The 60948-nt window shown below is 42.9% G+C and overlaps 2 protein-coding genes across 8 annotated transcripts in view; one reads left to right on the top strand and one right to left on the bottom strand.

Moving 5' to 3' along the window:
- Window positions 1-619: 619 nt before the first annotated feature.
- Window positions 620-40652, bottom strand: LOC137352096 (dnaJ homolog subfamily C member 11). Of its 2 annotated transcripts, none has more exons than XM_068017188.1 (16): window positions 40526-40652; window positions 31074-31203; window positions 30445-30518; window positions 28890-28991; window positions 27636-27761; window positions 26455-26577; window positions 22797-22870; window positions 20284-20473; window positions 18513-18598; window positions 17822-17938; window positions 15442-15597; window positions 14264-14333; window positions 8994-9051; window positions 8017-8159; window positions 4882-5011; window positions 620-1016 (listed from the first exon to the last, which is right to left on the bottom strand). In XM_068017188.1, the coding sequence occupies exons 1-16, from the start codon at window positions 40595-40597 to the stop codon at window positions 991-993; spliced, it is 1677 nt and encodes a 558-aa protein (XP_067873289.1). In that variant the 5' UTR covers window positions 40598-40652; the 3' UTR covers window positions 620-990. The 2 variants fall into 2 exon arrangements, with proteins under 2 accessions (XP_067873289.1, XP_067873290.1); XM_068017189.1 differs by lacking the exon at window positions 40526-40652 and adding an exon at window positions 40309-40480.
- A 17230-nt stretch (window positions 40653-57882) lies between these two features.
- Window positions 57883-60948, top strand: part of LOC137352094 (calmodulin-binding transcription activator 1-like) — a 1221793-nt gene continuing 1218727 nt past the window's right edge. For all 6 annotated transcript variants that reach the window (XM_068017185.1, XM_068017183.1, XM_068017181.1 and 3 more), the window contains exon 1: window positions 57883-57966. In XM_068017185.1, coding sequence (XP_067873286.1) covers window positions 57942-57966 — 25 coding nt within the window. In that variant the 5' untranslated portion in view covers window positions 57883-57941. The remainder of the gene's footprint in view (window positions 57967-60948) is intronic.

The following is a 60948-nucleotide window of genomic DNA, read 5'->3' as shown; positions in this document are numbered from 1 at the left end:
CTGGATGATGTCCCCTTACTCATTCTTCATTTCTCCAGTGAAAACAAGTTCAGCACAGAATCGCTATCGTGTAGATTCAATGCAGGGTATTTGTAAGAATTGCATTAAAACAACTTGGGGTAGATCTTGATCTGGTGCAATGGTGTAAATGGGTGATAGAGAGTCAGCAACGTTTCAAATCTCTCTCGATTTTGGAATTAAAAATGGGGAGAGATGTAAATGAGCTCTCAACTCACCATCACTTGTTTTAGACTATCGCACGATATCAAGATCTACCCCCTTGTGTTCATACCAGCCCTTTAACAAAACATTTTCCATGACATGTCACATAAATGGAGAAAGAACACCGAGCAGTAACAGAGGAGTTGGGAGAGATGCTTGGACAGCACATTTCTGAGGAGGGAGGTAGCGAGGCAAAAAGCTTTGGAGAAGGAATTAGAGAGTTTAGGGCACAGGCGGGTGAAGGTACAACATGTGGGGGAGTCCGGGGATGGTACATGAGGCTTGAACTGGAGCACCATAGGGTACAGGCAGGGCACAGGGCTCGAGGAGTTTGCAGAAGTAGTGGTTGGTGGGTGCATGGATTGGGACAATTAGGGATTTCTATACAAGAGCAAGGTTTATTATGGCAATAGTGTCTGGTTTTATTTTTAATTTTTTTTTTACATCAAATAGACTTAATAAAACGGAATCTTCTTCCAGGGAACAGGAATCACTGACAAAGGTCTGAATTCCATACTTCAGACTGATACAGCATCCTGTGACAAATATGACATGAAGAAAACCACAACCTAATATTGCTACCTAGTGATCTGTAAAAGCAGTTTTTAAATCTTTTATACATTGAAAAGAACCAAAAAAACTCTACATACATAAAAATAATCATATATGTGCACTTTCTCTTTAATTTATGGGACATGGAGATGATGTTTAGCAGCTGGTCTCTGTTCGGGTCCAACCTCTCATCATTGTCTGTATATCACTTTCTCCTCAACCATCTGTGTCAAACCTGTGTGCTGTGGAAGGAATGAGAGGGAGCAGTTATTCCACAGTAACAGACCACACATCAACACACAGAAATAGCAGAAGCATCAAGAAAAGCTGATGAGGCAAAACTTGTCGATTAGACAAGATGTTAGACTGAAAGCACAATGGGATACATGTGCAGATTAACTCAAGTTGCAGATATATCCAATATTTCCATCACTTTTATAATGGGAAAAATAACCAAAGTGAACAAAACCCAGTTTAGGGCAGTGAACTTAAAAAAACCAGTGAATGGGACATGAGTGTTGATCACAGTGGATTGATTCTCATTGTGGAGATGGAGACATGGGCGGTGTTGAAAACTGCTTGCTCAATGATAAGGCTAAGTTCTGTTGCTTGTTTTAAGCCACTTTTCTTATCCGGCAGATGATGTTATTTTCATACATTTATCTCCCATTCTGTGATTCCATATCTTAGTCATTAATGTACAAAGAACAATACAGCACAGGAACAGGCCATTCGGCCCTCCAAGCCTGCGCCGATCTTGATGCCTGCCTAAACTAACACCTTCTGCACTTCCGGGGCCCATATCCCTCTATCCCCTTCCTATTCATGTATTTGTCAAGATGTCTCTTAAACGTCGCTATCGTATCTGCTTCCACCACCTCCCCTGGCAGCAAGTTCCAGGCACTCACCACCCTCTGTGTAAAAATACTTGCCTCGCACATCCCCTCTAAACTTTGCCCCTCGCACCTTAAACCTATGTTCCCTAGTAACTGACTCTTCCACCCTGGGAAAAAGCTTCTGACTATCCACTCAGTCCATGCCACTCATAACTTTGTAAACCTCTATCATGTCGCCCCTCCACCTCCGTCGTTCCAGTGAAAACAATCCGAGTTTTTCCAACCTCTCCTCATAGCTAATGCCCTCCAGGCCAGGCAACATCCTGGTAAACCTCCTCTGTACCCTCTCCAAAGCCTCCACGTCCTTCTGGTAGTGTGGCGACCAGAATTGCACGCAATATTCTAAGTGTGGCCTAACTAAGGTTCTGTACAGCTGCAACATGACTTGCCAATTTTTATACTCTATGCCCCGACCGATGAAGGCAAGCATGCCATATGCCTTCTTGACTACCTTATCCACCTGCGTTGCCACTTTCAGTGACCTGTGGACCTGTACGCCCAGATCTCTCTGCCTGTCAATACTCCTAAGGGTTCTGCCATTTACTGTATACCTCCCACCTGCATTAGACCTTCCAAAATGTATTACCTCACATTTGTCCGGATTAAACTCCATCTGCCATTTCTCCGCCCAAGTCTCCAACCAATCTATATCCTGCTGTATCCTCTGACAATCCTCATCATTATCCGCAACTCCACCGACCTTTGTGTCGTCCGCAAACTTACTAATCAGACCAGCTACATTTTCCTCCAAATCATTTATATATACTACAAACAGCAAAGGTCCCAGCACTGATCACTGCGGAACACCACTAGTCACATCCCTCCATTCAGAAAAACACCCATCCACTGATACCCTCTGTCTTCTATGACCGAGCCAGTTCTGTATCCATCTTGCCAGCTCACCTCTGATCCCGTGTGACTTCACCTTTTGTACCAGTCTGCCATGAGGGACCTTGTCAAAGGCTTTATTAAAGTCCATATAGATAACATCCACTGTCCTTCCTTCATCAATCATCTTCGTCACTTCCACAAAAAACTCAAATTACTAAGACACGACCTCCCCTTCACAAAACCATGCTGTCTCTCGCTAATAAGTTTGTTTGTTTCCAAATGGGAGTAAATCCTGTCCCGAATAATCCTCTCTAATAGTTTCCCTACCACTAACGTAAGGCTCACCGGCCTATAATTTCTTGGATTATCCTTGCCACCCTTCAAAAACAAAGTAACAACATTGGCTATTCTCCAGTCCTCTGGGACCTCACCTGTAGCCAATGAGGATGCAAAGATTTCTATCAAGGCCCCAGCAATTTCTTCCCTTGCCTCCCTCCCTCAATGTAGAACCTTTCCAAGAGCTTTCTGAATGCTCCTGTCCATTAGGTCAGTAATTCCTGGTGGGGGGTGGGGGGGTGGAAGCGAAAACAAGTCCAGCAAGTCAGTTAATCCCTATCCTGAATTCTTACTAACTGCCCCTCATACCTGTTCAGTGCTCACATACCAGATCTCGCAAAATCATTTCAAATTCTTTCCCTATGACTCATTTTAAACTAACTGATCTGTAGCGGTCAGTTCAATTTGCAATTCCTCGGATAATGAAGCAGTCCATGCCTGTATGTAACACAACCTGGACAACACTCAGGCTTGGGTTATAAGTAGGAAGCAACATTAGTGTCACGCACCTGGAAGGACAAGGGCACCACCTGCAAGTTCCCCTCCAAGCACCACACCATCTAGAGTTGGAACTATATCGCTGTTCCTTCACTATCGTTGGGTCAAAATCCTGGAACTCCCCTCCTAACAGCACTGTTGGTGTACTTACATCCCAAGGACTGCAGCAGTTCAAGGCGGCAGCTCATCACCACCTTCTCGAGGGCAATTAGGGATGCCAATAAATGCTGGCCTAGCCAGCAACGTCCACATCTCCACGAACAAATAAAAAAAAAGTAATTTGGTAGTACAAAACTTCAGTATTGCTGAAAACAGAGACATGTTGTTGTAGCTTTTCATCATGCACTCATCAGGACAATCTGCAAGAATACCAATGCAAGGGAAAACGACAACTTTATATTGTATGAGAAGACAGTTGGCAAGTGAACTCTGATTGGTAGAGGCGTTGCCATGGAGAATGCATCAGTTTATGGTGACTGACAGTTAACTGCCAAGCTTTGTTTGAAATTTAAACCAGAAGGCTTGACTCTGATTGGTCAAGGCATCGCCCTGAGGAATGAACAATTGAACGGCTGTCACTTATTGTGTTCAGCGGAAACAGGCTCAATGTTTGTACGTGTTCTTTCTGTCTGAAAAAAACAAAGCCTGTGTATTAATATATGTAACTTCGAGTACGCGCAAATGCACCACACTGCGAGCCCTACTGACAATCTTAAATCGGTCGTTAGCGTAATTCTTAGCACACCGAGGATTGTTTAGCAAATGTTGCCCAATCGCGGAATCACATCTAATGTTGGACACAGTGTTTTGAGTTTTCCAATCACGGGCTGGTTGGGTACAACCTATACCTTGCCAATTGCAAACAGCGGAAGGGACATGTTGTTTGATACGATGGGCCAGTCTATGGGACGTATGGCCTATATACCTAGAATCACACTGGCACTGAAATGCCAGTATCATATTACTCATGTGTGTGATAGGCAGGACTTCTGTTTGGCTTGACGGCAGCATCCTATTAGTGGCGAACACAAGTGATGCTACTGCATAGTAGCAGCGTGAAACAACTAGCTTCACCTGTTGCTCAAAACTCTGGGATACATTACCCCTCCAGGGTAATTTGAGGTAGACTGGGCACTTTTCAGGGCCGAAAATGATGTGCCATTCAATCACACTCTCTTCTCATACAGTATAAAGTTGTCGTTTTCCCTTACATTGGTATTCTTTCAGATTGCCCTGATGAGTGCAAGATGAAAAGCCTTGACAACATGTCTCTATTATCAGCAATACTCAAATAAAATATAAAAAAATGCCAGGCATTGACCATCTCCAACAATTTTCCCTTGATATTCAATATGGCCGTAATTCGACCAGCAAGTTCTGGAGATTCATAACTCACAGCCTATCTCTTAATCCTCTGCACTTGCTGGCCAATTTGTGCATTAATAACAACACAGTTATTTTTCTAGCAAGACCTGGCTTGTGATCTCCTTTACTAATGAATTGATGCTCAATGGGAGTGCATGAGGTTGACTTCGAACATACTCACATTGCTTTGGTATCCTAAGGGACTCGTTGTCTGCTGTCATGACCTGGTGTAGAACCCCTCGGAATAGGTAAATCACTTTCAGACTCTTTTCCTCCCCGACACATGGGTCATAGAATCCTGGTACGCCAGTCTGTGATACACACAGTGAGCAAGGAATTATATAAACTGAAAGCATACGACTGAATTCAGCAGCAAGAACCTGGGAATGTATATTATGTCACGCTCTCCAAGGAACTTAAAATCCATGCCCCCTCCCACTCTGTGCTGTAACTGGGAGGATGTTGGGGAGGCAGAGAGTCATTCGACCAGAATGGCCCAGGATTCATCCCAGTTTGTGCTGAATCATACAGGGCAGTGGTTGGGGAGCAGCAATAGGAACTTGCTAGGGAGATAAAGGGAATGAATATAAATCATTCAAAGGTTCCACTCCTGATCACTCTGGAGGGTGCCCTGTTGGGGAGGGCACAATTGCGAATGTTGGTCAAGGAAAAGAATCATGCTCAGCTGTGATGCCACCCATGGTCAAATATTCTGATAATCCTGTTTCAGTTCACAAATGCAGAATGGCGACTTGTGTTTGGCATGGTATCTGTGGAATCGTAGCTCAGCGAGTGTCATTCCCTTGGGGGGAGATCAATTACAGCAGAACAATCCTTTCATTTGGGACATTTAGCGAGAACATTTTTTTGGAACTTAAAGCTTGTATCAGGTGGTAGCACACTAATCTCAGACAGGTGGTCATGGGCTCAAACCCCACTGCAGGACTTAAGTACACAACTTGAGCACAAATTTTCAGCTAATAGTCCAGTGCAGTACTGAGGACTGCAGCACCGCTGGAAGTGCCATCTTTTCGATGAGATGTTAAACCAAGGCCCCGTTTGCGCTCTCAGGTGGATGTAGAAGATTCCATGGTACTACTTCAAAGAGGAGCAGGGGAGTTCTCTCCGGTGTGCAAATTTAAACCCGCTGTTCAAGAAAGGAGGGAGAGAAAACAAGGAACTATAGGCCAGTTTGTCTGACAACAGTAAGAGGAAAAAATGAGAGAATCTATTCTTAAGGATATGACAACCAGGGCACTTGGAAAATCACAATCTGCTCAGGCAGAGTTAACACAGTTTGATGAAAGGGAAATCTTGTTTGACAAGTTTTCTTTTGAGGGTGTAATTCGGAGGTAAGGGAAAACCAGTGGGATCTAGTATATTTAGAGTTTCAGATGGCATTCAATAAGATGCGGTAATAAGATGAGGGCGGCACAGTGGCGCAGTGGTTAGCACCGCAACCTCACAGCTCCAGTGACCTGGGTTCAGTTCTGGGTACTGCCTGTGCGGAGTTTGCAAGTTCTCCCTGTGACTGCGTGGGTTTCTGCCGGGTGCTCCAGTTTCCTCCCACAGCCAAAGACTTGCAGGTTGATAGGTAAATTGCCCATTATAAATTGCCCCTAGTGTAGGTAGGTGGTAGGAGAATTGAGGGAAGGTGGGGATGTGGTAGGGAATACGGGATTAATGTAGGATTAGTATAAATGGGTGGTTGATGGTCGGCACAAACTTGGTGGGCCGAAGGGCCTGTTTCAGTGCCGTATCTCTCTATGACTCTATGTCACAAGAGATTGTTACACAAGATTAGGGATCATGGGATTGAGGATAATATATCAGCTTGAATTGAGGTTGGTTTATGGACACAAAACAGAAAGTAGAAATAAACAGGTAGTTTTGAGATGGCAGGGTGTAACTAGTGGGGTGTGTCAGGATCAGTGCTTGGGCTTCAGCTATTTACAATCTATATCAATGACTTAGATGAGGGGATCGAGTGGAACATGCCCACATTCGCTGATGATACAAAGTTAGGTGGAAAAGTAACCTGTGAGGAGGACGCAAGGAGCCTACAAAGGGATAGACCAGTTAAGGCGAGTGGAAAACAAGGTGGCAGATGGAGTATAATGTGGGGGAAGTCTGAAATTAGCCACTTTAGTAAGAAGGATGGAAAAGGATATTTTTAAAAGATGAGAGACTAGCAAATGTTGGTAATTAGAGGAATTTGATGTCCCTGTACACGAATCACACAGAAGGTACAAAAAGCAATTTAGACGGCAAATTGTAAGTTAGCTTTTATTGCAAAGACGCTGGCGTATAAGAGTAAGGACGTCTTGATGCAAGTAAATAGGGCTTAGGTAAGACCACACTTGGAGTAGTGTGTGCAATTGTTATCTCTTCACCCAAGGAAGGATATAGTTGCTTTAGAGGTGTTGCAACAAAGGTTCGTTAGATTGATTCCTGGGATGATGTTGCTGTCTGAAAAGAACAGATGAGTAGAATGGGCCCATATTCTATTGAGTTTAGAAGAATGAGAGGTGATCTCATTGAAACATTTAAGATTCTTAGAGGAATTGACAGGGTAGATGGTGAGAAAATGTTTCCCCTGGCTCCTGCACTAGGGGGTTACAGTCTCAGGATAAGCGGTTGGTCATTAAGGACTGCGATGAGGAGAAATTTCTTCACTCAGATGGTTGTGAACCTTTGGAATTCTCTGCCCCAGAGGGCTGTGGATGCTCAGCCGATGAGCATATCCAAGACTGAGATTGATAGATTTTTGAGCACCAAGGAAACAAGGGATAGGGCGGGAATGTGATGTTCAAATGCAGCTATGATTTCATTAAATGGTGGAGGAAGACTGAAGGGCCGAATGGCTTACTCCTGCTCCTATTTCTTATGTCCTGGCCAATATTTATCTCTCATCAACATCATTAAACAGATTATCTCATTATCACATTGCTATTTGTGGGAGCTTGCTGTGCACAAATTGGCTGCTGCGTTTCCTACAGTACAACAGGGACTACACTTCAAAAGTACTTCACTGGATGTAAAGAGCTTCGGGTTGCTGAGGTCATGAAAGGTGCTATATAAATGCAAGTCTGTCTTTCTTTTCTTTCCTGATCACTGCTGGGATACTTGTGGGGAGCCAGCCAAAGCAGGCCAGGGAAACCTCAGGGAAGGCGGGATGAATAGAGAGAAGGCGGTGCAGGCAGGAAGAGAAAAAGATTGGATAGTCGCTCCCGGGTCAGTCTGAGAGCACTGTGGGCAAAACAGACGGAGACCAAAGGGAAAGGCAGATCCTTAGCAAAAAAACCTTCAGCCTCACCTTACAAGCTTCAGTAAGAATGAGTTTCGACTCTTTCACCAGACACTGAAGAGGAACAGTCACATCAATCACCTTTGCCCTCTCATTCCTCCCACTGCTGTCAGTCACAAATTTCCCATACCAGGCGTTGGTGATAATTAATCCTGGAGACGACAAGTGGATACTTAAACATGTTTCATCAATACTGTGTTCACACCAGACATGCCCAGCACTACTACACAAGCCAGTGAGATTCTAGAACAGAGATTCTCAAAATGGGGTCCATGGAGGGGCTTTTAATGGACGCAAGGAGGGCATGAGGTGGGTGGATTCCTGTCTATGTAGGGTCGGACAGAAAGCACATCTAGAGCAGTGAGTTTATATATCTGTTGATTTACTTGGGTCTTACCTCTATTGTAAAACATCAATAATAAAACAGCTGTTGCAACTATGGCATTGCTTTCATTAGGTTCCTGAACCACTCTTTTGCCAGTTAGCAATGGGGGAGGGGATCCCAGGAGTACATGGATCATGGATATGGGTTGCAGGGTCCCCTGCGAGCATGTTGATGTGGGTTGCGGAGTCCTATATCATTATCTCTAGATACTATATATGGAGTCCTGAGATGGTAGGATGTAGACTTTGGGAGGTGTGATTTCTCCATGTCAAGCCACTGAATTCACCTCCCTCCCCTTCCATAAACAGTCGGGTTTAAATCTTTCATAAATTACTTTCTGCTGTGGCGTACACTATTTTACTCAGTTGAGTTTGTTTTTAAATTATGAATTCATCTCATTATTGTATTCACTGTGGGCAAGACTTGCACCTTTTTCAAAATCTTTCCAACTCCAGTTACCGTGTTTTTACAGCTCAGCTCACTTCACAGCGATTCACAATGTATGTGGCTGAGCCAATGCAGCATTAATGGGTGAAAAAGAAAATGCAAATAAAAATCTTACAAATTTAAAAACAAATGCAGAGCAGAAACAAATTCTCACCTAGTTTAGACTCCTCTATTTCTATAATCCTCTTCACAGATTCCTGCATCAACCGAACCTAAAACATCAAAAACTGTTAAAGGGCCTCAGCACACGGATTACGCACCCTAAACAGCAGACAGCGTACGTGCATTAGATTAACTTCCTTACTCAATACAGTAATAGGAACATTTGTGAATAACTTCAACTGAATTTATTTCGACAGTCTGTGTTTTTCTATAATAAAGGTGATAAATAAATGCAAATCGTTAATAATGAAAGATAGGAATTGTAGGACAAGAACAGACCACCAATAATAAAACCTAGTTCTTCTACCTTCTTGATAGGTGAATACAAAAACAACAAACTGATCGAATAACTATCTAATGGGAAATTCAGGAAAACGTCTTTGCAAAGAGTGTGGTTAGAATGTGGAACATGTGGTTACTCTGGCGAAAAATAAACTGGTACAAATAAAAATATTTTGCTCACATCATTCCTTCCACAGAAAGATGGTTGTCACCCATCCCAAGTCCAAACTCAGTTCGGAAGTAAGCTAAGGACAACATGCCAATTCTGAAGAAGGGTCACCGACCTGAAACGTTAACTCTGCTTCTCTCTCCACAGATGCTGCCAGACCTGCTGAGTATTTCCAGCATTTCTTGTTTCTATGCCTTTGTTATCTCTAGAGTTGGCTATTCCAGTGTTCTTCTGGCCACCCTCCAATCCTACACCCCTGTAAATTAGAGCTCATCCAAACTCTGCTGCTCATATCCTAACTCACATCAAGTCCTGTTCATCCATCATTCTTGCTGTCGCTGTCCTACACTGGCTCCCGGTCCGGCAAAACCTCCATTTTAAAATTTTCAACCTTATTTTCAAATCCCACCATGGTCTCGCCCCTCCCTATAATCGGAGCCTCCTCCAGCCCCCCATTCCTCCGAGATCTCCGCGCTCTTACAATTCTGGTCTCTTACGCATCCCCAATTTTAATTGCTCCACCTTTGGCAGCTGTGCCTTCAGCTGCCTAGGCCCTGAGCTCTGGAATTCCCTCCCTGAACCCCTCCACCTCTCTTTCCTCCTTTAAGACGCTCCTTAAATCCCATCTCTTTGACCAAACGTTTGCTCACATGTCCTAGTATTTCCTTAATGTTGCTTGGTGTTACATTTTGCTTGATAACACTCCTGTGAAGTGTCTTAAGGCAGTTTACTATGTTAAAGTCACTATATATATGCAAGTTGTTGTTATTTGCTGCTAAAGAAAATTCAAACCGAAACCTTAATGACAGGTCTCCTTGCCTCAAGGGACGCAACAGCAAAAATTGACTATATTTTCTAAAAGGAACAGGCTCAAGATTGGGTTGCACTAGAAATCTACAGAAAAACAATTCAAAAACCAGAGAAGCCTCAGACAGCATGTTAGCGTTCTGAAACGCTGCACTACAGACACAGGCTGTTACCCAGTATTTCCCACGTTGGCGAGTCCCAATAACTTGCATTTATGCTTTTAATACAAGGAAAGTCCCAAGGTGTTTCAGAGGTCAGCACAGAGAAAAGTAATGTCAAGACAGCCATTAGGCGGGGTGGCCAAAAGCATGGTAAAATAAGAGTATGAGAGAAAGCTAGCTAAAAATAAAAAGATAGATAGTAAGAGTTTCTATAGATATTTAAAAAAGAAAAGAATTAACAAAATGAGCATTGGCCCTATAGAAAGTGAGTCTGGGGAATTAATAATGGATAATAAGGAGATGGCAGATGAATCGAACAGATATTTTGCATCGGTCTTAACTATTGAGGATACAAGTAACATCTCAGTATTAGCTGCAAGTGAGGAAATGGAAGGGAGGGAGGAACTCAAGAAAATTACAATCATCAGAAGTAGTATGATCAAATTGTTGGAGTTGCGGGCTGGCAAGTTCCCAGGTCCTGATGGCCTTCATCCTAGGGTGTTAAAAGAAGTGGCTGGTGAGATAGTTGATGCGTTAGTTTTAATTTTCCAAAATTCCCTAGATTCGGGGAAAGTTCCATGAGATTGGAAAATAGCAAATGTAACTCCTTTATTCAAAAAGGGAGACAGAAAGCAGGAAACTACAGGCCAGTTAGCTTAATAGCTGTCTTAGGGAAAATGTTAGAAGCTATATTGAGTGGCGCAATGGTTAGCACTGCAGCCTCACAGCTCCAGCGACCCGGGTTCAATTCTGGGTACTGCCTGTGCGGAGTTTGCAAGTTCTCCCTGTGACCGCGTGGGTTTGCCCCGGGTGCTCCAGGTTCCTCCCACAGCCAAAGAATTGCAGGTTGATAGGTAAATTGGCCATTATAAATTGCCCCTAGTATAGGTAGGTGGTAGGGGAATATAGGGAAGGTGGGGATGTGGTAGGAATATGGGATTAGTGTAGGATTAGTATAAATGGGTGGTTGATGGTCGGCACAGACTCGGTGGGCCGAAGGGCCTGTTTCAGTGCTGTATCTCTAAATAAATAAATAAATATTAAAGACGTTATAGCAGGGCATTTAGAAAGATTTAAGATAATCAGGCAGAGTCAACATGGTTTTGTGAAAGGGAAATCATGTTTAACCAATTTATTGGAGTTCTTTGAGGGAGTTACATGTGCTATGGATAAAGGGGAACTGGTGTATGTATTGTACTTAGATTTCCAGAAGGCATTTAATACGGTGCCACATCAAAGGTTACTGCAGAAAATAAAAGCTCATGGTGTAGGGCATGGATAGAAGATTGGCTAGCTAACAGGAAACAGAGTAGGCATAAATGGGTCATTTTCTGGTTGGCAAGATGTGGTGTGCCACAGGGATCTGTGCTGAGGCCTCAATGTTTTACAATTTATATAAACGACTTAGATGAAGGGAGCAAAGGTATAGTTGCTAAATTTGCCAACGACACAAAGATAGGTAGGAAAGTAACTAGTGAAGAGGACATAAGGGGGCTACAAAGGAATATAGATAGGTTAAGTGAGTGGGCAAAGATCTGGCAAATGGAGTATAATGTGGGAAAGTGTGAAACTGTCCACTTTGGCAGGAAGAATAAAAAAGCAACATATTATCTAAATGGTGAGAGATTGCAGAGCTCGGAGATGCAGAGGGATCTGGGTGCCCTAGCGCATGAATCGCAAAAGGTCAGTATGCAGGTACAGCACGTAATTAGGAAAGCTAATAGAATGTTATCATTTATCGTGAGAGGAATTGAATACAAAAGTAGAGAGGTTATGCTTCAGCTAAAAAGGGCATTGGTGAGACCACATCTGGAGTGCTGCGTACAGTACTGGTATCCTTATTTAAGGAAGGATGTAAATGCATTGGAGACAGTACAGAGAAGGTTTACTAGACTAATACCTGTAATGAGCAGGCTGTCTTATGAGGAAAGATTGGACAGGATAGGCTTGCATCCGCTGGAATTTAGAAGCATAACAGGCAACTTGATTGAAACATATAAGATCCTGAGGGGTCTTGACAGGGTGGATGTGGAAAGGATGTTTCCCCTTGAGGGAGAATCTAGAACTAGGGGTTACTGTTTAAAATAAGGGGTTGCCCATTTAAGACAGAGATGAGGAGAAATTTTTTCTGAGGGTCGTGAGTCTTTGGAATTCTCTTCCTCAAAAGGCGGTGGAAGCAGAGTCTTTGAATATTTTTAAGGCAATTGTAGATGGATTCTTGATAAGCAAGGGGGTGGAAGGTTATCAGAGGTAGGTGAAAATGTGGAGTAATCAGTTCAGCCCTGAACTTATTGAATGGCAGAGCAGGCTCGAGGGGCCGAGTGGCCTACTCTTGCTCCTAATTCGCATGTTTGCTCGCATGGCTGAACATGAGGTTTTGGGGAGGTTTTTGTTAAAAGGGTGAAAGAGTGATTAAAAAAGTGAATTTCATAGGGTAGGATTTTGGTGACTGATGGTGCTGCCAGGGGGAGTGTGTGGCTGGAGTAAAAGGTGAAAGTCAGAGGAAATTGCAGTCAGATCAAGGCAAGAGCAAGAGAAGGACTGGAAATCAGATTTTAAAAATTCACAATGGAAATGTGCCCACCAGCATCTGAAGAAAAAAAGCACTTTTGTGTTAAGAGCTCTTGCCAGTGGTCGGATGAAGTGTCTTGACCCAAATCGTTAACCTTCCTTTCCAGATTCAGAGGCTGCCAGACCTGAGTTTCTGTGCTGGCGCAAAGCTCTATGGTGCCACATGGTGGTGAAAATCTGGTACTACACTTTGCCTTGCAAAGTGTTTAAAATATGAATTAATTTCTAAGAACACTCTACCATTTCTGTCATCACCTGGTTGATCCTCCAAGGCACTTCGCAATTCCCAACTGCAGAATTTGGGTCTACACAGTAGAAGGAAGCTGCGGTCAATTTCACTCTACCCTTATACAAATTTGTGTCAATGCTAAGCTTGGAACTTATCTGCACTCTACTCTTCCGCAAAAGAACTATTTTATTCCAGCAACATAACAAGGAAATGACCTTTTTCCATGGCCATAAATTAATTTCTCTTTCTTCTCAAAGGTACCAACTCCTTGCATTAGGTGTAGCACCCCCTTGCTAAAACGGCCATTCTTACTGTGAGAGTCAGGACAGTGAGCGTGGGCTAGATACATGACCACATCAAGCATCACAGCCACCCCACTCAGATCAGATCAATTAACACAGCCAACAACAAACCTGGACCAGCCTGGTCTGTACAGCTCACTACTTAGAAAGGACCTTGGAAGGAGTGCACCAGATTCACCAGAACGTTACCAAGATTCAGACGAGCAGAGATTACATAAACTATTCCCTGGAGTATAGATGGTTAAAGGGTCATTAAATAGATTTTTTTAGGGTTTTGAAAGGCATTGATAGGGTCGAGTAAAACTTTTAATGCTGATGAGAGTCTGTGACAAAGGGACACAACCCAAAAATCAGAGCCAGACCACTCAGGATAGAAGGTAGGAAACACTTTTTCATGCAAAGAGTGGCAGAAGTGTGGAACTCTCTCTCACACAAAGAGTAGTAGACGCTAGCTCAATTAATAATTTTAAATTTGAGATCGATAGATTTTGCTAGCCGAGGGTATTTAGCGATATAGAGCCAAGACAGGTGGACAGAGTTACAATACAGATTAGCCATGATCTTTCTGAATGGTGGAACAGATTTGAGGTGTTGAATGGCCTCTGGTTTCTATATTCCTACTGCAGAGTGCTGCATATCCCTCACAGGTCGTGGGGAGATTCATACCATTTCACTCCTAGTTTTAACTGTAGCATGCAGACTCTGTGACTAACTAGAAAATGATTAAGTCACATCACTTACTGCTGCCTCAGCCTCCTGCTTCTTCACAGCTATCGTACTCGATGAACTCTCTCTCTGTTTCTCCAATTCCCTGTCATGTACACACACACAAAACAAAATGGCAATTTATCTCACTGACCACCCAAAGCCTCAAATTTTTTCCTCTTAAAAAAAGCGGAACATGTTATTATAGGGATTGGTAACATGGTAGGAATTACATAGAGAATAACAGATCGTTATGAGTGAATTATATGGTGGAATCTAACAGTCCGTGTGATTTGTAGAAATTGAATTAATACATTGCCAGCAGTGATGCTGACAGTCAATTGATGAATAAAGGTTTCTGTTTATGTAGATGGTGGTGAAGTTTGGAGAGACACATCAGAAACTTACTCCACAGAGCCTGCGACTATACGAGACCTGCCTTAGCAATACTGAATGGGAAACGTTGCATAGCAATTTACAATGGTCAAGCTTTTGCATCAACCTTTGTCAATAATTTAAAAAAAAAATATGAATCAGGCTAATAAGAAGTAAGGTTTGTGAGCAAGAATTCTTTGTCCTTTCAATATAAGTAATGGATAGTTGATGGAGTTACAGGCTAGAATTTAACAAAAATCTGGATTGTTTGTATTAGTAGAGTGATAGATATCCAGGAGTATGGTACAAACTAGAATCTGATAGAGGGGTTTGGAAAGTTTAGAAATTGAATAACGGATACTTTGGAGTCAGTTGCAGGTTAGCGTCAAACCAAGGGGATCAGATGGTTTATAAATAAAATAAGGCCACTGTGGCTGAGAATAGTGCCTGACTGTCCCAAGTGTCGAATGGACAGTTTGCAAAAGTTGATGTAGCACTGATGCTCTCTTACCAGATTATACCTAAGCAATTTACTGTTATTACTAAATGCAAAGTTTACAAAGGATTTCAGAATCAAATAGCATGAGTTTGCTTTTCCCTTTGTCTATTTTCTCTCCTGAAGGCAGTGACTTTTTGGGACACTCATTAGCCCCTCAACCAAATAGACATTCTTTGCATGTGCCTGGGCTTTCTGCTCTGAATGGTTCAGTAGCACACTAGGCAGTACATTTTCCCTAATGAACAACTGGATCAGCTACAGCTGGAAGAATGAAAAACATGGGAGACTTAAAGAAGAAAACAAAAGAGACAGTCTGACACCCAGACAAAGGAACACTCACTTTTCTTTCTGCATTTGGAGGTAGGGTTTGATGATGAGCCGGTGCATGGCAAAATAGATGACCAGGGGCCCAACAGTAGCGTAGAAGATGGCACTGGGCAAAAGTTGGTCTGTCAGATGAATAGGGAAGAAGTAAGTCTGGCTGGCTCGATTTAACCTGGAGTGAAAGGAAGTTTAAAAACAGAATTCAGAAGGGAAAAGTAAAATTCGTGAATTCAGGTTTATCCCACAGCATAAGGGACTACAACCTGCGACACAACCTACAGACATTATCAGACACTGCAGTTTAATTTCCCCATAAAATACTGATTCAACAGCTGAACACCCCCTTTAAATTGCTGGGGTATGGTTTGTACAGGCCCATTCTGCACGCACAAGCCTAAGCAAAGTGTTTCAGCAGGCTTTGCTATTGCTCATGTCCCAGCTGGGATGCAGCTAACTCAGCTCAGGCCAGGGATTGAACTTGGGATTTTCTGATCTGTACTACCCTGGGTGATGCATCTAACCACTAAGCTAAGGAGGGACGGGGAAAGAAGCTCTTGTTGAGAACTCAGTGCCGTGCACCAACATGGTGCAGTGGGTAACATACTAGCATGGATAGAAGATTGGCTGGCTGGCAGAAAACAGAGTATGCATAAATGGCAGGATGTAACGAGTGGAGTCCCGCAGGGGTCTGTGCTGGGCCCTCAATTTTTAACAATTTATATCAATTACTTAGATGAGGGGAACGATGGCATGGTAACCAAATTTGCAGATGACACAAAGATAGGTAGGAAAGTATGTTGTGCAGAGGACATAAGGAGCTTGCAGACCGATAGAGATAGGTTGAGTGAGTGGGCAAAAATTTGGCAGATGGACTATAATGTGGGAAAATGTGAAGTTGTTCACTTTGGCAGGAAGAATAAAAAAGCAGAATAATACTTCAATGGAGAATGAATGCAGAACTCCAAGGTGCAGAGGGATCTGGGTGTTCCACAACAAGTTAGTATACAGATACAGCGAGTAATAAAGAAGGCTAATGGAATGCTACCCTTTATTAAGAGAAAAATTGAAAATACAAGTAAGGATGTTATGCTTCAGTTATACAGGGCATTGGTGAGACCACATCTTGAATAGTGTGTGCAGTTTTGGTCTCCTTATTTAAGGAAGGATGTGAATGCATTGGAGGCGGTTCAGAGGAGGTTTACTAGATTGATAAACGTATTGAGCGGGTTGTCTTATGAGGAAAGGTTGGACAGACCAGACTTGTTTTCACTGGAGTTTAGAAGCGTGAGGGGAGACTTGATTGAAGTATACAAGATCCTGAACGGTCTTAACAAGGTGGATGTGGAAAGGATGTTTCCTCTTGTGGGGGAGTCCAGAGCTAGGGGGCACTGCTTTAAAATTAGGGGTCGCCATTTTAGGACACAGATGAGGAGAAATTTTTTCTCTGAGGGTTGTGCAACTTTGGAACTCTGCCTCAGAAGGTGGTGGAGGCGGAGTCATTGAATAAGTTTAAGGTGGGAATAGATAGATTCTTGTTTGGCAAGGGAATCAAAGGTTATCAGGGTAGATGGGAGTGTGGAATTCGAGACACAAACAGATCAGCCATGATCGTATTGAATGGTGGAACAGGCTAGAGGGGCCGAATGGCCTACTTCTGCTCCTAATTCGTATGTTCATATGTAATACTTGTTGCCACACCAGTCACAGCTTCAATTCACCAAGTGCCATTGAACTCAAGGCTTTGGCCATGGCATTTTGGGAGGCATTCAGGAGAGGCTGAGGGGGAACAATCTCTCAAGATTAAATACTGAACACTTCTGCAAAGTAGGATGCGCTGTGGGATGATTACAATAATTCATAGGAACAGGATAAGCCCATTCACCTCCTCGAGCCTGAACCAACATTCGAATAGATCATGGCTGATCTGTACCTCTGTCAGGTGTCATGTCTGGAATCGGACTATACATGTTTTTCCTAACATTTATTCTTTAGTTATTTCTTTTTCTGCCCTCTCACTATGATCAGACAGAGACAGGCAGAGAATCCACTCTCAACCTCTGCAAGAGGTGTAATCAATGAGTTCCTGAAAGCAGAATGAGAAGGAAGAAGCAGAACCAACTCATCTGATTTTCTTATTTGGCTGTCCTCTGGAAAAGCCATCACAACTTTTGAGAGTTTCCCCATGGGTACCCCGTCTATTGGTGAGTTGCAGGGTGAAATAGTGGGCTGAGGCCACTCTGTCACTCAGTGGCTCAGCAATTGTCCACATCCAGGGCACAGGTCACCTGAAATGGAAAAACTGCAACAAATCCCTCAAGTCAACAAACCCCTCCCTAATTGGACAAAAGAATGTTCTCAAAGAATTTTATACATGCAACACATTCTTCAGTACATACTTAATTTTGAGAGAGACTCCCTGAGGCACCCCGATACTGACAGTTGCTCCTAAGATGCTGTGTCTGGAGATCTTTCTCTCAGCGCCGTATTCAATCAGAGTGCCGAAGAATCCTGTCCTGTAGGCAGAACCACACCAGGCTCCGTGAAACACTGGCACTTCGCTGCAGTTTCATTCCTGGCTATCCATTATTAGATTCCAGCCTGTAACTCATTCCAGAGTATCTGTTACTCTATACCTGAGCCCGCACCCCTCACCCCACAAACCCTCGATGAGATTCCAACCTGTAACTTACTGCCAGTTATGTGCTATTCTATATATAAACGACCTGAACCTTCAGATTAGTTTCCAGCCTCGAATTCATTCCTGGGTGTACTTTATTCTATATAGGAACCCCCTGTATACCTCTATTAGATTTCAGCCAGTAACCCACTCCCAGATATCTGTTATTTTATATGTAAACCACCAGAACCCTTTGATTAGATTGCAAACCTGTAACTCACTCCCAAATATCTGTTCCCAGAAGTATTTGAACTGTCTAAGCCTTTATCTTATATTTCACTCCCATTACAGTTACTTTGCTTTAATAAACAGCATTTAATATTATATATGGTTGTGTTCAAGAATGCTCTGGTCCTTATACATCTAAGTTACTAACTTATGTTTAAAATTACACCAAAAAAAATTCTTACTTGATTGTCCCCTTTACTCTAGTTTGGTCGTCATCCTGGAACTTGTACTGGTAGCTCATTAGCACAAATGAATGAGGAATTCCTAACTGTAAACAAACCAGCACACGTTATTTGAAAACTTTTTTTACTCAAAAGACGTTAATAACAGGATAGGGACTGTAGTGCAGTGGATTTACCTCCTGGAATATGGATTCAAACCCTTGAGAGGCTGATGGGATAATATTTTCCTCTTTCTGCAGGCCATAAGCGATCAATGTAAAATGGGTTTGGACACTTTCGACCCAATCCTCGGAGTATCAAGCCACAGTACAAAACTACCACTAATTGGACACAAGTTGCCAATCTCAAGTTATTCAAAGCTGGGTGGCAGTGGGCACTGCTGAAGTCGGGACAGTGTACAGCAGGGTTGTTCAAACTTTTTGGCGTGTGGGGGGTGGGGCCACATTACAATTTTTGTTTCACATAGGGAGCCAGTGAGACAATTTCGGAAAGATAAAGGCATTAAAAATTTATTTTACTATTAATCAAAACAACAAATGTACATTTTTGTGAAGAGGTTTTAAATGAGAAGGCTAGTTTAATGACTTACTTTCTCTTCACTATGTTGGACACTGATTTAGTGAGATACTTGGCATTTTTTTGCTTGCACAAGTAGTCAATGTTTGCCCGCACACTTGCTGTAGCAATGCAGAGCATCGCAGATAGACGTCCAACTGTCAGGAGTGATCTTGATCATTCGATCTTCCTCCCTCTCCCCCCCGTGTCCCCCCTCTCTATACCCCATCACCCGTCACTCTGTCTGCTCACCAACCCCCTCATGTCCACTCCCCACGTTCTCTGTGTCCACCTCCCCTGCTCTCTCTATCCACTCCGTCCACCCACCCCCGCTCCCCTCTCTTCCTCGTTCCCCACCCCTTCTCCCCCTCTGCCAGTCTCTCTCCCCTCCCCCCCCCCGTCAGTCTCTCTTCTCTCTTCCCCCCCCCCCCCCCGTCAGTCTCTCTCCCTCCCCCCCCCACGTCAGTCTCTCTCCCTCCACCTGCTCCCCCCCCGCCAGTCTGTCTCTTGCTGTCACCCCACCCCGATCTCTCTCTCTGACAGTGGCAGAGAGCGGAAACACTCAGCAGATGGTTGTTCAGTTTTTTTTTATTCGCGCTGTCAGTTTCACAGCTGTCAGCTGCTGATATCGGCTACAACAGTTTCCCAACTTCAGACTGATACGGGTTTTTTTTTAAAAAAAGAAACTGACAACACAAAGCTTTTAAAAAGCTGGTCTGAAAGATGACAAAGGGAAGTTTCTCATCTCTAGTCGGACCCTTGGTGAGGGCGAAGAACGGACGGTATAGTTTACATCCGCAGGCCGATTGGAAACATTTGGCGGGCCGGATCCTGGCCCACGGGCCGTATGTTGGACAACAGTGATGTAGAGGGAGCTTTACTCTGTGTCTAACCCATTCTGAACCTGCCTTGAGAGTGTTTGATGGGACAGTGTAAAGGAAGCTCTACTCTGTCTAATCTATACTGAATCTGCCCTGGCAGTATTCGATGCGACATGTAAAGAGAATTTACTCTGTATCTAACTCATGCTGTACTTGACCTTGGGGTGCTGATACTCGGTGACTAAGATGGGAAGAATTCCAAACCTCAGCACCATTCATAATGATCACAAAAAAATCACTAATTACTGGGAAAGATTAAATGTTATGAATTGAAGAATGTTTGAGATGTGATGAGGCAATTGTATTTGCTTTAAAAAGGTTTAAATCTCCCTTACCTGCAATGCTATTGTAAAGTGGCTGGTTTTGGTGTCTCTTACTATACTGGTATTCATGGCAGACTGGCTGCCCCAGCGCCACTGCAGGTAACCCATCGTGTTCTTGTCCAGGTTTCGTGCTAGAACTGTAGTCAGCCCAGGACGGATTCCACGAGATGAAAACTGTAGCCCACAATGCGTGGTGATAAAACTGTATGGGATCAGGGAGAATGAAGAGAACATTTGCAAGAAAAGGCCAGTGTTTTGTTTCAATAAAAAGCTTAGCTTTCCTGATTTTCCTCCATCCTAGGTTACCCAAGCAGCCATTCATCAGGTCCGAGCCTAGGCAATGAGCGTTGATCAGCCAACTCAGACCCTCACCAATTTTCACACATATGTACCTACAAATTATGGGCAGGGGATAAGGGCAGTCAATGGTAGTGGTTGGATATGGGAACATTGTCTGATTTTCCCTTTCCTAACCCACGGATCAATTGAAGCCCCTACTAACACACCAGGCGAGATCAGCTAACTCAGCAACTGGCCAGAGATTGAACCTAGTCCTTCTGGACTGTATGACTCCATATTCTGTTGGCTGTGTATTTACTCAATGACCAACTTAGAAAGATAATTAGAACTCTTAGATGAGGTCTGTTCAATATTCTCAACTAACAAGGTCATTTTCTCTGTAGCAAAAGTTCTGTCACAGCATTTTGAGTCTGCCACTTGATCTTGATTGCTGTGCATGAACCAGCTCTGGATCTTATAGGCCACTTGCTCAGCTGTCTGCCAGGAAATGTTGTTGACTGTGGAGGGAGGAGTATAGTCATCGTGAACTCGGTTTCTATTGAATCTGAACCTAAAGGTTTGGGGCGTCTCATTCCAATAACAATGACACACGTTCACCTATCCCCTCTTAGAAATATAGGAATTGTTGGGCTAAAAAAAGGACCAAGATCCCTCTAATTTGTCTTCTGCCATCCCAGTAATGACATGATACAATTATAATGAATTTGTTAACTAATCAGGGTAAGCAATCTCAGTCTACAACAGACCCAGATGAGGCAACGAAAACCTCTCATAGTGGACAGCTTTGGGAACCACAAGGTCCAAAATCATCTGCTTCTCCAGAGCATGCTACACTCACCATGTCATGGCTTAAATTAGTCACACTGTATCCTAAAATATTATTTTCTGAAAGAAATCTATAATTTGCATTTGAATGAATCAACATCATCTGCTCGGTCATCTCCTTATGGATTCTGTTCCATAGATCAACCACTCATTCACTGAAATAATGTTCCCTTACATTAGTTTTGAATATACTGAACTTTGAGTGCAGGCTGTGTCCCCTGGTTCCACCGTTCTGGTCATCGTCTACATTATCTAGCCCCTTTAAAAGCCTAAAGACACCAATCAGATCATCTTTCAACCTTCTCCAATCTGGTGAGAACATGCCCAATTAACATAATTGCTCCACATAACGCAACCCCTCCATCATTCTGGTTACTCTCTTCTGTATCATTCTAATAGTTGAAATATTCTTTTTGTATTGTGGTGACCAGAACTGTACACAATATTCCAAGTGTGGTCACAGCAACAATTTATAAAGTTGCAGGATTACCTCACTATTTCTGCTCAATGGTGACCTTTTAAAACGTCTCAACATCTGATTTGCTTACTTACTGCCAGAACATTGTTGTTCAATTTGTCAACCATGATCCCCTCTCTCTTATTTTCCACACAATTTTTCAAATTTTCCATACTGAACATCATTTCCTGATAGAGAGCAGGTTGGTGTGTGACTCATTTCAAGACTTGACTTCTGTTGATTTCTGCCCATCTGCCAGAACTGGCAAGAGCCCAGCCAGAAGCCCAAGAATTTCCCAACTAACTATTGCGTTGGAGTAACTATCATAAACAGGAGGCAGTTGAAATCATGCTGTACCATCACCAGTGTATTTCCCACATGGGTAGCCATTTAATTTTGTGAAGTGCATTGCCTGAAGCTCAGCAAAGATATACTGGCCTTGGAGGAGGTGCAGTGCAGGTTCACCAGAATTAGACTGGGGCTTAAAGAGATAAATTATGAGAGCATGTTGCATAAACCTGGCTTCTATTGCCCTTGACTCAAGATGATTGAGGGGTGATTGAGATATTAAAAATGATTAAGGGATTTCATAGGGTAGATAAACTTTCTACGATTCTATTTAGACTGGTTGGCTTGTTTTTCGGACGGCGCAGACACAATGGGCCAAGTGGCTTCTTTCTGTTCTGTAAACCTTCTATGATTCTATATCGAGAAACTTTCCTCTGGTGGGGGGAACCTAAACAAGAAGGGATAAATTTATAATTACAAGTAGGCTGTTCAGGAGTGAAAAGGGTCATGGAAATCTGGATCGCACTAATATCAGAAGGACAGAGCTATAAATACACTGCTGGCCATTTTAATTTCTACTAAACACAAGACACAAACCAGTGACAACGCAGTCATGACTATTTGGAATTTAATACTGGAAGCTCATGTCACTTACCTTTGCGACGTGAGGTTTCGAAATATTTTCATCCCAAATAAAGGCCCTTGTATGTCTCCTGCTCCAAATTCCAACTATTAAATACAAAATTAGCGTGAGTATTTGAGACTTAATGGCCCTGTGCTAATTTATATGACTGCTTTAATATCGGAGTTCTATCACGTTCATTTTGAGCATTCATCGTGTCAGATAGTGGCATTTTCGCCTCCGGGTAAGCGGTTGTGCGTTCAAACTCCACTTCAGGACTTGAATACACAAGCTCAGCTGATGGACGAGATAGTAAATGAGTATCTGTCTGCCTGTTATGTAGATGCAAGTGAACACTAAAAATCCCAGGACACTATGCAAAGAGCAAGGATTTCTCCGTGTCCTGAACAATATTTCTCCTTTAAAACCGATTAACTGCTCATTCACCTCATTTGCTATTTGTACATTCCGGCTGTTGCACAAATGGCGGTGATGTTCAGTTTCATTTCAAAGAAACTCATTGCTTTAAAAAGTTCTTGCGAAATGTAATGAGGAACTATAAAAATGCAAAAATTTCACCTGCAGAGCTATCAGCTGGGTGTGGGACAGCTCAAATCTCCACCCACAAATGTTTGTCTAAAATCCTTTCCCAGTGATTAAACACTAGCGCCATTTTCAGTGTGTTAATGGGCATGATTGCATGCGACTTTAAAACACAACCCATTGCTGCATGACCCTGCACTGCAACTGCCAGCAACAATGTGGCCTCACCACTTGAAGGTCTATGCCAAGACGTTAATGACGACTAGCAGTCGTGCAGAATAGTTAGTCAGCCAGTACTTTTGGACAACTACGACACAGCGCTCATACAAAAGCAAAATACTGTGGATGCTGGAAATCTGAAACAAAAACAGAAAATTCTGGAAAAACTCAGCAGGTCAGGCAGCATCTGTGAAGAGAAAAAGATAGTTAATGTTTCAGAATTGGCAAAAGTTAGAAATGGTTAGAAAAGGTTTTGAGCAAGTGAAGTGGGAGCGGTGGTGGGGGGGTGTTGGAGGTTATAACAAAAGTGAAGGTCTGTGATAGGTGGAGGGCAGGAGACATTAAATGACAAAAAGTTTCATGGTACGAAGCCATAGGGAGTGATAATGGGATAAGTAAAGAAACAAAGGATGTGCTTTTAAAGAAGGGGTGTGTCTGGATGGGTTATGAATGGCAGGATAGCAGCTGTCCGAACACAAAGTAAAGGGATTAACAAAGAAACAAGTGGGGAGAAAAAAAAGCAAGAAAAGAGAATGGGGGCAGGAGGTTATGATCTAAAGTTATTGAACTCAGTGTTGAGTCCTGTAGGCTGTAAAGTGTCCAGCCAAAAGCTGAAGTGTTGTTCCTCGAGCTTGCATTGAGCTTCATTGGAACACTGTAGCAGACCAAGGACAGAAAGGTCAGAGGAGCAAGGTGGAGAATTAAAATGACAAGCGACAGGAAGCTCGGGGTTATGCTTGCGAACTGAATGGAGGTTTTCCGCAAAAGCGGTCACCCAGTCTGCATTTAGTCTCCCTAATATAGAGCCAACCACATTGTGAGCAATGACTACAGTATAATAAATTAAAAGAAGTACAAGTAAATAGCTGTTTCGCTTGGAAGGTATGTTTTGGGCCTTGGATGGTGTGAAGGGAGGAGGTAAAAGGGCAGGTTCTTGCATGTAAAGGTGTTGCAGGAAAAAGGAGAGGTGTTGGGGGTGACTGAGGAGTGGACCAGGATGTTGCGAAGGGATTGGTCCCTTCGAAATGCTGAAAGTGGAGGGGAGGGGGAAGATGTGTTTGGTGATGGCATCATGCTGGAGGTGGCAGAAATGGCGAAGGATTATGATCTGTTGAATACAGAGGCTGGTGGGATGGAAGGTGAGCTGTTTTGTTGATCAACCAATATTCACTTCAAACCCACTGACTCCCACAGCTACCTGTACTACACTTCCTCACACCCCACTTCCTGCAAGGACTTGATTCCATTCTCCCGGTTTCTCCGTCGCACCTGTTTGGATGACGCAACCTTCCATATTAGTGCTTCCAATATACCTTCCGTTCTCCTCAACCGTGGATTCTCCCCCCGTGGCTGACAGGGCCCTCAATCATGTCCGATCTATTTCGCACACTTCTGCTCTCACCCCTTCTCCTCCCTCACAGAATCATGTTCGGATTCTCTTTGCCCTTGCCTTCCAGCCCACCAGCATCTGTATTCAACGGAGCAGGCTCGAGTTGCTGAATAGCCTATTCCTGCTCCTAGTTCGTATGTGTTTTCCATAGATCATAACCTCTGCCCCCATTTTCTTTTCCGTAGTTTTTTTTTGCTGGTTCATTTTTTTCCTCTCTCGTTTCTTTCTTAATCCCTTGACTTTGTGTTCAGACTGCTGCTATCCTGCCATTCACACCTCATCCAGACATAGCTTTTGTTTCTTTACTTATCCCATTACCACTCCCCTTGGCTTTGTACCATGAAACCTTTTATCATTTAATCTCGCCTACCCTCTACCCTATCACAGGCCTTCCCTTCTGTTTCTCTCCCCCACCACCACCCCTCTTTCACTTGCTCAAAAGCATTACATATCGAACTTTTGCCAGTTCTGATGAAAGGTCACAGACCTGAAACATTAACTCTGTTTATCTTTCCACAGATGCTGCCTGATCTGCTGAGTTTTTCCAGCATTTTCTATTTCTGTTACTACATAGCACGCCATCTTAATCAATTGGGCGGCGCAGTGGTTAGCACCGCAGCCTCACAGCTCCAGCGACCCGGGTTCAATTCTGGGTACTGCCTGTGTGGAGTTTGCAAGTTCTCCCTGTGTCTGCGTGGGTTTCTTCCGGGTGCTCCGGTTTCCTCCCACATGCCAAAGACTTGCAAGTTGATAGCTAAATTGGCCATTAGCAATTGCCCCTAGTATAGGTAAGTGGTAGGGAAATATAGGGACAGGTGGGTATGTGGTAGGAATATGGAATTAGTGTAGGATTAGTATAAATGGGTGGTTGATGGTCGGCACAGACTCGGTGGGCCGAAGGGCCTGTTTCAGTGCTGTATCTCTAAACTAAAATACAAAGAGGCACATGGGAATCAGTTAAAAGGAGCAGTACGTTCTAACGGACTTTACTGGGGGCAGAATCACAACTCTGAAATTGGCACAACCAATCTGTCGATTAAGGGTCAAAAAAAAATTGGGAACAGGCTAAAGATTTTAACTCGTGAAATTAGTTCGGTAGCATGAGTTAAGTTCCCTCTGTATCATGCAAGCAACCTATTTTGCATTTTTCCATGAACACAGCTTCTCAGTACTTCAAGCATTCCAACAAAAAACATTTAAAAATTTTTTACAGATGATGCCAAATAAATTTACATGCATTCCAAACAATCCTCATACAAGTGTAAAATTCCAATGGATCAAACCCTTTCCAAGTCATTACGACTATAAAATTTTGTTTGGAGGAATTGAATGGTCTGTGGTGTAACCATTTACAAACTGCCAATTTTATACACCTTTTCTACATTCAAGCACAATCCAAGTTCAAGATCAACACTTCTTAGCAAATGCATCCTAAATTGAGGGGGGTGGTGGGGGAAAAGAGAGATTCTAAACAATAATTGCAAAGGAATTTCAAGAAACATACTGTGTTACTGCGTGGAGTAAAGATTTAGCCCTTACCTCACCCCATCCTTTTGCAGAGGTTACCCGCCTCACTGCAATGTTGATCGAACCACCGCCATTGCCATTCTGTGTTGAAAGGCTCCCTGCCAGAACAGCTGTATCTGTCGTGGTTAACGGAGCCTGGGTGAAAACAATTAAATTATCTTTAACTTCACCTTTCTACCCTACTGTCCTGAGATGTCAACCCACAGAGGGGTGCAGTCCCTCAGTTAATTCAGTCCTCCTGTACCTCATGCAAGCCAGGATTCATTTTGTGTGTCAGCCTGGACAGTGGGACTGAGCAAGATATTTGACTGTGGACGGCATTACTAGCCCAAAACTACCCTCAACAAAACTTCCACACACATACTCCTTCCATTATTGGGTAGTGATCAGTAGCAGGAATGTCAGCTGATTTTTCCCCTCCTTACTAGCCCATCAGGACGGAATGTACATCTCTTCAAACTCCACTGTAGGGTCTTATCTGTACATATATTGGACAGTTCAATTACACCTTCAAATTACTTTACATAAGGACATAAGAAATAGGATGAATATAGCATTCGGCCCCTCAAGCCTGCTCCGCTATTCAATATGATCATGGCTGATCATCTACTTCAACTCCACTTGCTAGCTCACTCCCCATATTCCGTGATTCCCTGAGAAACAGTCTCAAAATGCTGAGAAAAAAATCTGGTTTGCCCAAAGTAGAAAGCACCTGGATTGTCCTATGCAGGACATCTTAAGAACTCAACAGATACCACTGATACAATGTTCAGTGGCTGCAATCCTCTGGGCAACTGTAGCACCTTACCGTTGCCCCAACTAAGATTGCTTTTTTGGTATAGATCAGAATTGGAACCTTGAATCTTCCTTGGCTGTAAGGCTCGGTACCATACCGGCAGCAATTTTTTTTTTTTGATCAACATCATGGCTACTCCAAAACCACAGCCAGGATCTGGTGGTGTCACTTATCTCGAATAGTCCCTCAGGAGTACAGATGGTTGGCAGAAGTGCAACAGCAGGCAGTGTTCAGTGTTTGCCTTGGCCCTCTACATTAACATCTGGTGTGGTTTATTCAATGAACCATCTCAAGAACGTTACAGTAGAGTTTCAAAACAATTTTTCCTTCCACAAACTTTTGTTAGAAGTTCTGAAACAATGCTCCCACAACAAGAGGGACTTTAGTTGCCACCTACTTCAATAGACTGCGATATGTGCATTTTATTAATTTCGATCTGAGGAAACCGACTGCCTGGTTCTTCAAACTCCTCATCATAGCGGTCAAACAGATCAGTGGCATCCACGCCGACACTTATCGTACCCTGCAAGAAGATTAAACAAGTTATTACTGTTTTATTAAGATTTGAAATTCAAATTAGTTGAAGGGTGCAATTTGAGTATGACAAATTTACAAAGGTACTTTATCTAAGTGCAGACATAGGAATTTATGATGGAAAAAGTTACAGAATTCACACACAGACACATTTTTAATATACTACAGGTATAGACTCAGACATACATGTGCATTTTGAAGCATCAATTTTTCATCTCTTTGTACCTGTCTGAAATTTGAAAGTCACCAAATCTATGACGTTACAGTGACTACATTTAATTGGCTGTGAAACATTTTAGGATGTCTTGGTGTTGTGAAAGGTATTGTATAAATACTGTATAAGTCCTTTCTTTGCTTTCTTTTTTTCTCAGCTTAGGAATACTAGGAGAAGGTGAATATAAACATTGAGAGTATTTTACAAACACTCGGGCAATGGTTGATTGCATTGAATTGAAACAATATGGTGCACTCCATGAGATTAAAAGCAAATAAATTGTGCGAGGAATGTGCAAGTGAAAGAAGCACATTGAAAATAAAACAGGACACAAATTAGCCCTTTAGCAGTTGAACTGCTGCAGGCCAAAGCCTTCTGTGGACATAAAATGGTGACCATAGTATCATCCAGAATCATTAGGATTATAATTCATGCAAAGATAAGGACAACAGGGCTAAAAATACAACCTTATACCAAGCTTTTACAATACAAACAGAACAAGGGAGAGAATCTACATTGCCCTTCAATTATACAACCATTTCTAAAACCTACAATCTAATGTTTTGCAACTGAAACAATTGGGCTACTCAGTTCTGTTTTCGACCTCTGGACTGATTTTCTTGTCCTCTCCTGAGCAGCAAAACTCTTGCTCTGGTCCCACTGCACAGTTAATAACAAATGCTCTCTTGCACCGCATCCAGCTGGCCATTCTACATGAACAAGCCTAGACGATGAACTTCTGTCATTATTCCACTGTGGTAGCCATCACAGGCGATCCTGACCTTGATCTTTTGCGCCTTGTAGCAGGAGCAGGAATCCTGGCTGATATTCCCCTCCTTCCTCCGAGTGGTGTGGGTTATTTTAACACCTTATTTCCAAATGACCTAGCGGGTCCTTGTATACCTTGGGGTTTGTTCTTTGCTGCAGTCGCCTCTCCTCCCTTTCTCGTTGCAACCTCTCAAATTCTTCACGGATTTCAGCTGTGGCTTTCTTCCTTTCCACTACCTGTGGAAAGAAGGCAACACATCAATTCACAAACTGCAGCATTACACATAAACCACAAACAATGAATTCAGTTTCTTGCGCAATACACGGCCTAATTGTAGTTTTCTATACATCAAAAAAACACCCCTGCATAATTTAATCCTCTCCCACTGGGAACTGGTAAACCGCACTCCCTGGTGGCTCAGCTGGCTGAAGCAGTGAGCATTATCTGAGCCATACCAGAAAGGTCTCAAATTCTGCATTCTTGTTTGGAGTTAGCTGGGTTGGGAAGGCCAACAGCCCAAGGCCTCAATTGGGAGGAAAAATCCACAACTCATCAAGACAACTTTGACAGAATCTCCCTACCTGGCAACCCCCATTAAAGGACAAAAGCATCACCATCCTGATTTGGGCACATGATCACCACTTCATCATCATTGCCAGGTTAATATCTTGGAACTCCCTTTGTGGGAACACCATCACCACAAGGACAGTAGCAGTTGAAGGAGAAGGCCCACCACCACCTCCTCAGAGCATCTTGAGTTGGCAATAGCTAAAGCCTTGCTAGTATCATCGACATCCCACAGATGCATTTTTAAAAAGATGCGGTCCTGCTCCAGAGTGCAATCCAGTTAACTCTGATGGCAAATGCGCACATATGGACATCAGAAAAGGACAATGATTCACGCCAACACCCAATGCACAGGCTCAAACGAGAAGCAAGGTAGTACAGTATCCATGGAACTATACCAATGCAAGGAGCCAACATCTTCAGGGGACAAGATTGGGAAAAAGAGGGAAGCTTGACCAGGTGAGGTCTGACGTAGATGTGAGGTGGCACGCTTGAGAAAAAGGGACGGACAAGGTTGACATATCTTAGAATTGGACATGAAGTTGATCAATGACACCTTATGTATGGGCTGATGGGCAATATACCAGCAAGAGTCACAGAGATCAGGGAACATGGCTTCTGAGCAGTGGGTACAATAATTTACAAAATGGGAAAGGACCTGAAGGGGATTATTACCTCCTCCCATACTACTCGTTCCTCAAATGGAAGGGTCCCCATGACTTATAGGGAAAAAGTACAAATGAAAACTATTCCAAACTACTGGACTTTGTGTTATTCAGGCAGCAGTTGTACATGAGCTTCAATCTGATTAATCACCTTGTAAGCAATCTTTAAGCATTTGCAATGTGTTTTATATACCGAACACTACTGCCAGCAAGATTTCAATGTCTCCTGGTGCACCACTGTGACAATTTTTACCAGTTCCCCCACCAGGAAATCTGCCAGCTTGTTAATTTAGTGCTGGTTTAGGGGACAGTTTGGGCTATGGGCTCACGCTCATCAGGAACTAGATCGAGGACAATCAACTCCTTTCATGCAAGACTCTTAAAGCCAGTAGAGAAAGATTCTACTGACTTCAGTCTAAGCCTGGGTCCAGCCTTTGGGGAGTGAATATTGCCTTACCTCCCATCCTTCCATTTCCAGGCCCTTTTTACCATAGATGTCATAGATGGCTCTGCTCTGGGGATCACTAAGTACTGTCAAGAAAAATAGGAAAAATAACAAGGATTCAGAATGAACTGATCTTTAGAAAAACAGGAGAGCTATGGTGCACAAGACACAGACTACGTAATTCTACATTGACACAGAGTTTGTAACCCAAGTTGTGGTATGAGACAGTGTGACAGAGAAAGAGAGACAGAAAGAAAAATGAGAGAGAAAAGTGAAAGAGTGAGAAAAGAGGGGGCAAAAAAGTGCATTTTGATCACAATAGAGGGAACAGAGAAAAGGCTACAATATATAAATAAGGAATTGAGGCTGACAACCATTTAATTTCCTTTTTGCCTTCAGATGGGATGATCTATGATCTGTCCACTTGGCAGTAAAGGTGGGCAATTGCCATTGTTCACTATACCCTGCGCTACCAGGAAAAAGATCTTGTGAATATTTTGGGATTATTCCAAATGTTATATATTAACTGAGCAATGATACTGAGAAAATGGGTAATGGAAGGGGATAGGGGCAGCTGGCTGAGAAGAAAGAGGAAATAAAGCAGTGCGTCCCATTTTGCTTCTGCCATCCAAGGTACTTGCCTTCATATGCCTGGTGTACAAGGTTAAAGAGAGTCTCTGCCTGTTGTTTCAGATCAGGGTCTCGGTGCTTGTCTGGGTGGTAGAGCATACACAACCGGCGATAGGCAGCCTTCAGCTCGTCTTGTGTGGCCTGAGATCAACAGATCAATTAGCAACATTAAACACAAAAAATAGATTGAAGCAAAGATTGTTTCAAAGTGAACTTGTGTAGTGTTAAGATGCTGTTGTCCGATTCAAGTGTTTAATTTAGTTCTCCAGATACATTCTGTTGCAAGATATGTCACTCAGTCCTGCCTGTGTTATCTTTGTGAGAATCACTGAGGTTGGTGACAGGGCAGATGACAGGGGAGAGCTGTTTTGACACTGTTCACCTCCCTGAAAAGCAGACTGAACAAAAACTTCCACAGGGAAGCTCAGGGGCATAATTAGAAACTCTGAAAACCTGAAATTAAATGCAATGTCAGGAGCTATCTTCTCATACTTCTGTCAACTTTTCTATTGCCAATTTCATCTCTACCCCTCCTACCTTACTTTTGCTGGGCTACTGCTCCACAGGGACCATTCTCTGGAATGTCATCTGAGTGGCCATTCTTCATGTACAGCCCTAGACAGAGAGCTTTGGCAGATTATTCATGGGAACTGAAGAAAAAAAGACCACGGTCCATCTAATTTGCCTTCTACCATCCTGATAGTTGCATGATACAACAATGTTGTCGACATATTACAGAAATTAATCCCAGCAATTAATCTACAACAGACCCAGACATGACTTAGAATATTGCGTGCAATTCTGGTCGCCACACTACCAGAAGGACGTGGAGGCTTTGGAGAGGGTACAGAAGAGGTTTACCAGGATGTTGCCTGGCCTGGAGGGCATTAGCTATGAGGAGAGGTTGGATAAACTCGGATTGTTTTCACTGGAACGACGGAGGTGGAGGGGCGACATGATAGAGGTTTACAAAGTTATGAGTAGCATGGACAGAGTGGATAGTCAGAAGCTTTTTCCCAGGGTGGAAGAGTCAGTTACTAGGGAACATAGGTTTAAGGTGCGAGGGGCAAAGTTTAGAGGGGATGTGCGAGGCAAATTCTTTACACAGAGGGTGGTGAGTGCCTGGAACTTGCTGCCGGGGGAGGTGGTGGAAGCAGGTACGATAATGACGTTTAAGAGGCATCTTGACAAATACATGAATAGGAAGGGAATAGAGGGATACGGTCCCCGGAAGTGCAGAAGGTTTTAGTTTAGGCAGGCATCAAGATAGGCGCAGGCTTGGAGGGCTGAATGGCCTGTTCCTGTGCTGTACTGTTCTTTGTTCGTTTTGTTGAGGTGAGGAAACCCTCCACTGGCGGAGAGTTTTGGGAACCATTAGTCCAAAGTCACGCATGTCTCTTACTACATGTAAGGTCTCAAATTACTCAGAACATAATATTGTGGGACACAGTATAAGAAAAATTAATCTAATTTTTAATTGAATTAATTAAAACGAGCTGTTTCCACAGTCTCGCAAGGGAGTCTCTTTCATAGATCTACCATTCACTTCAACAAGAGGTCAGAGCCTAGCTCAATCTTGTCCTCACCTGATGAGTACTTTCTAGCTAAGAGTCACAGGTTTACAATCAAGCATGACATTCCCTGGCAAGTTTCTTCACCCTACTCTAGGAGCGCCCAAACCCAAACTTACCTACTGTTTCCCCAGTGGAGATCAGTGAACTCAGCACAGGGTGTGAATCGGGGTTCTTGCTGGCTTGGATAGCCCGGATCCTCACTAGATAAGCCCACTAAGCCATCAAAGAAGCTTAACAATGGTTAAACATGCCACCAGCTACCTATGAACACAACTTTGACCAAAACACTCAAAAAGGAAACTGACAGGCTCCAAAGAGATTCTGAAAAAAGTTGCTAGACACAGTTACTAACAGTTATTTTCTGTAGTTATTTTGTGAAATTATTTGTTGTGATCTGTTGCAACAACTTTTCCCCTTTAACACTTGGATAGTGGGACCTGTCAGTAGAATAAGTAGTTCGAAACTCAGAAACTTGAGAGACAACCTGTTCTTCCACAATTTTTCTCTAGGAGGAGTGTATCAGCAGAGTCACGGTAACTATCTCGACAGTGCTTTCTTAATCCTCCATAATGATAACCATAAAACCAGGGATGTGATTTATGTCTAGAATTTACCCCTTTTCCTGAAGGTGCTGAATTTTATTAGCTCCATGAGCACCAGCAACATCACCCAGCAACCATTTTTCACAGGTGAGCCATGACAGTAAGTGTTAGTGGGGTGTTTAAACATAAGGGAATATATATCCTGAACAACTGTTACAATCATCACTCACTGGACCATCAAGTAAAACCCACTCAGATTTTATTCAAAAACCCTTAAGCTCTGATCACTTAATAAAGATCAGACTATGTGACTTGCCTTGCCTTCAACTGTAACTTTCAGCTGACTAATTGCTCTTTGTGCCTCTGGGCTCCATTCACTAGCTGCCCAGCTGTGACACATTGGCTACAGCGAGATTCACTGCTGTTCCTTCTCTCTATTGCTCTCTAGTTAAGTAGCAGCACTCCCGCCTAACAGCCAGAAGATCCTGGATTCAAAGCTCACTCCAGACAGTCACAGTGAGTGGAGACCAGAACCCTAGCTTCAAATTTTGGGGTAATGTCCAACAGGATGCTTGCGCCGGGCAGGTGTAGTGTTGGTGCCCCCCCACACTTTCCTGTCCCCCATGCATCATATGGGTCGTGGGAGCCCATGTAACCCTCCCACCGTATAGGACTAATACTCTATCGACTGGTATAAAGATGGTTACAGCCATGGAAGGAGTGTTCACATCGCAGCCTGTCAGATTGTTAATCAGCCTTCAAATCCTTCACAGTGTTCTGAAAGATAAGTGTGAAGACATGTAAATAGCAACATTGTCCTCTAGCAAAAGTAGGCTAGCAGTCAAGGTTACCCCAGATTTTATGCAGCACGTTGATAGATGCCAGCCTCTACTATATCTCAAAAAAGAAACATTCCTGTACGTTTTTTTTTAAACCATCCTGGGTACATGTATAAACACATACATTGTCTTTGTGAGGAGAAAGATGATACAAAACTGTCTAGAGATAGCTTTGAGGGGAGACAGCCACTCGTGACATCATTTCTTGTAATCAGAATCTAATCCAGTCTCTTTAACAATCTCAATTTTCAAATGTGAGTGCATGCAAATTTGTGTCAGTATCAAGTAGTTTGTGCTAATAGTCAGGTATCAAGAGCAAAAACCCCCAAGAGTGTGCTCAAACTTTATCTACATTGAGTGGTAGAATAATAAATATTCTAAAACCTGACTAAAACAATTCATTCATTCTTCAAAGGCTGACTCCACTTCAAAGAAAGATTATCTCAAGAAATACATCTGGACAACAGTTCTATGGTTTTCACCATCTGTCTCTGCATTGAGGGGGTGAAGATTCAGTGCTCTACTGCTTTGAAACAGTTTGTTTATAGAATCAGAATGGTTACAGACAGAAGGAGCCCTGTCGGCCCATCATGTTCATACCAGCAACTTTGCTAGTTCCACTCCCCCCGCAAAACCCTGAAAATCATTTGTCTTCAGATAATTATCCAATTCCATTTTGAAAGCCCTGATTGTGGCGGAGTCAGATACATTCTCAGGTGGAGCAATCCAGATCCTCATCACTCATTGCATAAATAAGTTTTTCCTCTCATCGCCGTTGGTTCTTTTGCCATTCACCTTAAATTGGTCTCCTTTGGTTCTCAACCCTTCTGCCAACGGGAACAGTTTCTCTCTATCTACTCTGTTCAGACCCCTCATGATTTTGTAATAGTAAACACTAAAGACTCTACGACTGGAGTCTACTCCTGTGTTATTACCGCTTTTCAAATGTGATGGGAGAATGTGGTGGGCATCATCTATGGTGCATCATACCATGGCAAGAGGGACACTATTACTATCCCAGCCACTGCATACATTAGGCAGCATGTTTGTTCCTAGGCGTTATAGGTTTGCTTTCGGAATTTTGTGCGTACAGCAAAAAGGCAGTCAAGAGTTGGGAAAAAGCCAGAATAGCAACAGCACATGAAAGAGCCCTATTAAAACAGGAGTACTTAACTGAACTATTCACCCAGAATCTTGCTTTCCCCCTGACTGGAACAGCAAGACCTCCAGCTAACAACTCCCCACAGTGGCACAAATGAAATCAGAAGCTCACTGTGTAGAGAGACACAGGCACTGACCTATGACTATTTGTCCACAGTGCAATTCACAACATTCCCAAGAGCAGCCCTTTAGCAAGACACTAGTTGGGAGTGTGGCCCTCAACAAAAAGTTCTTCAGGGAAACTATATTGAAGGACAGACAGGAATATTCTTGCAAAGCTTTTTTTTGGTAAAAATGATTTTGGGTAAGCTGTTTAATGCAGAAAATTGTCTGATTTTAAATTATAACTTTTTGTAAAAAAAACATTCATTTGAAACTGAAATTGCTGGAAGTGCACAGATCAGACAGCATTTGTAAAAACAGAAGTCATGTTCTGCTGTTTTCTGTGTAGAATTTTCCAGTTCTAACGAAGTATTAACCCATCTTTCCTCTCTGCACATGTTGAAGGACTAGCACTTAGTTCATTATTTGAGAAAATATTTCCTTGTTTCTCAAGATTTTCCCCTCACAGCCACTTGGCGCCAAGCAGTACTCACAGCAATCAGCATTGTAAGGAGCGTGAGAGCAGCCTGCATCTAGGTCAACTCCTCTACTTACACTTCAAAGCCACTGCCTCTTCACGTACCCTTCCCAGAAGGTTGAGCGAGATGAGAAGCTCACTGTGTGCTATCGAGCCACACCATGGAATGCCAGAGCACCAATGTATCACACCAGAGCAGATTTTGAAGAGAAGCCATCAAGGTTAATGTCGCAGTCAAAAATCTGTCAATTATTTCTGGCAGCGCAGCAAAGAAAGCGGCCTATATCATTTGGCACCCATCATGTGTATGAGGGGGTTAATCCCACAAAGTCAAAATGTACAAGAAACGTGAGTTTTCATTAAGGGGAATCAAAGGCTAAAGGTAAAATATTGCTTGAACCTTTGATGCAGACAATCACATTACACACAGTTATTAATATAAAACTAAATGAGAAGCGAAGATCCCTGAATAGGCACTTCACAAACGACCTTCTCCCTCTAGTCATTTGACAAATTGTTTAATAATCTATCGATTATGTGATGTAAGTGAACAGTTTCATTTCTTGTGAATATTGAATTCATTGAGACAGCAGATTGAATCGTCCATCATGCTGAGTCCTTAAGGTCATGTGTTCAATACTTGATGAATGATGACTTATGTCTGAAGTGGTTATATATTGCAAGGTACTGCCACCATCAAGCTCAGTAACAAGCTGCATCAGTCAATCCCACATTGTCAGTGGAATTTCAATAGAGTACGATGGCGGTTGTATGAAATTTTCTTTTTCCACCTCCGTCTTCCGCCAACTTTCTCCTTTTCCCCAACTCCCACCTGCGGCCCAGCTGGGACGTGAGCCCAACATTCAGCCAAGTAGAATTTCTTCAAATCAGCCTGTTGATCTGAAGCAGACATTGCACCAAGTCCCAGCCTGTCCTCACTTGACGTCAGATATATACACTTTCCAGCAGGGGTCACTGGATAACAACCAGAAACAGGAACTCTGGCTGATCTGCTCCTCGCTAGCTCAGCAGGGTCAAGACTAATTGTAGCACTCCCATCACATGAACCCTTCAGCGCAGACCAGAGATCCGCTTGATCCAATGGTTCAGTACCAAAGCAGGCGATGCGCTTATCAACTGGCCAAATCAGGAGAGGTATAGAACAAGTGGATAAGCTTTTACACACTGTAGTTAAGCCACTTTAAATGAAGGGAGCATTACTGAGACTGTAACAGGGGTTCAGTGTTTCGAAACTTTATGTGGCTCCAATGGTCATGTAATACATGAAGAGCATCATCCAGTAGCAGGGCTCACAATCAAAGGAGAATGACTGGGTAGCGGCTGACAGAAGTCTGTGGTTTGAAATATGGATCGATGTTTGAAGTAAAGTTTGTTCATAAAAAACTGTACACAAGATTTCCTGCACAGTGAGCAAGTTGGGATTCACTCAGTGACCCATCAAACCAGTCCAACACTTGACCTACTTCATGTTTGGCAAAACAAAAAGGTTTGGTCTTGCAGACCCATGTTAACTTGCAAGCCTCAGTTTTCTTAAAATAGGATGGAAGGAGCCTTTCTGCCTTCTTCCATCTTCAAAATGATCATTCATGTTGGGCGTCTTTGGGTGGCACAGTGGTTAGCACCGCAGCCTCACAGCTCTAGCGACCTGGGTTCGGTTCTGGGTACTGCCTGTGCGGAGTTTGCAAGTTCTCCCTGTGACCGCGTGGGTTTCCTCCCACCACCAAAGACTTGCAGGTTGATAGGTAAATTGGCCATTGTAAGTTGCCCCGAGTGTAGGTAGGTGGTAGGAGAATGATAGGGAATATGGGATTAATATAGGATTAGTATAAATGGGTGGTTGATGGTCGGCACAGACTCGGTGGGCCGAAGGGCCTGTTTCAGTGCTGTATCTCTCTATAACTCTATGACTTCAATTAAAATTTAAAGCATTCAAAACGACAGACAAGAAGACTTCAGTGAGTAAATGTGCAAAAATCTCAACCCGAGGTTCACATGCAGTGCTGGTCCTCTAGTGAAGAACAAGAACAAACATTTACTGTTAACAAAACTGCAATGAATTTCAACCGCAAAGAATTTGATTATTCAAAGTAATATTACACACAAGGCACCACAGGAGATATGAAGGATAGAAACCTAAAGAGATTCAAAGAAATTTCAAACACACCATCACTGGTTTTAACGTATTCGTACCAATACGCAATATCAGTACTGGTTCTTAAGCCAATATGTGTGATTCCCTTCATTCATCTCAAATTGCTCCCACTGTGAGCAAAAGGCCGGTATGCCCGAGTACTTTACTCCACTTTATACAAATCAGAATGCTCTCTCCAGATATAGTCCACAAATTGTTTATTCGTACTACTGGATGTTTTTCAGTTTGAGTGGACATATGCAAGCAGAAACAATTGACACCTGAAACCACTGAATTTTGCTTGCATCTCAGTGATTGCTCCAGGCACAACCAGAGTACTGGTATCTCTTTTCTGGAGTACTTTTCACATTTGAAGCAGGCAAATCACCAAAACGCAAGGGACGCCACTGAATTATATGCATGTTACAGTACCAATTTTTCCATCTAGAATAGATTCAGTATTTTACATCGCCTAAACTCTGTCTGAAAAATTTTTTTGAAGTTCACCATTTCCCACAATCTTTCATCTGAAAATTATACAGCAATTCTTTTCATTAAATTCCCATTTAAAATAAACAGTTAATTCTACCTCCTCATTCCATCCCATTTCCCAGCAAGCTATCCAGGCTTCTCACTCGATCAGGTCATTATCCTGTTGGTTTGCTTCCACTCCAAGTGGGGAATGTACTTGGCTCCCGTCAGAGATCCGCTCAACACAGTAGGGGTGCAGTTGAGAACTTGTAGTTGGAGCATGGTGCGGTTTGGCAATTTTTGTTTTCACAATGTCTAACTAGTGCACCTTAAGCCAGAAGGTGTATCAACATAACATTTCCGTTCCACATCCCCACCCTCTCCCAAGCATTGCACCTTGTAAACTTTCCTGCCAGGTTACACCGCCACCCACCCCCAAACCGAATTAACACCCATTTGAAACTGGATTGAGGTCAAAACATTCTAAATGATTCAGTCAAATAATGACAGGAACGCAAGATGTCAGGGTTGCCAGTTGTCCAGATTTGGAGCAGACAGTGCAATTTTTTGGACTGCAGAGCCAAAGAATTTTTAAAACAGATGTCAAGTCTGTCTCTTACTAGTCCATTTCTTCCACTTATTTGTGTCCTGTAATATGGAGATTTTCATTATTAAGGCTATTGATTTTTTTTTTGGACAGCAAAGCAAACTGAGCTTTAAAATCATTGCCCCAGTCCTTTTTGGACTTGGCAAAAGGCAGTAACTCTTGGGCCTGTCACTAGGTTTATTCAGTATGAACACTGATATCAATGCACTTTGGCAATGCACTTCTCATATAATACCATTAATTCATTGCTACAAATCACAACCAACAACAAAACTGAAACATCAGTGCTTCATTGAAGTGGGATACAGCCAAAAATGGTCTCTTTACATTTACAGCCTATGGGATCATGCCTGTTTGAAACTGGGCTGAGCTCCACAGAATAATTTTACACTTGATATGTGCATCTGACAGATAGAAGGGACTAGCTGATTCCACCAGGTCTAAAAGGTTAAAGGTCAGATTCCTCAGGCATGGAGACAACTGCACTACTATCCCTTTTAATAAAAAAATTAATAACGCTAACAAATGGGACACATTGGCAGCACTATGATGGAGCAATTAAAATTGGGAAAGCACAAGAGTACAGAACTGGAAGAGTACAAAGATCTTGGAGGTTGTAGAGCTGGAGAAGGTTACAGAGATAGGGAGAGGGAAGACCAAGGAGCAATTTGAACACAAGGATGAGAATTTTAAAATCCAGGCATTGCCAGACTGGGAGCCAATGTAGATCAAAAAGTATAGGGAAGATGGATGAGAAGGACTTGGTTAGAATATGGGCAGCAGAGTTTTGGGTGAGCTCAAGTTTACAGAGGGTGGTAGCTGGTTGGTCAGCCAGGAGAGTGTTGGAATAGTCGAGTCTGGAAGTAACAAAGGTATGCAAAAGAGGCTGAGGCAAAGGCAGAGATGGGTGATATTGCAGACGTGAAAGTAGCTAGTCTTGATGATGATGTCGATAGGGGTCAGAAGCTCTATTCTAGGTCAAACGAGACACCAAGGATGCCAACGGTCTAGTTCAGCCTCGGAGTGGCCAGGGAAAGGGATGGAATCAACAGCTAGTAAAACACAATCAGCCCAAAGTTACACTGATTGTCCCATATCTGAACAGATGCCAGCCCCATTATGTCACACCTTTGCAAGGACGAAAACTGTAATATTGACGTTTTTCCACAAATCAAATGGACAAAGTGTAAAAAATTTGCACGTTCACCGTTAGACAACGGAAATAGTGAAAACGCTAGAATTCTGGACTATTTATAATAGGGTGAACAGCCTGACTCAGGGACAAATAGCTAAAATAGGATTCTACATTAAAATACAGACCTATCTTATACATATAGGGGTATCTGTCCTGTTACACCGTGGATTGCACGATGTTGGCTGGGCCCTGCCGCACACTAACGGAAAGCCGCCAGAAGTCCGCGGTCATTAACGTCAAAGCAGCAACGAAGAAAGATATTCCCATCTTCTCCTCCCGCTGCCCATCCCTCGCTAAAATGACCATGAAGTGGCCGGAGTGCGCCGACAGGAATCCGCTCACCTCCCTCCTGACGTTCAAAAGCGCGTAAAAGTCATCGTTATTAATCTCCTCATCCACCAAGGCCGCCGCCATTGTCACCTTTCACCCCGCAGCGGGGCAGCGGCCGCCAGCCAGCCGGGATACCAAGGAGGGCGCGATTCATAAAGAGGTGTCCTCTCCTCTCAGTCTGCCTAACTCCTCTCTGCTGCTCTCTGCTGGTCTGGGAGGACCAAATGTTTAAACACTACAACAGTATCAACTGGAAAATCACGTCACCAAAGAAAGAGCTTGCATTTATAATACAAAAGGAAAAAAATCTTTATTTATAACTTTTTTGATGAGGTCACATAGAGGGTTGTTGAGGGTAATGCGGTTGATGTGGTGTACATGGACCTTCAAAAGGCATTTGATAAAGTGCCACATAACAGACTTGTCAGCAAAGTTAGAGCCTGTGGAATAATAGGGACAATGGCAGCATGATATGAAATTGGCTGAGTGGGAGGAAACAAAGAACAGTTTTTTGGACTGGAGAAAGGTTTCCCCAGGGGTCGTTGTTGGGACCCCTGCTTTGATATATACGAGTGACCTAGACTTGAGTCTGGCGGGGCTGGGCAGCGGGGTGGGTGGGGCGTTGTTGGTTAGCTCAGTTGGCTAGATGGCTAGAATGTGATGTAGAAAGACACCAATGGCATGAATTCAATCCCCCTACCGCTGTGGTAGTTCTTGGAGGCCTGCCTCCTCGTCTTGTCCCATATTTGCAGTGTGGTGATCCTCAAGCTATACATTACCAGCTGTGTCTCTCTAATGGGGACAGATACCAATGGCCATTTGGGACTACGGCTTGAACAATCGCAAACAGACTTGGGTGTACAGGGCACAATTTCAAAATTTGTGGATGACACAAAACTTGGAAATATTGTGAACTGTGAGAAGGATAGTGTTAAACTTCAAGAGGACATAGACAGGCTGGTGGAATGGGCAGACAAGTGACAGAGGCAATATAAATTGATGGGTACAATTCAAAAGAGGGACCTGGGGGTATATGTGCAAAATCTTTGAAGGTTGCCGGGCAGGTTAAGAAAGTTAGTAAAGCATATGGAATCCTAGACTTTATAAATAGGAGCATAGAGTGCAAAAACAAGGAAGTTATGATAAGCTTGTATAAAACACTGGTTTGGCCTCAACTGGAGTATTCTGTCCAGTTCTGGGCACCACACTTTCGGAAAGATGCTAAGAGAGGGTGCAGAAAAGATTCACGAGAATGGTTCCAGGGATGAGGAACTTCAGTTACGTGGATAGGTTGGAGAAGCTGGGGGTGTTCTCCTTGGAGAAGAGGAGATTTGATAAGAGGTGTTCAAAATCATGAAGAGTCTGGACAGAGTAGAGAACTGTTCCCATTGGCTGAAGGATCCAGAACCAGAGGACACCAATTTAAGGTGGTTGGCAAAAGAAGCAGCAGTGATATGAGGAAAAACTTTTTACGCTGTAAGTGGTTAGGATCTGGAATTTATTGCCTCACTGTGGTGGAGACAGATTCAATCAAGGCCTTCAAAAGAGAACTGGGTAATTATCTGAAGAGAAAAAATTTGTAGGGTTATGAAAAAAAGGCGGGGGAGTGGGACTAGCCAAGTTGCTTTTGCAGAGCCAGCAGGGACATGATGGACCGAATGACCTCCTTCTGTGCTGTAATAATAATTCTATCATAATAGCTCCTTTCAGGTCCTCAGAACATCCCAAAGATCTTCACATCTGATGAATTATTTTAGAAGTGTAGTCACTGTTACTAATTAGGCAAGCACAATAGTCAATTTCTGCATAGCAAAGTCCCACTAACAACAATGAGATAAATTACTCATTTATCTATATAATGCAAAGTCAGTATTTATGGCCAATTCCTAGTTGCCCTGAGAAGATGGTGGTGGACTTTCTTCTTGAACCACTGAGCAGCAGTTAAAGACAACTGAGTGTCTTGCAAGGCCATATCCGAGTCAAACATGTTGATGTGGGACTGGAGTCACAAAGAGGCTAGTTCAGATAAAGACAGCAGGCAGGAGCTAATGTAGATCAGTGAGATGGGTGGGTGGAATTTAGCGCAGAACAGGTACGTGTCACAATTTTGGACAAATTAAAATTGCTGGAGGTTGGAAGGTTGCCAGGGGAATGTTAGACTAGTCAAGTCTAGAGTTGATGAAGGAATCTATAAGGATTTCAGTGGTGGAGGGCTGAAGTAAGGGAGGAGGTGGACAATGTTTAGGAGGTGAAAGCAGGCAGTTTTGACAATGAGATGTCGATTAGGGTCAAAGAAGATGCCAAGATTACAGGAGGTCTGCTTCAGACTGAGACAGTGGCTGGGAAGGGTATGAAGTCAATGGCAAGGAAACCAAATTTGTCAAGGAGGCTGAGGAAGGTGGCTTCAGTCTTCCCAAAGTTGAGCCACAGGAATTTGTGACCCAAAGACTTGTGTCACTCAAGCAGTTGGACAGTGGAGAGGCAGGCAAGAAGTCAAAAATCAGCAGTGTACATGTGCAAGATGACTTCATACCTTCAGATGATGTTGTGGAAGGGCAGAAAGTAGATTAGGAAGAGGAGGAACCAAGGATAGATTCTTGGGGGATCGCTGAACTGATGCTGTGGAAGAAGGAAAAGAAATTATTAATGGGGATGCACTGTCTGCAGTCAGATAGGTAGGAAAGGAACCACCTAACAGCATAGTCGGACCACATTCACCACATAGACTGCAGCAGTTCAAGAAGGCAGCTCATCACCACCTTCTCAAGGGAAATTAGGAATGGATAATAAATGCCAGCCTTGCCCGAGATGCCCGCATCTTGTGAATGAATAAATTAAAAAAATACAAGAGCAATCCCATGGAGTTGGACAACAGAGGAGAGGATGGCATTTCAGACATCAATCATACTGAATTCTGCGGAAAAGTTGAGGAGGATGAATTCTGCGGAAAAATTGAGGAGGATGAAGTGTGATAAAGCACCACAGTCACAGACAATGTCATTTGTGACGTGGCTATGGTGTTTAAGTCCTTTTCGTAAGAATGAAGCCGTACAAGAGGGATTCAAATGTGGAGTTTTGGGAGAGGTGGGAATTGAGCTGGGAGACACTAGCACCACATTTGAGGACCTATTGTGGGAAAAGGTTAGAAGGTAGGGTATTGGAGGCTATTATGGTATGGAGCTGATGAGTATTATGGTCGGGTGTTCAGGGTGTTATAGTAGAGGATTTCAAATTCCTCCCTGGCCTTCCCCCCTCCCTATCTCTGTAACCTCCTCTAGCTCTACTACCCTCTGAGATCTTTGTGTTCCTCCAATTCTAGCCTCATGCGTATTCCCAATTTTAATCGCTTCAACATAGGCAGCTGTGCCATTAGCTGCCTGGGAAAAAAGCTCAGGAATTCCTTATCTAAACCTCTTAGCCCCTCTCTCTCATGTATTAAGATGTTCCTTAAAACCTACCCTCTTTGACCAAGCTTTTGATCACCTGTCCTAAGATCTTCTTATGTGGCTTGGTGTCAAATTTTGTTGCATAATGCTCCTGTGAAACACCTTAGGTTGTTTTACTGTGTTAAAGGCAGTACATAAGTGCAAATTGTTGTTGTTGTGTTGGACCTGTTACAAGAGTAGTTCACATTGGTCCGTTTTGTGAAGGAGTGATCTGATGCTGCTATGTAAAATGAATATGCACAGAAATATTGCGTTCTATAAAAAGTTGTACTGGGAAAAATGGCAGGCCATCTAAAAAGCAGTAAAAAAAAGAGAAGGGATATGATGATCTCTCAGAAGGGACATGGAGTTTAATGTCATTCGGCAGCCCTGAAATCTCATGATCTTTTATAACAAAGTCATCATTTTTTAATGAGTGACTGGAGGTTGGTGGTGCTGGATTAATGCAAGTCATGTAACTCTTCTATAAATTACATTCGTCAGCAGGTCCCAGACTAATAACCTGCAAAAAAAAAAGCTTTGGCTTGTCTCCATGGAAACTTAACATTCTGTGAGGAACCCATCAGATAAAATGAGTACTGACAGCACTATGATCTGCTAAAAATGTAGTTTTTTAAAACTTTCTTATAGTACTTTGTGAATTTTATACTTATTAAGGTAAATGAGGTCTGCATTTAGGAATGGAACACTTTCCTTTTGGATCCCAAGCATCAAGATTAAGAATCAGGTATAGTGCAGAGGCAGACTTGAACAGCCTCTCCCAGTCTTGCGTCATTTACCACCAAGAACAAGGACAGCAATGTCATGGGATACAATCGCTCCCAAGTTACCCTCCAAGTCATACACCATCCTGACTTGAATAAATGTTGCTATTGCTTCAAATTCACTGGGTTAAAATCCTGGAATTTCCCCAACTGACAGCATCAGACTGCAACAGTTCAAGGAGAACGTCCCCCACTACCAACACCTGCACCTTAGCGATGGGCAATCAATGCAGCCTTGCCAGAATCACCCAGATCCCAAGAACAAGCAACACTGGCCCAACAAGGCATCTCAGCCTAAACACAAGAAGATCTCCATCTGCTGCAGAAATGGAACAATTTCCATTGCCCATCCTCACTGTCCTGTTGCCTCTATGAGTCAGGTTATTAGTGTAGTGCCAACTGATGTTGAATTAGAGGCAATTTTGTGCAGAGTTTTCATACATTGCCTAATTAGAAAGAAAGATTGTGCACTTATATTTATATCTTATACTCAGGATGTCCCACAGCACCTCACACTTCTGAAATGTAATCATTGTTGTTATGTAGGCATATGGAGCAGCCAGTTTGAGAACAGAAAGTTCCCGGGAAAAAAAATGAGATGAATTGTCAGATAAACTGTTTTGGTAGTGTTTGTCGTTGGACCAATTCTGTGCTGTGGCACCAAGGAATTGGTGTGAGACTGCCCAGACTCAGGTAGGATCCTTACAGCTGACAGATTGTCCCATTATCTGGATTTACTTTGAACCCAAGACCCAGAGTTGATAGGCCAAAGTCTAATGTGCTGCAGTATCCAGATCCAAGAAATATGGAACAAAGACAGAAAATGCTGGAAATTTTCAGCAGGCACTTGCCTGTTCTCTCCATGCATACTGACTGACCTGCCGAGTGTTGGATTTTCTGTATATGTTTTAGATTTCCTGCAACTGCAGTTTTTTTTTGCTTTAATTTCCAAGCAATAAGCATTTCCTTAATAGATGATGATGAACATGACTGAGTGCTGTGAAAACTAATTTCAAGTTGAGCTAATTGAGCTTTGGGAGTAAGAAACGAAGTCTCACTAGGTGTCGCTAGCTACACTTTAACTTCTTTTTATACAGTATTCAACTTCCACTCCAGATGCACTAACTCACCTTTGGGTTTGGTATCACTGGTGTCAACAGACTTCCAATACCAATTCCAAGTAACCATTCTTTGTGTGTGAGCTCAGACAGTGAATGCTGATAGGCTATTGACCATAAATTATATTGAAGATGAGCTTCCTCGAACATATCCACACCATTCCTCAGACCACCTATTTCCACCTCTGTCACATCGCCGACACTGCCCTTGTCTCAGCTTATCTGCTGCCGAAAGCCTCATTCATGCCTTTGTTCTAGACCTGACTATTCCAATGCACTCCTGACCGGCCTCCCACATTAAACTCACCGCAAACATGAGGTCATTCAAAACTCTGCTGTCTGTGTCCTACCTCACCTCAAATCCTGCTCACCTGTCTACCTTGTGCTTGCTGGCTCCCAGTTAAGCAATGCCTCCATTTTAAAATTCTAATGCTTGTTTTCAAATCCCTTCATGGCCTTGCCCCTCCCTAACTCTGTAATCTCCTCCAGCCTTACAGCCCCCAAGATCCCTGCACTTCTCTAATTCTGACCTCTTTTTAATTGTTCCACCATTGGCAGCCATGCCTTCAACTGCCTCTGTACCTCTCTTTCCTCATTTAAGATGCTCCTTATAACCTACTTCTTTGACCAAGTTTTTTGTCACCTGCCCTAATACCTCCTGAAGTGGCTTGGTGTCAGATGTTGTTTGACAACGCTTGTAAAGCACCTTAGGATGTTTTATTACATTAAAGACATTATATTGCAAGTTGTTGTTGCTGAAGACAAGCTGAACCAATCCTCTCCTTACCAACTTCCACAAAGTACACTTTCCAGCAGCAGTCACTGGATAGTGATCAAGGGTGAGAAACCAGGCGAGTTTTCTCTCTCCCCAGCTTGCCAGCTAAGGCAAATTGAACAACCCCACTGAAACTAGTTGACTCAGCACAGAGCAGGGATCAACCCTGGGAACTGCCTGATCTGTATGGCTTAACTCCACATGACACTATTTTATTACTATAGATATAAAAACTGATTTCTTCAAATAAATTAATTTTTATAACGCTGCGTAGCTTATAGCTTCTCTTCTTGTGTGTGCTGCTGCTGATGTGTGTCAAAAATCGATTATGCACTTAACAGAAGTGCGCTGCGTTGACATCTCCATGGCAATCAGCCCAGTTTGCACAGTTACTTCTATCCTGGAGTGAATCCAGAGTTGCTTCAGCTGAGCTATAAGAATATAGCTGGCAGACATTACACTGAAGTCTTGAATTCTGGATTACTTCCAGAGTATTAACTCTCCTCTCGACAGGCAGTCTGGTAGCTTTAGCATTACAGAGAAGCATTTAACTGACATCTGACTGTCACTTGAATCTGCTGGCCACAGGAAAGCACAGAGTAACTTCCCTGATCAAAGGGCTTCTGAATTTCACAAGCCTATAAATAGATATGTTTAATACTCAGCTGAACAAACAGCGTCCTCCTTTTCTTGGGCATCCCCGATTTCCTTCATTGCTCGACTGGTGGCTGTGCCTTCAGCTGCCTGGGCCCTAAGTTCTGAAATTCCCTTCTTAAACCTCCCCATTTCTCTCCTTTAAGATGCTTTATAAAACCTATCTTTTCGACCAAACTTTTGGTTACCTGTCCTAATATCTCTTTACATGACTCGGTGTCACATTGCTGCCTGATAACACTCTTGCAAAGGGCTTTGGGCCATTTTGCTATGTTAAGGGTGCTGTATAAATGCAAGTTGTTGTTGCCATTACAAAACCATATTGCTTTGCTTTGATTGGCTTGGCAGTGCTTTTTTTTTGAAAGAGTTGAAACTCTTTTTCTCTACCCCCCCCCCCCCCGCCCCCCGCACCCCCCATACCTTTCTCCCCCTCCTTTCCTCAATTGCTGACTCCTTATTGGGGTATGGTTTTCTGTGCACTTCCAGTACCTCTGGTACTTCAACACAATTTCCAAGGACCCACTCCAGAGATTTGAGCTCATAATCCAGGCCGACATTACCAGTGCAATACTGTGGGAGTGCTACATTGTCGGAGATCCTGTCTTTTGAATGAGACATTAAACCGAGGCCCTGTTTGCCCTCTTGGGTGGACGTAAAAGTTTCCATGCCACTATTCAAAGAAGAGCAGGAGTGTTCTTCCTAGTGTGCTTGGACAATATTTATCCCTCAACCAACATCACTAAAAACCAATTCTGATCATTATCCTGTTGCTATTTATGGGACCTTGCTGTGAACAAATTGGCTGCTATGTTTCCCTACATTGCAACAGTAACGACACTTCAAAAGTACTTCATTGACTGTAAAGCACTTTGTGATGTCCTGAGATTATGAAAGGTGCTGTGTAAAAGCAAGTCTTTTCTCCTTATTCATAATCACACCTAGACAGAGTGTTGGTCAATCTTTTGACCATGAGGGATATTACAGCTGAGCCCAATCATTCCCTTCCCCCATCCTTCCCATTGACTTGTATATATGTGCACGAGCAGACACTCAGCAGGGATGATGTGGGGGGTGGGGGGGAATGGGGTCAGGAGGGGTGGGGTCACTCGATAATGATCAGGAGCTGATTTTCACCTTTCTAACCAAGAGGGTCCTGAGGCCAATCGGAGCTACACAGCTGCTGAACTGGATGAGATCAGAACTGAGATCAAACCTGGGACCTTCCTGATTTAATATCATACTGATGATGCCATTCCCCATTGAGCAATTGGGGAACTGAGATTTCCTCTTTGTAAGTTATTTTTCCCCTCTACCCCTTTTTGGCTTTGCTGAACTACACCTTGTCTGCAGCTGCGTGAGTAACATCTCCCAGATCTTTCGAAATATTGGCCTGAGATTATCTACTTGGAGGAGCTACTGAATGATGCTTATACAAAAGAACATAAATATTTTAAGGAGCAGGACAAGGGCACGAGGTTCAAACAAGCCCTAGAGAGATTGAAAGAAAATATTTCCGCTGATTGGGGAGTCTAGGACCAGGGGACACAGCCTAAAAATTAGGGCCAGGCCTTTTAGGAGTGAAGTTAGGAAACACTTCGACATGTGAAGTGTGGTAGAAGTTTGGAACTTTCTTCTGCAAATGACAGTTAATGCTAAATCAATTGTTAATTTTAAACTGAGATTGATAGATTTTTGTTAACCAAAGGAATTAAGGGACATTGGGCAAAGGTGGGTATATGGAGTTAGGACACAGATCAGCCATGATCTCAATGAACATTTTAGTGGCTAAATGGCCAAAACCTCTTTCTATGTTATCAAAGGTGAACTGCAGCTACACTCCTCTTCATATCCCTCGATCCCTTGTCTCCAGAAACACATCTAGATGCCTCTTGAACATACTTATACCACTCACTTCAAATATCTTTCCTAGTAACTTGCTCTACAACTGTATTACATTTCATTTAAAAAAAGTTTGACCTGTCAACTTTTTCTTTATTTATTCACAGGATGTGGGCATGACTGGCAAGGTTGACAATTATTGTCCATCCTATACAACTGAGTGGTTTGCTAGGCTACTTCAGTTAAGAGTTAACCATCCAGTTGTTTCATGGTCATCATTACTGATCCTGCCTTTTTTTTTTAAATTCAGGATTTAATTAATTCACTGAATTTAAATTCCCCAGCTACCACAGTGGGATTTGAACTCACAGATCATTAGTCTGGGTTTCTGGATTACTAGTCCAATGACAGAACCACTATCCGAATGTACCCCATGAATTTTTAATTTGTGTCCACTGGTATCAAGTCCTTCACAAGAGTGAATAATTTATCTGGATCAATTTTGTCAATTAAAATTGATCCAAACAAGCCTTGCTTCTGTTATTTCTTTTCGCTTTGTTTTGGAAAATGTCTAGATTCCATTCAGAACCACCCTGCAAGATCAAGAACTCATCAGATGGGGATTATCTGTGTGCGTCATGAAGCTGCTTGCTGGTTGCTCTGTAATTTATTAAAGCTCTTGAGGAGTCTGCTTTTCTGTTCCTGCTCATTTCCCATCTCTTACCTCTCTGATGCTGCAGAAAGAAGAATGTTAGACTAGCATTTATGGAGCATCTCATTACACCTCTCAAAAGTGTCCCAGTGTTTCCTTGGACAATGAACTACTTTGACAAGTAGTGATTATTGTGTAGGAAGTGCAACAATCATTTTAAACACAGCAAGGTCCCACAAACAGCATTGAAACTGAGACTGGTGTGTCTTCAACTGAGGGAGGAATGTTGACCAGATGTTCATCTTCAAACGCCTGCAAACGCAACCTCAATTTAAGATCTCACCTGAAAGACAGCATCTCCAACAGTCAACATTCCCTCAGTACTGCATTGGAGTGTCAGCTTACATCTTGTGTTCAAGTCGCTGGAATGGGACTATGAAAACACAAACCTCTGACTCAGAAGTGAGAGTGCTATTAAGTGAGCCAAGTTGACAAGGCAGTGACCAGAGCTGCATAAAGAATTCTTGAGGCCCTGGACACCAAAAACATTCGGGACCTCATTACAGCCTCTGCGATGGCAAGTTTCAGTATTTATATTGTAATGGAAACTGCTGATCCTACCTCTCCCCTTCTGACAGTAGTTTTAAACGCTAGAATATTTTGATCCAACAGTTATATGTGGTTTTACAGCATTGAGTTTTACCCAGGCCCCATTTTGCACAGGTTATCTGGCGGGGACTCCACATCGGGCTGGGGCCCCACAGGGCCGTACGTTTATCTGCCCTTGGCAGTGACTCATGATTTTAAACAATTCATGAGATTTTGACACCTCCTCTAGGCAAAATATGACATTATAATCCAAAACATTGAGCAGTGGAAACTGTATGGTGCAATTGTTAAGACTCTGCCTTTTCAGCACTAGGGTGCTTTCAAATGCAGTCCAGTGTGATAAGATGAAGGTCTCTTCTATCTGTTAGCTGTAAGGACTCACAAGAAATAATTTTGAGTTGGCTCAAGGGATCACATCATTAAACTGTTCAGAATTAAGAAATCAAGACTCCATCTGTCTGTTTATATGGACATAAAAGATTCCACAGCACTATTGTACAAAGAAAGTTCTCCTGAATTCCAGGGCACCATTCCTCCCACTGGCTTCTTGCGCATCCTCAATTTCTTTTGCCCCTCCATTGTGTGGCCATGTCTTCAGCAGTCAAGGCCCTAAGCTCTGGAATTCTCTCTGCCTCTCTCTCTCTCCTCCTTTAAGTCATCTCTTAAAACTTACCTCTTTAACCAAGCTTTTGGTCACGTGTCCTAATATCTCCTAATGTGGCTCAGTGTCAAATTTTTTTGATTATGCTCCTATGAAGTGCCTTGGAATGCTTTGCTACATTAAAGAAGCTAGATAAATGCAAGTTCTATTTGTTAACCAGGTTTATCAAAACAAGTTAACCACCTCATTGCGGGACCTTGCTGTGTGCAAATTGGGTGCCACATCGTAGAAATGCAGCAAGACCTGGACAATATCCAGGCTTGGGCTGATAAGTGGCAAGTAACATTCGCGCCACACAAGTGCCAGGCAATGACCATCTCCAACAAAAGAGAATCTAACCATCTCCCCTTGACATTCAACGGCATTACCATCGCTGAATCCCCCACTATCAACATCCTAGGGGCTACCATTGACCGAAAACGGAACTGGAGTAGCCATATAAATACCGTGGCTACAAGAGCAGGTCCGAGGCTAGGAATCCTGCGGCGAGTAACTCACCTCCTGACTCCCCAAAGCCTGTCCACAATCTACAAGGCACAAGTCAGGAGTGTGATGGAATACTCTCCACTTGCCTGGATAGGTGCAGCTCAACAACACTCAAGAAGCTCGACACCATCCAGGACAAAGCAGCCCGCTTGATTGGCACCCCATCCACAAATATTCACTTCCTCCACCACCGACGCACAGTGGCAGCAGTGTGTACCATCTACAAGATGCACTGCAGCAACGCACCAAGGCTCCTTCGACAGCACCTTCCAAACCCGCGACCTCTACCAACTAGAAGGACAAGGGCAGCAAATACTTGGAAACACCACCACCTGCAAGTTCCCCTCCAAGTCACACACCATCCTGACTTGGAACTATATTGCCGTTCCTTCATTGTCGCTGGGTCAAAATCCTGGAACTCCCTTCCTAACAGCACTGTGGGTGCACCTACCCCACATGGACTGCAGCGGTTCAAGAAGGCAGCTCACCACCACCTTCTCAAGGGCAATTAGGGATGGGCAATAAATGCTGGCCTGGCCAGTGACGCCCACATCCCGTGAATCAATTAAAAAAAAACATTTGCCTACACAACAACAGTGACTACTCTTCAAAAGTATTTAATTGACAATGAGGATGGCCCAAGGAAAGTATGATGTAAATACAAGTTCTTTCTTTCTAAATCAGCTGTCTCATAGAGGGAGGCGACAGGATGGGTATTACAGGAAATGGCCGGTAATCACACTGGTTCATTGCAGGAAGCAGAAGGAGCATTACTCTTAATCTAAACTGTGCTGCAACTGAGCAGTGCTTGATACTGCCATTGGGTGCCTGGAATGCAAGAATGCTCCATTCACATCCCCCATCTTGATGAGGACATTTTTTTTAATAAGAGGAGAATGAAGTTTGATTAGCCCTACCTTACATAAAGTAAACTGTAGATAAAGAGTATTCTTATGAAAAGACTGGTGTGCTGTGCCAAATGTGATGACAAGCTGCTGATGATGAGATGTCTTACACTGGTGGGAAATGGGCAGAGTTGAAGAAAAAAAACACAGTAACAGCAGTGTTACTAAATAAATGCATGAACTCAGAGAGGACTGGTGGAGGCAACGTTCCAGGCTCCTTCAGGCTGGTGGTTCCCACAGAGATAATTTCCTCGGCGTTTCCCTCCTGGGTTTTCCCAGGAGAATTACAGAGCTGCCAGCATTTGAGGATCTAGCCTTGCCTGCCACACTCAGCAGTTGAAATTCAAATCCCTTTGGAAACTGCAGAATGAAGCAGCTCACCTTCCAGCTGATTGTGTAGGAAGGATTCTACATGAATGACACTTGAAAGGGATTGTAAGCAAATGTTACATACTTATGTTACATATTTTATTGCTCCTATAATATATACCGAAGGGACTTTATTCTACTCTATTTTCTCATTTTGTTCGGATGAAGTCTCTATGTAAATGAAAATTGTCATTGTTATATAAAGGGATTTTTTTTCTCTCTCCTCTTCTCCTGGAGATACTGGCCTGGGCTGGGGCACAGTTCCATGGGCACTGGCTACCCTCTGTCCCTCATCCAAGTGAATGAAGCAGGGTATTCAACCCTGGAAGCCATCGCAGCTGCACTTGACATTTGCACGTATACATGTTCTAACAGGAACACAAAAGCCTCGCCGATTTTCCATCGTAGAATCGTAGCTTCTTAAGCACTGCCCTGGCTGTGATCAGCTAACTGATGGAACCTGGGATCATACCGATACCTTTAGATTATTGTGGCCTCTTCTCCCATATGTTCTAACCTGTGATAGGAAATGTATTTGTGTCCACAATTCTTGTCTGACTGGTTCACTGTTTTTACTGGACTAGTGAATCTCCATTGGCATTGCTCCTGGTAAGCTAAATGATACATTGTTTTGATCAGTGTTCTATCCCAGAAAGCTAAGTGATGAAGGATATACACTTTATAAGCTTTTATTTGCAGAGATACATGCACCTTCTAACCCAATAACCATAGTTTCAGACTGCTCCGATATATAGGAGCACAAGTGAATCCCCAGTTAATGCCCACCACCTGAATACAGTTAAATACTCAATTACAATTACTATACAATGAATATTCAGGACCACGTTGTACTATGTAATTCAGAATGTATTATTCTTCTGCTAAGATGAAGTTGCATCCTTTTCAGGATGCAGTATATTGCTCTTCAGTAAACACTTGATGAGACCAGAATTAGATTACTCATCAAGCTGAAGTCACAATGTTGACTTTCCATCTCTTTTTTCACACGTGCGATCGCTGAGGTCTCTCAGAGGTTGTGGCCATTTCAGTCTCTGTAAGTGCTGATTTAACTCAGCTAGGAACAGCACGGTCTTTGAGTCAGAAGATTGTTGTTTAAGGCCCGTTTAAGACTTAAACACATAATCCTAGCTGATACTTCAGTGCGTTTGGAGTCTAGCATCTCTCCTTCAACTAAACCTGCCAAAAATTTATCTGGTCATTCATCTTCTTTTGTGTTATGGGACCTTGCCTGCAGAACAAGGACCCACAAACAGCAATGAGTTAAATGACCAGATAATCTGTTTTAGTGTTGTCCATTGAGGGATAAGTGTTGGGCCAAAACACCAGGAGAACTCCCCTGCACTTTTTAGTGCCAGGGTATCTCTTACATCTGCCTGAAACCCCAGATGAGGCTTTGGTTTAATGTCTAATGTGAAAAACTGCACCTCTGATAGTGCAGCATTGAAGTAACAGTCTAGATTATGTACATAAGTCTCTGTGGTGGGGCTTGAATTCACTGACTCTATGACATTTTGACTCAGACGCAAGTGGCTACCACTCAGCCAAGGCTGAAATTTTATATAATTTGGCTAGATGTCATATATCTCATAATACCATTTTGAATAATAATAACTTTGTGTCGTTTTAGTTACATGTTGAAAACACTAAATCATAACACCAAATGCGATCGATTGGGACAACACTGTGTTCTCCCACTAGGTGGAGTAGAAAGATCTTTTACGTGTTGAGCTGATGATCAATGAAGTTGACTTATGGCACGGCTGTGATATGTTTGTTTGCTATGACTGGAGAGATAAAAGAGTAGAGGTGTTTCAGATCATTATTGGTTTAGATAGAGTAAATAAAGTAAAACTATTTCCAATGGCTGAAGGGTTGATTCCCAGAGGGCGCAGATTTAAGTAATTGGCCCAAGAATAAAAGAACAAACAAAGAACAAAGATAATTACAGCACAGGAACAGGCCCTTCGGCCCTCCAAGCCTGCGCCGATCCAGATCCTCTCTCTAAACATGTCGCCTATTTTCTAAGGTTCTGTATCTCTTTTCTTCCTGCCCATTCATGTATCTGTCTAGATACATCTTAAAAGACTCCATCGTGCCCGCATCTACCACCTCCGCTGGCAATGCGTTCCAGGTGCCCACCACCCTCTGCGTAAAGAACTTTCCACGCATATCCCCCCTAAACTTTTCCCCTTTCACTTTGAACTCGTGTCCTCTAGTAATTGAAACCCCCACTCTGGGAAAAAGCCTCTTGCTATCCACCCTGTCTATACCTCTCATGATTTTGTACACCTCAATCAGGTCCCCCCTCAACCTCCGTCTTTCTAATGAAAATAATCCTAATCTGCTCAACCTCTCTTCATAGCTAGCACCCTCCATACCAGGCAACATCCTGGTGAACCTCCTCTGCACCCTCTCCAAAGCATCCACATCCTTTTGATAATGTGGCGACCAGAACTGTACGCAGTATTCCAAATGTGGCCGAACCAAAGTCCTATACAACTGTAACATGACCTGCCAACTCTTGTACTCAATGCCCCGTCCGATGAAGGAAAGCATGCTGTATGCCTTCTTGACCACTCTATTGACCTGCGTTGCCACCTTCAGGGAACAGTGGACCTGAACACCCAAATCTCTCTGGACATCAATTTTCCCCAGGACTTTTCCATTTACTGTATAGTTCACTCTTGAATTGGATCTTCCAAAATGCATCACCTCGCATTTGCCCTGATTGAACTCCATCTGCCATTTCTCTGCCCAACTCTCCAATCTATCTATATTCTGCTGTATTCTCTGACAGTCCCCTTCACTATCTGCTACTCCACCAATCTTAGTGTCGTCTGCAAATTTGCTAATCAGTCCACCTATACTTTCCTCCAAATCATTAATGTATATCACAAACAACAGTGGTCCCAGCACGGATCCCTGTGGAACACCACTGGTCACACGTCTCCATTTTGAAAAACTCCCTTCTACTGCTACTCTCTGTCTCCTGTTGCCCAGCCAGTTCTTTATCCATCTAGCTAGTACACCTTGGACCCCAAGCGCCTTCACTTTCTCCATCAGCCTGCCATGGGGAACCTTATCAAACGCCTTACTGAAGTCCATGTATATGACATCGACAGCCCTTCCCTCATCAATCAACTTTGTCACTTCCTCAAAGAATTCTATTAAGTTGAGGTTAGATGAGGAGAAATCTTTCTACACAGCCATTTATTATGACTTGAATGTGCTGCCTGAAAGGGTGGTGAAGCAGATTCAATAATAACTCTCAGAAGGGAATTGGATAAATACTTGAAGGGGAAAAATTTGCAGCATTACCTGGGAGGCCTAATTGGATAGCTCTTTCACAATGGGCCGTATGGCCTTCGTCTGTGCTGTATCAATCTAGGAATCTATTCTCAAATAAATAACACTTAGAACCTTGTGTCAGATCACAAGACCGAGCATATGCTCGCAACCCTCTGCAGGTCTCAGAATCACACAGAATCACAGAATTGTTACAGCACAGAAGCAAGCCTTTCGGTCCATCGTGGCTGCACCGGCTCTCCGAATCAGCATTTCGCCTAGGGCCATTTCCCCGTCTTCTCCCCGTAATCCTGTACATTCTTCCCTTTCATATAACAGTCTAATTCCCTTTTGAATGCTTCAATTGAACCTGCCTCCACCACACTCTCAGGCAGTGCATTCCAGACCTTACCCACTCACTGCATGAAAAAGTTTTTCCTCATGTCGTTTTTGTTCTTTTACCAATTACTTTCAATCTGTGCCTTCTCATTCTTGATCCTTTCATGAGTGGGAACAGTTTCTTCCTATCTACTCTGTCCAGACCCCTCATAATTTTGAATACCTCTATCACCTCTCAGCCTTCTCTTCTCCAAGGAAAACAGTTCCAACTTCTCCAATCTATCTTCAAAACTGAAATTCCTCATCCCTGGAACCATTCTCGTGAATCTTTATGCCTTCACATCCTTCCTAAAGTGCGGTGTCCAGAACTGGACACAACACTTCAGCTGAGGCTGAACTAGTATCTTATACAAGTTCAACATAACCTCCTTGCTTTTGTACTCTATGCAACTATTAATAAAGCCCAGGATACTGTATGCTTTATTAACTGCTCTCTCAACCTGTCCTGCCACCTTCAATGACTTCTGCACATGTACACCCAGGTTCCTCTGCTCCTGCACCCCCTTTAGAATTGTACCCTTTATTCTATATTGTGTCTCCGTATTCTTCCGACCAAAATGAATCACTTCACATTTCTCCACATTGAACTTCATCTGGCATCTGTCTGCCCATTCCACCAACTTGTCTATGTCCTTTTGCAGTTCTTCCTCAGAATTCACAATGCTTCCAAGTTTTGTATCATCTGCAAACTTTGAAATTGTGCCCTGTACACTAAGGTCATTAATATATATCAGAAAAAGCAAGGGTCCCAGCACTGATCCCTGGGGAGCTCCACTACAAACCTTCCTCCAGCCCGAAAAACATCCATTAACCACTACTCTTTGTTTCCTGTTACTCAGCCAATTTCGAATCCATGTTGCTACTGTCCCGTTGATTCCACTTAGCTCACAAATCTTTGCTCACAAGACCTATAAGTCGGCTGGCAATAGTCCTCTAGGCTTCGTGGCGCTAATCCAGGAGAGCCAAAGTGAGTTGCTGATGGTGCTCATCTTGCCTTTTGTTTACATTCGTTGCTAACAGTTCCGCCAACATTGTAGCTGGGGGTTGTTGGATCCCCAAGTCTCACGAGATTTGGCGTTGATACTTCGCGTGCGCGGGCGGGCGGGCGGGCGCAGGCACGCCTCATCGCGCGCACGCAGGCACGCAGGCACGCACGCCTCATCGCGCGCGCGCAGGTAAAATGAACGCGAGACGCCTTTCGGGGCGGGCACAACCTAACCCGATTACCGGAAGCTCCGGGAGGGTGATCGACGAGCACATTGACCAATAGAACGTCGATCCGACAGACGAAGGGGCGGGAGGGTGGAATGCTTGGCCCAATCGTCTGCGCGGTACGGGGAGGGAGCGAGGAGGGGGGCGGGCTGGGTTCTGTGCCCGGTGCTCAAGGTTGGTTGAGCGGCGCTCTCTCAGGCGGTCGGGTTTAGGGATGTAAGTGGGGGACTGAAATGGCTGCCGAAAAGAAGCCGGAAGGTAAGGGGCTGATGAGGCCGGGATGGGGGAAATTTTCAGTCTGCAAAAAAATCACTGATATTTAATTTTTAATTATGATGACAATCTTCGGGACGACGGAAAAAAAGCTAAATCTCACAGAACAAGGGGGTGTGAGGCGCTGCGAATGGAGCAAAAAAACGGTTTATCTTAAATATTAAAATCCGCTGTGTGTGGAATATGGAGAAAGGCAAACGATTTCCTCACAGAAACGGAGCAAATATCTGAATTTTTTTTTTATCCTCAGCAAACTGTCACTTTCTACAGAGAAAGGAAAAATATTATTTAAAATAAAATCAAATATACAAGGTTGTGTGGTATTTGCTGACGGTAAAATCCACAAGAGGGCGGTAACGGATTGTTTATGTGGTGTGAAAGTGATTTAACTCCTCGCTCAAATATTGAAATACTTTTAAGTAATCTCCAAAATAACATGCAAGATCATTATCGACAAGTGGAAAATTGCACGCCACGAATAACCTCAGATATTTCGTTTGGCTTAATTATGGTTCAGATGCAAATTTGCAAAAGATAAAAATTGAAGGATTATAGATTAAATATTTTGAACAAATGTTGTCAAATTCTATGTGGAAGATAATTGCTGTCAGAAGTTTTGATTATTTAATCATTTTATTTTAGGGACAACAGTAGATTCAAACTGCAGTACGTAGATTCTGCATGCTCTCAATTTATTCGAATTTCTAAACTTATTAGAAAAGTTTTAAATAAAAATGTACAACTTAAAAAGGCCTTTCTGAAGTGCAACTTGTTAAATACATTCTCTATTATTGAATTATCTTCCATTTTACTGTTTCAATAAAATATATATCAAGAACTAGATTTTCAAACACTAATGCTTTGAAATTATAAATATGACAGTGTAATGAAACTCTTGCAAGTCAACTGTTCCCATCATGAGAGAACAGTCTGTAATTTCCCCGTATACACAATTTGTGCAAATGAGGAGAAAGCCATGCATGAAATAGTAATTCCAAGTAAATTTTTGTAATTGCTGTCTGCTATTATTTATTCTATTAACATAAAATGCTGATTGTGCTGGTATATTTTACTTGCAGATTTGTCATACCTGAAACATTCTTTGTATATGTTACATAACGAAAAATTGTTACTTGTAGATTTGACCGATGCATAATGTTGGTGGAGATTCCCAGGAATCTAGGGCAAAGATTACTTATCAAATCAATTTTTTAGTAAATGGGATTTAAAAAAAATTCGCTCATGCCAGTAGCAGAGAAACCAATTTTTGAATATATTGTACAATATTTTGTTTAAAATGAAAATTTTATTGTGCTAATCCATCAATGGAAATTGTTCACTACTGTGTTTGTTGGGGTGCATGGGGGCATCATTATAAGGTTTTTAAAACTATTTATTGATTGTGAACATAATCTTTTGAAAATATGTATTTCTTAGAGTTTTTAAAAATATTGGAAAGCGGCAATTTTAACTCTTTGTTTCACGGCTGCTGTTTGACGTGTGGAGCATGTCTCTCTCACAAGTAATACATGATGTGGACGCAAATCAAGCCTGGCTCCGTGCTAAGAAGAGTCGGTCTTTATTTGTGCCCATATGATGAGCAATGTATTCCTCCTTTTCTGGAAACAGATTCTTGTCGCACCTATGTAATGTCTTTCTTCCTTGAAGATTTGGACTCCTTTCATAAATAATTATACCAATATCAATTCCACTGGACAAAGCTATTTTAATGGCGGCCAGGATTTTTCTTATGTCTTCTTGGCTGCTGGTTTTGCTTGTGATTAAATGATCAGTTTTTCATTCAACAGAAGGACCAGGTATTAGACTCAGAGAGACCCTGCTTGCTTTCAGCAGCTTCCTCTCTCCCCTGTAGGCATTTGAGCAGCTTACAGTATTTCTGTCAGACAACAATAGCAATGAATCAAACATTCAATGGTAGATTGTGTATTATCTAAGTCAAGCTGTCAGTTCAAGGAATCCTTTTGTAGTTTTACCTATTCTCTGGCAACTTAGTACCAAGTAATTACATCACTGCTCTTCATGGAAAAATGAAGTAAAGATAGCTCTGAAACTAGAATTAAGCATACCTTTTACGAACATACGAATTAGGAGCAGGAGTAGGCCACTTGGCCCTTCAAGCCTGCTCCGCCATTCAATAAGTTCATGGCTGAACTGATTACTCCACATTTTCACCTACCCCTGATAACCTTCCACCCCCTTGCTTATCAAGGATCTATCTACCTCTGCCTTAAAAATATTCAAAGATTCTGCTTCCACCACCTTTTGAGGAAGAGAATTCTTAAGACTCACGACCCTCTGAGAGAAAATATTTCTCCTCATCTCTGTCTTAAATGGGCAACCCCTTTTTTTTAAACCATGACCCCTACTTCTAGATTCTCCCACAAGTGGAAGCATCCTTTCCACATCCAACCTGTCAAGACCCCTCAGGATCTTGTATGTTTCAATCAAGTCGCCTCTTACTCTTTTAAATTCCAGAGGATACAAGCCTAGCCTGTCTAATCTTTCCTCGTAAGACAGCCTGCCCATTCCAGGTGTTAGTCTAGTAAACCTCTGTACTGACTCCAACACATTTACAACCTTCCTTAAAGGAGACCAATACTGTACACAGTACTCCAGATGCCCTCTCTACTTTTGTATTCAATTCCCCTCGCAATAAACGATAACATTCTATTAGCTTTCCAAATTACGTGCTGTACCTGCATACTAACTTTTGCGATTCACGCACTCGGACGCCCAGATCCCTCTGCATCTCAGAGCTCTGCAATCTCTCAACATTTAAGATGATATGCTTTTTTATTCTTCCTGCCAAAGTGGACAATTTCCCACTTTTCACATTATACTCCATTTGCCAGATCTTTGCCTACTCACTTAACCTATCTATATCCCTTTGTAGCCCCCTTATGTCCTCTTCACAAGTTACTTTCCTACCTATCTTTGTCATCAGCA

The sequence above is a fragment of the Heterodontus francisci genome, chromosome 37 (genome assembly GCF_036365525.1).
Source record: "Heterodontus francisci isolate sHetFra1 chromosome 37, sHetFra1.hap1, whole genome shotgun sequence".
Lineage (NCBI taxonomy): Eukaryota > Metazoa > Chordata > Chondrichthyes > Heterodontiformes > Heterodontidae > Heterodontus > Heterodontus francisci.
This window is presented reverse-complemented; position numbering and strand designations above follow the sequence as displayed.

Excerpts from the sequence above, each read along its gene's own strand:
- LOC137352096 (XM_068017188.1), bottom strand. The coding sequence starts at position 40,597 with ATGGCGGCGGCCTTGGTGGATGAGGAGATTAATAACGATGACTTTTAC. Across the intron at positions 22,871-26,454 it reads CTGCAAAAGGATGGGGTGAG|TTGGAATTTGGAGCAGGAGA; the intron begins GTAAGGGCTAAA and ends TGTATTTAATAG. Across the intron at positions 17,939-18,512 it reads AGAGTAAAGGGGACAATCAA|GACAGGATTCTTCGGCACTC; the intron begins GTAAGAATTTTT and ends TTCTGCCTACAG.